Source organism: Platichthys flesus, chromosome 6 (genome assembly GCF_949316205.1).
Source record: "Platichthys flesus chromosome 6, fPlaFle2.1, whole genome shotgun sequence".
Lineage (NCBI taxonomy): Eukaryota > Metazoa > Chordata > Actinopteri > Pleuronectiformes > Pleuronectidae > Platichthys > Platichthys flesus.
The window spans coordinates 26,327,229-26,399,317 of NC_084950.1; the positions used below are offsets into that span (position 1 = coordinate 26,327,229).

General features: G+C 40.5%; 2 protein-coding genes across 3 annotated transcripts; one reads left to right on the plus strand and one right to left on the minus strand.

Annotated features, from left to right (window-relative positions):
• The first annotated feature begins 2,475 nt into the window (after positions 1 to 2,475).
• LOC133955435 (monocyte chemotactic protein 1B-like) lies at positions 2,476 to 3,213 on the plus strand. Its single transcript, XM_062390277.1, has 3 exons — positions 2,476 to 2,623; positions 2,711 to 2,855; positions 2,969 to 3,213. Exons 1-3 carry the CDS (start codon positions 2,560 to 2,562, stop codon positions 3,048 to 3,050), a joined length of 291 nt encoding a protein of 96 aa, XP_062246261.1. The 5' UTR covers positions 2,476 to 2,559; the 3' UTR covers positions 3,051 to 3,213.
• A 2,231-nt stretch (positions 3,214 to 5,444) lies between these two features.
• Positions 5,445 to 57,061, minus strand: LOC133955167 (septin-7-like). Of its 2 annotated transcripts, none has more exons than XM_062389860.1 (13): positions 56,816 to 57,061; positions 50,050 to 50,146; positions 30,432 to 30,538; positions 24,358 to 24,458; positions 23,543 to 23,677; positions 20,754 to 20,871; positions 20,139 to 20,231; positions 19,576 to 19,672; positions 12,496 to 12,547; positions 11,958 to 12,083; positions 11,007 to 11,142; positions 8,869 to 9,014; positions 5,445 to 7,819 (listed from the first exon to the last, which is right to left on the minus strand). In XM_062389860.1, the coding sequence occupies exons 1-13, from the start codon at positions 56,852 to 56,854 to the stop codon at positions 7,780 to 7,782; spliced, it is 1,287 nt and encodes a 428-aa protein (XP_062245844.1). In that variant the 5' UTR covers positions 56,855 to 57,061; the 3' UTR covers positions 5,445 to 7,779. The 2 variants fall into 2 exon arrangements, with proteins under 2 accessions (XP_062245844.1, XP_062245843.1); XM_062389859.1 differs by having other exon boundaries at positions 50,050 to 50,149.
• Positions 57,062 to 72,089: the final 15,028 nt, after the last annotated feature.

Below are 72,089 nucleotides of genomic sequence, written 5' to 3' on the forward strand. Positions count from 1 at the left end.
AAGAAAATGTACAAGATCAAATGATGTAGGACAAATATCGACCTGATGTTATTGGCAAAGTAAGTCATAACTTGTTTACTATGTCTTGTGCTGTTCTGCTTGCCTGACCTTGGGCTGTGTAAGTCAAGTTGTTGACTTGCTTGTTCCAGGTAAACCTACTTAAATGGAGGTTTAGTAAGTTAGCCAAACATTCCAATGTGCTTGGATACATTGATAACTCCCTCAGCTACTTGCTTTGCTCTGTTTCAGATAAACTAAAATACTGGCCATTCTTTAGTTATGTTAGTTTTCATCTGCAATGTCACACCAAATGAAACCTGTGGGTTTGTGTAAAATCTCTATCTCATTAGTTCACACAGTTCTTTGACTTGTGAAGTTGTTGGTTTCTTTTCTGTCAGCTTCTCGACAAATGTACAGCTTTGTGCATGGGGAGGCTGAGACTTCTCGTATTTAAGACAGTGAATTATGCATCCCGTCTGGAGGGGGAGTCTGAATGTAGCTGAGAGCGAATCTTGCATTGTGCGGCTTTGAAGGGTTCATGTTAAGACTCAGAGGATCAAACATGGTGCAATTGATTACATGTGAAGGGACTGTATTTAGACATAAAAGATAATAAAGATATTTGATTATATTGTACATGTATTCTTGTGTCATTTCCTCTATGACCATACTTTATGAGTCACAGTGGCTGCAGGTGGAGGTGACCAAAACGCATTTTCCCCAGCAAAATATGTTGAATTTTATTTTATGTTTCGAAAACAATCAGTAATGAAGTGAAGACACCACTCACCTTTAAGTGCGACCCCTTGATCACAATATAAAACCTATTGAGATACACCACAGACTGCAGAGTGAAGTATGAAATACTGTATGAAATATGTTTGGTATCTTTGCAATGAATCAAACAGGAAGTAAGGAGCTCTGGGTTTGACAGTTATCTCATCATTTCTGTTTGTCACAGTGACATACAGAAAAACGTATATGTTTGGTCAAAGTGTGACACATGAACCCACACCTCTCAAATAGATGTTCCAAAAGCAACATGTCATATACAAAACGGTTGACAGTGTAATGGAAATAAACTACAGATGAGGAAATTAATGGGGTTCTGGGTGATTGCAAAATAGGTCACTGCCGCATTTCTAAACCTTTGTTTGTGTGTATGCATCTGAACAACTGTGATAAGATCTTTATAACTTCATGGTTTCCATCAGTAGGGGAAGGAAACCAAGTTCTGCCACAGACATGTTTAGTGTCTGGTGACTTCCTGCAGCCGTCCGATTAAAGATAGTTTTACTTACAAAACCTTGAACTTTGACTTTTCTTTTATTACAAACATTTAATGAAACCAAAACGTTGACAATAGCCTGCCACCATTAACGGTTGTTGGATAATATATTTCATAAAATGTATTTGAATCTCGATTTTTGATGCCAGCCCCTAAATGGTCTGTATATGTAAATACAATACACAAACCCTCCATTCTGATCACACAGTACAGTATACAGTATGGTCTGTTCTCAAGGACAACTGAAATCTTAATCTAGTTACTTGTTGCTTATAAAAATCCACTCAGTGACTATGGCAATTCAGGTTTTTTGATGCTGTTTTATTAAGTGGCTGGATCCACAGCTGGATTAACCTGCTATGGGGGAGCATGGGGGAATACAGTAAACTGCAGTGCCACTATATTTACCACCCATTCCTTTTACTTTATTTACATTTTGCAAATTTGAATTATTTTGAACATTTTGAGTTATTCCATTGCATTTATTAATATATCAGATTAACTTTAAAATACCACAGCCACTATGAATGAGGGCCTTAGGATCAAGTAATAAAGCAGGACATATTTAAAGTGCCTTGAAAGGCCATCTGATATCATTCTCTACCTGGTGCATATTCACAAACTTATTTTCAATCAAATACAAAAAAGCCACCCAAAAGGTTGCTTACTTTGCCAGTTTGGTAGTCAACCCCGTTTCGGACCGTAGAATGTTGCATTGCCAAGTGCTTTGATGTAATACACAATACATCTGTCTTTGTGTGTCCTCTATATTCCCCCAGTAAACCATAAGGATAAGGTCGATGTGTTCTCTGAAAACCATCAATAAAATGTTATGATTAGGAAATATTGTGCATTTGATCTTTCTGTGTGAACTCTATATCTGCCCCCTGAAATGTAATTAATTTGTTGAGTAAAATGCTGTTGTCTGCTCTACTCTATTTTGTGGTCTGTTGAAAACAAATACAAGTTTATGATGAATATGAATGTTCAACTCTTCCTGTCACTGAATAGAAACCAAGATCTAAAGATAAAGCGATTGTTCCATCTCCTGTGTTACAAGAGGCAATATAATCTTTACAGCAAAAAAAATTGAATTTACCGTAACCTCCCTCCCCTCAAGAAAGCAGCAGACATGTGAGCAGTCCTGTGGTTGGAACGCATAGGAGGAGTTGGGGGGGGGGGGGGGAATTATGCTTGTTATAAATTGGACGCAGAACTGATAGTTTAACACAGCAAAGACAGAGATCATCATCATCATCATCATCATCATCATGAAGACTCTTTGCTTCACCCTGGGACTGCTGCTACTCACTGTCTGCTGGTGCAACGCCATGCGTAAGTGATATCTATTTGTTGCTCATCGACTTCAGAGTTTGCTCAGAGACATGTTTGTACTGACTTCATCTGGTTACTTTCCAACAGCCCAAGCAGTGCACTTCAGCACAGCACCTCGCGACAGCACAGCACCTCACACCTGCTGCCCAAACGTTTCCAAACAACGTTTACCATTCGAGCGTGTGACCAGCATAACTGTGACCCACAGCTCCTGTCCGAATCAGGCATACATGTAAGTCTGCCCGTGAAGTATTTTGCTGATGATGAGATGAATAGAAAAATGGATATCCTAGTACATCTGAACAAGGTGGATCAAATGAATTGTTCCCTCTGTCATTTTTGCAGAGTCCAAACAGTTAAAGGGAGAAAGATCTGCTACGAATACAATTCCACGTGGGCTCAGGACGTCTACAATCGGCTCAACTGAGGGTGGTGGTACACAGAAGTATTAGCGATGTGTTATTGTGTAATAATATAATAGTGACATACCCATGTCTGGTTTTGCAGATCTAAATGGATCTGATGCATTGCATTTACTAGGGTTACTGTATGTCATGTTTTTTGAGCTGTGAAATAAAATGTTAAATGGTTCTATGTGTCGTTTGATGTTCATATTCAACCTTTTTCGGTGAGAAGATGTGGCATGGTTTCATGAGGCCTCTATTTATCATGGTAATGTCACCTTTTACTACACACCAGCATTTTGAGCCATAGAAGAGAACAGATTTTAGATAGCTGTCATTGGAGTCTGACCTTTGTTCTCAGACTGTACTAATTTGGACTTTTTATTTATAAACAAATTACAAAAATAATTCTCCATTTATGGAATAAACATTTTTCATAATGCCAGTGTTTCAAACCATCTTGACCTTTCAGGGCCAATGCTTACGGAGGGTCCAGCGCTCCGGACGTCTCTCCATCATGACATATAAGCAGTATTTGAAAAGTTAAAACCCACTAATCAAGGGTTAATCCTTAAAAAGGTGATTTAATATTTTCCTTATACTACATAGTAATGAGATTATTTTTGGAGGCATATATCATTGATTAGCAACAACACAAATTATTATTTTTAGTGTACTGTCACATATTTAAATACTACCCTCTGTACCTTCAAGCCCTAAAACTGCTGTTATACACTACAGTTTCACTTTTAATTATTTTAGTTAAAATATTCATTCATTTTCAATACATATTTTTGAGATGATCACAGCCTTGGCTATGTCAATAGATACAGAAACACAAACACACACTGAAGGCTTAGCATGCTGTAACTCATGTACAACAATTAAAAGCAAAATAGAGGTTTCAGTAATTGTATTGAGTGTTCCAGAGACGTGCACGTTATGTTTGTGTATGTGAGAGGTGGGATTGGGGATGATGTGTGCATGTGTGTTAGAGAAACAGAGAGGGAGAGCGACAGGGAGTGAGGAATAATATCATTACCCAAAATTATTTCTCTGAAATTTATACATCTGAGCAGAAGGTACTTTTTATACAGTGACACAAAGACATATAATAGGAAAATAGTTGTAAAGTCTAAAATACACACCCTTGGATAAGTTAAAGCCGTATGCATTAACACAGCCAGAATTATCGTACCGCACACTTCCAACAAGTTTTATGCGATTCTGCCGACAACCAACCAACAAACGGACCAAGGTGAAAACACGAATGGGTGCGATAATAAAATGTCGCCTTCCTCTCGAAGCTGTGAGCTTGTGGTTACGACAAGTGCACGGTGTGCTCCGCATTCAAGTAGCTTAGTTGTGAGATGACTGCTTCTGGTCGATAGCATCATCAGACATATTAAACATAGATTAGTATCTATGTCTGAGACTTTGCTTTAATTCACATTTACCAGTTGTTTCTGTTTGTAAAAAATATGTTCTGTATGATTGTTGTTCCACAAACGCAGAAATGTCAATGATATGGAAACCATTTCATTTTAAAAAGTGTAGTTTTTTAATAAGGCTTTTAAAAATATTTGACGTATGCTATTATATAATGTAGAGACATTTGTGGAAACACATCGTAAAGGACTTGTGTGTCTCACACAATCAAAAAATCTGCAGGTTTTCTTTATCTGCACACAAACCGATGCCACAGGCTGTTCTTGTTTTTGCTTTCTGAGAAGCTTGTGAAAGCTTCAGTTTTCAGATGTTATCACATTGCCGTCTGAATCAGATTAGATTACATTTACCAAAGAGATTTATTTAGTTCAGGGGATAGTAAGGTCTAGATAGTATAGCCTCAATTTAACATTTAGTAGTTTATATAATATAAGGATTCAATGGTTTATTTGTTACACATTAAATATTATGTCTGTTAACTACAGTCTGGCTCTTCTAAAAAGCCTTAGCGTTAACATTATTTGTGTAGTCTAGTCTAAAACTATGAAAAACTATATCTTTGCTCAATTGTTAAGTATCTATTAAATCAAAAATATATGGTAATCACATGGCATTTAGAAATTGGTCGATATGCAATTGAATTAAGGTGGGGTTTGGAGAGGCCCCCCCAGTCCAGCGTAGGTTGTCATGACTCAGACTTTGAAAACCCCTACTCTAAGAGTATGTAAATATACTAATGTTATATACATCTATACCTGTGTAGCTTACTCTGAATTTCAGGTTAGATGCTAAACTGCATGCCATTGTCTTAGTATTCCATAAAAGGTAAATATTTAAATGAATACTATATTTACTACATCTTAATCCCAAACCTCATCCAGAAGGATCCCAAAGGTTTCTACAACATTTGTCTATGATATTTCATTTAATGGGTGTATTAACAAAAGAGAACCTGCACACATTAGGAATTAAAGCATAACCTTGTCAACTTTAATATTAAACATGTACAGTTAGAGTAGACAATAAAACAAAGAAGAGAAGCAGAAAACAGTGTACATATGTTTTTTTGTTTTTTTTTTGTAAAATTTCCTTTATATATATATATATATATATATTATATATATATATATATATATATTATATATATGTATATATATAAAGGAAATTTTACAAAAAAAACAAAAAAACGAGCTTTACTTAAATCTATCTCCCTTGGTGTTATTAGAAGGTGAGTGGTTCACAAGCATTTTAAAAGGTAAATGAACTTTTTAAAATCTTGTAGAACAGAATAGCTTTTCTCTGGACCTAAAGACAAAGTCTAGTGTATTGGAGCAGTCCTGAGAAAGTGTACTCTTGGCATATATATATATATATGTGTGTGTGTGTGTGTGTGTGTGTGTGTGTGTGTGTGTGTGTGTGTATAGATGTAAGGACATTTATTCAAGGGGTCTTGAGGAGAAAATATGCTTTTCCATCAAAAAACAACAGGCAATATTAAATGTGTTGAAGGTATAAGGTTTGTCACTTTAGCATTTTGCTCTTAATTCAGGTAGTTAAAAAAACTATACTAAAAATAACTGAGTTATCAAGGAGTTATTAAAGAAAACTACAGGTAAATGTGTCATATGTCAACCGTGCATAAAGTATTATCATCAGCATATGGAAATAAAACATGACAACTCTGGGAACATTTTAATAAAGGTTAGCTACTGCGGCACAGTGTGCTGCCTTCTTACTTGGAATTGGCTCAGACCTGGACAAAATTCTTATTCTATTTGAAGGGAAATCTAAGGGGTAATATTTTGCTGTCTGCAGGAGCATTTGAATTTGACAGTCAGAGACGAGATTATGGCTGAATTGGTAAACATCTCTGAACAGCTGCCTTTCAGGAAATCTAGGGAGAAAGGGAGGAATATAATCTGTACAGTGGGGTTCAGGTCTATGACAACATCCACCACTTACATCACAATATGAAACATCTTTGTAATCACTGTAACCTGTGAAGTTGTAGACACCAATGAGGCTTTTGCATAATTCTTCTATTTAAATAGAAAACACACACTGCAATGACACTATTCAGGCTGCTGCAAACCAATCTCCTTTCTCCTGTCTGTATGGTTCAGACAGACTATCTATCACCTCAGACATAGCATTGAACACCACACACCTGTCACTTCACATCTAAAGGCCCAGGCACACCAGCATATAAAAACAGAAGCATTTTGTTTTAGTGTCAAGTTTGGTCTGTCCCAATGGCCGTTCACCTGTTACCTCTAATGGAATCATCTCTGTTGATTTTTAACGGTTCAATAGTAAAGTAATGGACTTTAGACAGTTATGAGATAACAGTCTGGTACAAGGAAGTGTTATAGTAAATAATTATGTCACTCACAATCAACATATTTCATAATGGAGCAATTAACTTGTAAAGGGACAATATGGTCCATTAGCAAGCACATTATTATTTCAACCATCAACTGAGCTGACTACTCTGCTGGCTATCACTTGGAACCTTATTGAGAGGAAATGAAGAAATAAAGAAATGAGAGGAGGAAGTGAAGTAAGGCTAGCATGTTCACAGCTTGCAGATGTCTTATTGTTCAGTTCAACAGCTAATTAACCGATGAGCTGTTACCAAGACACACAGATCCATTTCACTAAGCAACTCTGTTAGTGGGACCTGGGCCTCCCTTCCACCTGACTTCGTCCTCCACAGCGGACGCCTGCCGCTCAGTTATCCTGCCTTCACTCACATACTGTACACTCGCCCTTCTCCGAACACACTCTCACCAAGCTCCTTTTGACTGAATGTCTGAGTTTGGTTTCTCTTGTATAACATATTTGAGAACAAGAAAAAAAGAGGGCATTGAGGAGGGAGATAGTACATCTATCCATCTACGAATATCTAGAGAATGTACAACTACTACATGTGTACGAATTAATATGCATGATCCCTGCCCCGTGTTTTGACTGTACTCTCAGAGGAAATCAGGCTTCTCCTCTTTGTCAGATATATAGGAAAATAGACTTTCACAGACACATGCATTCCTCAAGAAAATGAAAACGATTACCCCACCTTGTGAAACCCTGCAGAGAGATAAGCAAGTGGGAGATGTGAGCATTGGCATATCTAAATGTGTGTAAATGGTGTCCATGATAAATGCAACACAGAGGAATGTTATGGAATGAGTTGAATATATATCTGTATGTGTGTGTTTGTTTTCTGAGGGCCACCGTAGACATGAGGAAGAGGAAGAAGAGAAAATTAGGTTGTGTAAAACTGAAGGAACAGGCCATGTCTCTTCAAAAGATTTTCCCTTTCTTCTTGTTCTTTTCCATCGTCCTGTGTGACAAGCAGAGTAAACACAGAGAACATTACATCAATCATCTCATGACCAATCAGATAACAGGAACAACTCCTGACATGGAATAAAGAGGTTTATCATAAAGTGACAATTCATAAAGAGCAATAGCTATTGCTTTTATAGGTCAGTTGAATCTGTTGAGCCTCTAACAAACTGAAAGTGCATTTTAGAGCTATATCTAAGATTCTTTAATCCTGCGGTGGATTCCTGGTGATTCTGAGATGCTTTTAAGCTCTTTGTCTACCTCCACGCTACTATGAATACGTTTGAAAACACATTGATGCTGCTACAGATACACCTGGGGTCCACTCTGCTACTCTACTCTGGAATTTTAGAGCTGCTAAAACTGAGAAGCCTGGAAACATTGCTGGCAACATTTTTTTTATAGTCACAACTGCATGCTGGTTGGGTCTTTTTGGTTACGAGATAGCCCTTGCTGATTTGTCAGGCTCCTATCACACGACTCCCGTCTGGCAGAAAATGACTGGTATTATCCTCAACTACCAGTGTAGAGGACAAAATGGATTACAAGAGTGGCTGACCCGGTTATCTTTACTAACAGTTGTTCTGCACTAAACTCTGCATTTTACGATCATACAACTGTTTACATGCGTTTCCTAATATTGTAGCAATCTGCGACTATTCCTATATCCAACTGGACGTGTAGGCCAAGTAAACGTGAGTTATCATTTGATATGCATTTTCAGGCGCATTAGTATGGACAAGGATTAAAACTGACAGAGACAAAGTTTTCAAACTAAAACAGTACTTTGAATGTAGCCTTACTCCATCACTCTGAGGCAACACATAGACCTAATGAGACTTGAACTACTTTTCTCCTGCTCTCTCCACCACCACTGTTCTGGCAGTAGCAATAGACTGCCACAGGTTCAGGATTGTTTATTCCTCAACAGACAAAAAAAAACTAATTTCACTCTATATATTATATTAAAGACATACATGATGTACATTTTTGCACTTTTGACAGCCCGAGTGAAACGTGTAAAACAGTGTGTGTGCTACTGACTTGGAGGCATCCAGTTTCTGCTGTTCGAGGATTCTCTGCTGAGCCTCCCAGTTAACCTTCTCATCCTCATACACTCGTCTCTTCTCCTCCAGCTCTTTGTACTGCGCCTCCAGGTTCCTCTTCATCTGTTCGTGCCGTCGCTCGAGCTGAGGGGCACAAATATCACACATTCAGTCACTGTAAAGACAGCCTCAATTTCTGCGTGCCACTCATTCATGCACTTATACAACTGATTTTGAAAAAAAAATTCTGCTAAGGAACATAAAGTAGCTACAACATTATTTTGGGCTTGAGTTTGCTTAGTTAGTAGCTGTGCAAATTCCTTCAACTGTTAAAGAGTTGATGAAGAGGCAGTTTAGAGATAAAGCAACTGCTGATGTGATCTTGACCATCGTTCACTCTAATGCAGGGGTAGGCAACCTTTACTATCCAAAGAGCCATTTCGCCCCCTTTTCCCCCAAATTAAATCAGTCTGGAGACGCACAACATATTTGATAACCCAGGTTATAAAGTTATACATATATATAGTTATACAATATATATAAAAACTATAATTTGTTGCATTTATTAAATAATAGAACGACAATAAAAAAAACTGTTGACATTTAACTGCTATTTTTACCTGTTACAAAATCACCAAACTCTTATGAATTGGAGAACAAAATACATGTGTGGGCCTACTTTGGAATAAATTCAACACAGAACTCAGCTTTTTTTGCTCATCTCCAGCTTGGTTCTTTTCAGCAGATGCTGTGAGCTTGCTCTAGAAATATCTTACAACATTACCTTTCTTATTGTTTGCTAATTCCTCGCCACATATCAAACATACATGTAAGACAGCATTGGTGGCAGTGAAAGCAATCTGTCCACGCAGACTTAAACACTATTTCCCTCCCAGACTTTTCTTTGCTGGGATTTATCCATGATTAGTTTACCGAGGCCGGGGGCCGAAACTATAGATTAGCGACCTGCAGGGAAGAGCGCCGGGACGTAATAGGATGTGACGCATATTTTAGTTGCTGAAATATTAAAATAAAACGTGAGAGCAGGTCAGACTGGAGGACGATACAGAAACTGCAGATCGGTACAAACCACCTGCAGCTTCTGCTCTGATCAAGAAGCTTAGGTGCTGATCTCTGATCAGCTGAGACCAGAGAAACTCGTTGTTTTCACTGTTTCCACTGTTGAGAAGCAGCCGGTCAGTCACTCTCAATGTGTCTCTCTGAGCGAGTGAGCGGGGCTCAGGGAGGGGGGTGGAGCCCAGGCTCTGTGTGTGTGTCGGCTATCTGGGAGCGCGTACACACACATACACATTCACCCGCTCCTGGTATTTCATGATGGCCTGATACGATGATTATTTAAAAAAATGAACGTGAACTTGACGTTCACTGACGTTCATCATATGACAGAACTGATTCATTAAGTTCACCGTTCACGAAAAAAATATGCGCAACATGCACTGTACAGGGAGCCACTGCAGAGGGGCTGAACAGCCGCATGCGGCTCCGGAGCCGCAGGTTGCCGACCGCTGCTCTAGTGGGACTGAATATTGCTTTATGGCACCATAAGATTGAATTTTTCCCCAAACTATTTTTGGTAACATATTTTGAATTAATCTATGAAATCGTGCGGGTATAGTTTGTGTGTTTTGTGGACATGCTGATTTAGTTTCTTGATGTTTGAATTGTGATTGCTTAAGATGAAAATGGTTATTCCAGGCATTTAGCCAGGCTTCTACCCATTCTAACGAGGTTTGTCCATACTGACAAAAGCTGATTTCTTATGTTACAACGTCTGTGTATTTAATGTCCAACACTGCTAATAACTAGAGCTCCAGGCTCTTTGATAAGTTTAATATTAGTACATTAATTAAGAGCTTTAACAGACAGCTGCATCATAGATATGTCTTTATACTGTCTATTACTATTATTATTTCCATTGTCTCATCAGTCTCCAGAACAGTCATTGTTCCTGGTATGAACCTTTCAATACCAATTGCTTAAAATAATTTAAATTAAATGAAAGTGATATTTAAATCACCCAAATGTGGTTTCAACCATCAGCCTGCCAAACCTGAAACTGCCACAAAATGCTGCTGCTTCACTGAGCCAGAGAAACACACAAATCCTCAAACCCACCTCAGCCTCCGAATCCTTCAGTTTCTGCTTCTTCTCCTTCACCTTCATTTCGAAAACCTGTTCCATTTCTGCCTCCATCTTTTTCATTTTCATCACATGCTCCCTCCGTTCCTCCTCCATCTGTGCCAAGGGACTCCTGTTGATCGAAGACATTATATATATTTAGTGGCCATTGGATCAGATCAATACTGCTAGTTCTGCAGTAAACCTTTAATGCTCCTGCTGCCTGAGTGCACCACTGATTTGACTGGATTCGCAGAATCAGCAGCAGGGTCAATGCTAAGCAGATCAGTTTCAGCCAGACTTAGCTGATCCACTATGAAAATTGCTTCTTCACTAAGGTAATAATACAATTCAGTGTTTCTGCCTCATTCATTTACAGTGTGCCGTTTATTCAGATTTGATTTTCGAGGCAATCTTGATTAAAAATGATCCCAATGAGCTGCACATAGTGTTTTGTACAGATTACAAATGAGCGAGAGAGAGAGAGATGGAGAGAGCGAGAGCACTTGACCTGTGTGAAATAATTTCCTATCCAAAAGAATTTTATGAAAGAACAAATGTTTTTCTGTTGTCACATGATTTATAAGTTGCTATATGGGACTTCACCTTAAGAGAATAGAATCAACGTGCTTTCCACAGGGTCTTATTTTCTAAGCGCAACCCCCTTTCTCTTGCAGCCAAGAGAATCATTAGCGAGGTACTCTGCAGCAAATGTAGAGACTCAAGTGAAAGTCTCCTCTCCCCAAAAATTACTGAAACTCTCCACCAATCCAAAACTAATCATTATCTCTGTCAGCCTCACGATTTCATACCATATTCCTCAAAACTACCTCACTCAAAGATTTTGGTTTAGACCTGCTTCAGTATTTATGTCTAACAGGGCAACAGGTAAAATATTATGTGTGTGGAAAAACCTGAATGGTTCAAATTCAATGAGCAAGAACATACTTTGTGAGCTGTCCCTTGGTCTTGGAATTGTCCACTCCATTACAGGTGACGGCAGCGAGTTTCTTACTGCGATAATTCTCGTAGTGGACATTGTTGGTAACATCCTTCAGATCCTGCATATGGGTTCTATAGATAGGAGCAGAAATCGATCAGGGACATTAATCCAGGAGGTGTATCTGTTAGAATACACAATAAACCTACTACCTAATTCAACAAGAGAAAATCCAACTTTAATTATTGTAACACAAGCATTTGAAAGAGTAAAAAATGTATCAATCGAAAAATTTACAAAAGTGTCCGGGGAAACCATATCTTGAGAAGTCTTAAGGGTCCAGGAAATTGTAGTACAAAATTTGGTAATTCAATATGTTAAATATTAGCATTGGCTGCTGAGACTCAATATAAGTGACAAAAGTCTATCACGACCACAACATGTTCCGGGAATTACCATAGACCACGCAAACCTTCCATTACAAACAATAATTTGATATCAAAATTTGAAAGTTTGGGGAATCAAGACAAGCAGAACCCACCTCACCTTATGAGCATGTTGCGGAGCACAGTGAAATCGCAGTGTTCGCCATTCTCAACTGAAACACACAGGGAGAAAGAGGAAAACAGAGAGGGAGGAACAGAAGACACACACACACACAATCACAATTACTAAACATTAACACTTTTCACAGTAAAAATCACAATCATTATTAACTAGTCTCAAGAGAAACAGCAATACAAACGCATTGCAAGCATGAATGGGTGAGCTTCTACAGATATTTGTACAGACTGTCCTACGGTTGCGACATAACTGAAATAAACTTTGGGGAAATTGCGATCAGCTGCTGTGGTCAATAAGTTTTTCAAAAAGCTGGGAAGAAAAATGATATGGATATTCTCTGGAATAGAATAGACAATAATAAACTAGGACACCTTTTCTATTCTAAGCAATGAAACACATGACTGCTCACTCAATACCCTCAAAAGGTTGAATGGCTAAAGCCCTGTCTGGTCTACAGTTTGGTGGCTATCACCTTCGTTAAAGCAAATTTTACATTTTGCTGCGCAACTATGGATCTATTATCTGAATTCCTTAATCTTCTTCAGACAACCTTTAAAATATTTCACGTTTTTGCGACATCACATTTCAGCAGGTCACAGGTCCAGCATTGTTTCTTTAAAAATTATAGTGAGACTCATGAAAAAGGCTTTTATTTCTCTAAATTCCTGTGAGTGAGCCTTTTCACATTACAGAGACAACGACAATTGGCCCACCTTTACATTTAATTTTTTTTAATAAATGCAACTTTAATCTCTTCTTTATAATACAAAAAAAACAAACAAACAACAGAATAGCTCTCAGTAGAGCGCATACCTACGCCAAGGCCTAAAAGTCCCTTTTTGAAAAATGATTTAAATTCACTGTATCCCGATTTGCATCTCCACCTAATTGCACAAATACCAAAATATTACTCCCCTAAACATGCCAAATCAAGATCCATGATTTACTTTTCTTATAAATAAACGAAAACGATGACTCCCGACCCAGTAACCATCCTTTCACCAAAGTTCATAGTAATCTGTCAAGTCGTTTTTGAGTAATCTTGCTTACACACCAACGAACCTACCAACTAACGGACTGATAGGGCTAAAAACCATTGAGCAGAACTGGAGTCTCTCTTGAAAAGTATTAATTTAAGTAGTAGATTTGTTGAAGCCAGTAGATTTATTTCTCTGACATCCTGTTCTGTGACACTACCAAGCCTCATAGCGGAGTTTGGTGTTTGAGCCGAAGAAAAACGCCACCTATCTGATCACTGCCTGTTACAATGGAACACACTGACGCCACACACTTAGAACAAACAGGAGTTCTTGGTCAGACTACAACAAAAACAACTGGTATTTTTTCAACATAGTACAGTTATATGATTTTGTATGGGGCTTTTTTCCTATCTTTATTGACGAGCGAAGTCTTTCAGTTGAGAGCATGACTTGTTGAAATTCTGTTCAGATTCTGTATTCCTATTTATCACAGCCCTGCCCTTGCACTCAAATAGCCCCTTTCTGTACTTAAATTGGCTTTGCTTCTGCTCAAACTGTGTGTTTGCACTCAGATATATTGTTGCTCGCACGGATTTCCTACGCTCCAGCTTCAGCCCATCTCTGCACTCGGGCTGCTTTTTGTGCGCTGGTGAATCATCTTCTCTCAGATTTCTCCTCTCCTTCTCCTAAAAGAATACGAGCGCACATGCTTTTTATTTTATAATAATAGCCTAAATTGTATAAGTTAGTTTTCTACCGCTGTGTGCTAGAAGTGAAAACGTCAACTTCATGACTGACAGGTTTATATAGATACAATCTCAACATAAAGTCAACAAGTCATGCTCCCAAACTGAAAGTCCACCCTCTTGAATAAAGATAGGAACAAATCTCCAATATTGTGAGTCTTCGTCTCAACAGCAGAGACACGGTTACATGGTCAGATGGGAATCTATAAAAGGACTGCAAATACTGCTGTTGAGGATGTGTGTGACGGATTTCCAGCCTGCCTTTCATCAAATATGCTGCTCCTTATTAGTTAGCCTCCATCCTTCATCATGAGGGGAGCAAATAAGGAGGACACCTTACCATTGATGAAACTTAAGCAGTCCCGCCTCTTGGCATCCAAAGCCAGCCATTGACCTCCTGTCTCTTCTAGAGGAGGGAGCTCTGACGGAGGGGAGGGGTATGGTTTTTCAGTTACTGCTTGTCCCCGGTGCGGGGGGCTAAATCTGGGTCTGGAGCAGCTGAGTATATCATAGCTCAGACTTGGCCCAGTTTAGACCCAAACCCAGCCCAAGTTTGGCCCAGATTCAGCCCAGATCAACACCATCGCCTGCATGTGTCCAAGTTAATTGAAGAGGCTTCCAGAGGAAGTGGGGTTATTAGAGGGGGTGTTACACAAGGATCTATGCATGACCAGCTGTGGAAAGTCTCAACAAGGGAACAAGTTGAGGAGCTAAGTGGGGTCAAGGGTCATAGGACAAAGTAAGCAGATCTTAGTGGTTGATGAATGGCAGAAAATACCTGATGCATACTTTAGTGTTAACCCATGTCACCTCAGTTTATCGTCTGTCAATCAGTCAGACATGGACATGAATGGAAAACAGTCTTTGTTCATCAGGTGTTTTGAGCCCGAGTTCTTTATATTCACTAGCAGTGTTTATTAAGGCCATGATGAACTGCGCTGGTTTGATCAAGCTGTTCACTGAAACATGCAACAACATGTTTGTCTGTGTGTGCAATTAAAATGTCTGACCAAGTGTGCTAATGATTGAGAATTTATGATATGGAGTGTTATCTTGATGTCTTAAATGAGCCGCTACAAGCTTTAATACAGGGGTGTCCAAACTATGGCCCGCGGGCCATATGCGGCCCATCCATTTTAAATTGGCCTGCCTCAAAAAAATATATATAAAAGAATTAGTAGAACTTAAACGGCACTTACTTATAGCACTTTGTAGTTTTGCTGTATTTTTGAAGAAATTGTACTTTCTTGATTCTTGTTCCTCTGGGTTTGTACCCTCGGATACCCTTGAATGCACTGATTGTAAATCGCTTGGATAAAAGCGTCAGCTAATGGAATGTATGTAATGGACTATGGCCCACTGTATTGTACTTGATTGAGGAGCACTGTCAACAGTCCGCTCCAGGGCAGGGGCGCGTGGTGGGGCAGACCTTCGAATTTTTTTCTGTATGTGGCCCTCGGGATAAAAAGTTTGGACACCCCTGCTCTAGAGCAATAACACATAAACGTAAACATAACTGCACATTAACCTATAAGCAATGTGTTAGGATGGTGGATCCCAGTCCTTGGTCCAGTGATACATTGAGGCCTGCATACCTTTCTCAACCTGCACCAACACAACGGATTCAACCCAAACAAGACAGTGAGCTGAATCATGTGGTGAATCATGGCTGAGAGTAAACTGCTGCTTTTCATACCATAGGAGCAAAGAAGGGGACCACAGCATTAGAGTGATGTTTCTATTGCAGTTGAGCTTCAGCACCAAACAGCCTCTAGTTTCCTCCATGACTATACACAGCATCAGACCTGGGACAAAATAACTCTGTTTTTTAAAGCACAAGAGTCCAGACAAGAATCCTGTCAGAATCCAGTAAAAATTATCAAATGCACCTCACATGGCAATTCCTATTTACTAGATGGTTTTATTTTTGCCATCTAGCTCATTAGTAATAGTTCTAATTATACTCTTCATGTTAATGTAGTGAGATCTGGGAGCACAGTGATTTTTGTTTTTATTTATCTATTCTTTATTTAACCAGGCTTTATCTGATATACTGATATACTTTATCAGTCCCCTGTGTCAGGATAGTGTTTATGTGTGGGTGTGTTTCTTTAGGGGGTCAGATTAGGATCAGTGGGTGTCTGTAAGTCAGATGTTGCTAGGATCTGTGAAGTTTATGCATCTAGCTTTTTTGCAGACTACATAGCAGTTCTCCAGGATGTTCACTATCTACTGGGATATGCAACATGAGTTTATTCTAGTAAAGGAGACTAAATATCTTCTATCTGCAATTTTTCGAAATGTGCATGTGTGTGGTGCACTGGAGTTAGTATTCAGTTTTGAGAGGAAGTTGAAGGTGACATATCCATTTGTTAGATCTTTTTTATACTGAAAATAAACATGTTGCACATGTTATGATTTTTTTTATACAGTAGTTTACAGTTATACAGTGGCATTCCTATAAGATACAATGACCTACAGGTTTTAAACAACACCTTGTTTAAACCTTTTCCTGTTTAGTGAGGGATTGAGGGAATGTCAGCAACATTTCAGCCAGACTCAGTTCGCTTCACTCCCAGACAAGATGGTTTAAATTAACCAGGTAAACTGTTGGTTGGTTTACAATCTGCTTGATCATTCTTCCATGCCCCGTCAGACCTTGATGTAGTAATATCACCTTGTTCCCAGATCTCAATCATTACTGTGGAGAGTGCAGTATTAATGCACTAGAGATAAATGGCAGTCAATACAATGAAATAAGACAACAAATTTGACAATCAGGTCATTCTAGGTTGACTTTCAAATTAAGTGATAAGAACCAAGACAAAAGAAAACATTATTCATGTATCCCCCTGCTGGATTACTAGCTTCTTACACTGTAAGTATTGATTAGATAGTTTGTAGGCTGTGAATACAATCATCATAATGTTTTAGCATGTGAGAAAGCAATGCAAAGAGATTTACTTTGGTGCAGCCTGGTTTATATTTTCCTTTGTGAACTGGTCTGTGGGTTTTTGTGTGATAAACTGCACACTGATGAGGTGGAATCTCAAAAGAACTGGTCTAACTCTAGTGATCACTGTTGTAATTCAAAGTAAAGTTAACATTTGAACACAAAATATACTGGATTTTTATAAAATTAATGGATTTACTACTCCATGGATTTACTACTAGAAAATGACAGTGTAATTTTTTTTGATAAGAATCCTTACATTTGTTATTTAAGACTAAGACATGGACGAAGCTTTCAAATTTTCTAAATAAACTTGTTAGTGCTCTCTTGTGGACAAATCGATTTCTGTAATAAACTAAAATGAGCTGATAATGTGTATATTCCAAGTAGTGTCTCAGTGAAGACTAAACCTAACAAGATTTGCTGCACTGAAATTGTTAACTAACCTGTAAAATTAATAATTACTAATAATTACCATTAGGAGGTCTTCTTACTTAGGTCAAAGCTACATTTCATTAAGAGGCTTATTCAGCATTAGTACTCGCGCATCTGGGCATACATTGTTATAGGGACACATGAATAAAGTTAGTGTCTTACGTTCTTTATTGATAACAAAATAATATATGTTCACACTTGTATCACAATGTATCCATGTTCTTCTTTGATTTGATGTTCCTGAAATATGTTGCATTCAAGTGTTTGGAAATGTTTAAGTGAGTATTTGGCCCAAGTCTGATTAGAGCATTGGTTTGACCATCAGCCTAAGGATGAGATAGCACAGCAAAAGATGAGTGGATGTAGAGGAGGGATGGAGAATTTGGGTGAATACTCAAGAGGTAGGAGGAGTGGGGGGAGAAAATGAGGTGGAAATAAAGTGAAAGATGGTTTTGTTTACCAAAAATGCCCTCTGTCAGTCATGGAAAAGAATAGACAAAGCAAAAACAACAAAGAACAAAGAGAGAAAAGAAAGAATGAAGAAGTGAAAGACTGATAAACGGTCAACCATAGAGAAACAAAGGTCAATGACTTTATATCGAGAACGCAAGTGTAGATCATCTTTCAGAGGGCTTCCACACACATGAAAACACCAGAGTGAGCATACAACCTTTCTTGTGACTAATGGTGCAAAGGTGATGTCAGTTGGCTCAGTCGGCACTTGCTCCCATAGCGCACTCGGTCTATCCTAGTTTTTCAGTATCTTTATCAGGATACAGCACCATCAAAAACTGACTGTGTTTGTGTTTGTTGAAGAGAAGAATGGTGGGTGGATGAAATAACAACGTTATAACTGCCATATAACTAAGATACTCGTCACACTGGGATGACGTTGTTGTGGTTTTAGGTTTCAGGCACCAAAGATGAATTCCTATGTCCCCTCTCTACTACCGCTGCTATCTAACAAAGCCAATGAACAACAATGAAAACCACATAAACTCCAAAATATAATTTTTGGGGGTTGTAAATCAACATCCCCTTCACCCTCTCTTTCTGTTTGACTGTGGTGGGTATAGAAAACCAGACACCTCCTCCCATTTACTAAAGCGTTTCACCAGCAGAGAACTTCATCGGGATGCTACAATGTGGAGGTTGGCCATCAGACGATCTTATGTCGTGACCTCAAAGACGTCCAAGATCTACTTTTTAAGTGAAATTATTTTACCTCACTAGTAGGGCTCACCATCAGTAGTGATTCGGCTCTGTATAGTCGGATCAGTATAGTTATCTGGAAAGGTCAGGAGTTCTTGGGATAATACAAAAAACCTATAGAGCCTCAAAAAATACGATGAAAGCAGAAAACTATGGAAAGTGGCGACTAAGGCCGTCACATCTGACAAAAATAAACCTTCATTATTCTGACATAGAAAATTTGAACTCAACAAGCACAAGCACATCGAGACATATGGATAAATAAACAAGACATCGGTGGTGTCGAAATAATGGAGAGTAACCACCAGGGGATGAAAACTCTCCCAGGGTTTGATTAACAGATGGGTAATGTTACTGTAAACATTCCAGTCTATGTTCCACCTATTTCTGAGTTTATATGTCATGTATTACCTGGTAGTAAAAACATACAGTGGACACAGGGGGTCGTTGTGGCGAACATGCACTCTGTGCCACAAACTTTAAGGAATATCATGCCTCATCCATTATAACAAAGAAGTACAATCTCCAAGACATCAAACTCCTGGTGCTTCTCTCCAGGATCAGTCACTGTCTGACAAAGGTGCAATGACAAACAGCATGTAGAGTAAAAAAACATCCCTAACACTTTCTCTCATAAGGCTTGAAATATATTCTATAGTTCACCTCCTTTTGTCAGTTGGCCACAAATTTACAGTTGTGTTTTTTCTGTTCGGTAGTTTGACCTTGGTGAACCTACCTTCTGCCACGCCCCATGGGTACTGGCGACCTCTGACCTTCTTGCCGTTCACCTCAATCACCAAGTTGCTGCCGACTACAGCCAGAGGCATCTTCTCCTGGAGGGGGAACAAATACAACTTGTTTTTTTTTAACCAATAAAACCTTCCTTCAGCTCCCAGCTGTTTAGATGGCTGTTCACGTTAAGTGTGCGACTGTTGACTTCAATAGCCACTGACCATACACACCTGATGACACAAATATATCTGACTGAAACTTAAACCTTCTGTCTTTATGATGACCAACATCACCATTAACAAATAAGCAACAATGTATGGTGGATATCATGCCAGAGGAAACAGTAGCTGTGGCCGAGAGTCACATAGAAAACAATCATTCTTCAATGCGCTCGACTATAAAGTTAATTATGAGTTTGGTTGCCGTGCTGAGGGAGGAGGTAGCTCCAGCGCGCGCGCGCTCTCTCTCTCTCCCTCTCTCTCTCCCTCTCTCTCCCCCCCCCGTCGTCCAGCTGTGATCAATCAGAGGTAGGTATTAAACTTCTAACAAGACTGTGTGGTCCATTACCTTTATCTTTCGGATGAGCTTGTTGTCCTCGTCATCCTCCGTGTCTGGGAATTCATAAATCTTGATTTTGTGTTCTTGTATCTCTTTCATTATCTGAGGACGGGATAGAGTAATCAGATCAACACTCACAAAGGCCTGCATTCATTTGTAGATTGAAAATTAACTTTCATTTCTCTATTAGTTTGAAATACTTTAAGACTTAGTTTGACATTATGAAAGTTCAAGATGTGCTTTCTTTAAGGAGGATGAATCTGCTAGCTTTGCTCTGTTGACAGTTCAAGAGACCAACACCTCTAAAACTTGCTAATTAACACATTGCTTCAAGTTTATTTTGTCTGTACACAAACATCAATGTTTAAATGAAAAGTCATAGATTTGAACAATGCTGTGAACTGGACAATTTTTTCAGCATTTTTAACACCTCCATTATTTATGCTAAGCTAGGCTTAATTAGGCATGAGAGTGGTTGAGATCTTCAGCTTCCTTGTAAAAGGAAAGCTACTGTAGTAAACATATTTCCAATCAAGTATAATTATTACTTAAAAAATATGCCACAAATTGTCTTGTGTGGAATAACAGCAGTGCTTATCCCTCTTATGTGATAAAAACACCTACCTGTTTTTTAAAGAGCTGGCACTCTTCAGGGGTCAGAGTGTCGGCTTTTGCAATGAGAGGGATGACATTGACTTTGTCGTGGAGTCTCTTCATGAATTCTATATCCAGTGGTTTCAGACTGAAGGGGAAACAGAAAGAACTGTCAGAGCTGCAAGCAGCTGATGAACAACTCATTAACAAGTTAATGGAAGTAATTTTTTACTCAGCTGATCAATGCTTAGTTGGTTGAGCACTGAAGAAAATGTATTTTATTAATTTAATCTTTAATCCCTAACCGTGAAAACAGTAAAACTGTAATCGTGGATGTTATTGAGATTTTCCTTGTGTAGAAGAATTAATTTACAGGAATAATTCCAAAGGAAAAGACCTATACTTTCTTCCTGTGTCGCTAAAATGTAGTTCAGTGGGTCACCAGTAGAGAGCCAAACACAACAGTACATTACAGGCAGCTTGCAGCAAAGACACAATAAAGCAGACAGAGTGTGACTGACTTTATGCATTATTTGGTCTTCTGTGGTGACATGGGTTAGTCTTTGTAATACCACGTTGGGCTCTCCACCTCAGCTGGACTGATATTCAGCTGTGTGGCCAGAGACTTTGGTCAGGCAGTTTGCTGGGCTCTCTGCCAAAGTGGGCAGTGAGTGGGAGAGTGAGTATGTGCAGCATAATGGAGAAAACTGGAGAAAACTAATAGCACAGTTATAAATATATAAATGTGCTGGTATCCAGTTGTGCCAATATGAAATAAATTGAAGTGCATGTTATGTTGGGGGCACGGTTCTGTAACATGTGTGCAGGTCTGTGTGTAATGTGTGTTAATAAAGGGGATGAGAGCTACTCATCCCAGGAATGCAGAAACACAAAGAGGGCAAGAAACAGCTGTTCAGTAGTTCACCAGTTCACAGGGAAACAGAAAGTGTGTGAGTGAATGAGCTACTACAGGCTCAGGTCAGGGTGTGTTGCAGCATAGTTGCAGAGTGTCTGGTCTGTGGCGGGTCTTTCTGGAGGACCTGAGAAGATACCAACTGTCAAGGCACTGTTGTGATCTTGAAATATTATTCCTTCCACTGTAAAATGATAACTCTTCTGTCCACTGACGGTGATATATTTGAAGCAGCAGTGAGAGAAAGATTCACTATTGGAACTTCTCCCGTCTTTCCAAAGCAAAGCTTGGAAACAAACCTTTATGGCAGATGCCAGAGTTCAAGGTTTTACTGCCACATGTCCGTGACATTCGGAGTCTGCAACATGCAAACTGTTAAACTGCAGCTGTTGCAGGAGTAACAACGGGATGAGCCAAATGCTTGGAAACTATATACTTAAATGATATAGAGTAGAGGGACGAGTTGGAAGTAGAACTGAGGACATGATGTTTGGGGCTTATGCGCTCATGTAGTATGAATCCAGACCATTCGGCCGTTGGATTGTTATTAGGGCTGCCACTAACGACTATTTTTCTATCGATTAATCTTTCGACTATTTTACAGATTAGTCGATTAACCTAAACAATTAATTTACCTCCCAAAAAAATCAAATTGACCCTTTCATTTCATTTCCGAAGCAGCGTGCCGCACAGTTCCAAGGAAAGCCAGGAGCCTCCTATCCAGCCCCCTGTTAAACCTTTGTGCGGTTCACATGGGCTGCGACCCTAATTGTGATTTATACATGATGGCAGTGAGGCTCAGACCTGTAGTATCCTCTTCAAACTTCCACTAAGGAAACAAGTCTGAACTGACTGCTATCAAATAAATATTAACAAACACTACAAAACAAGGACACTCACATGCCTCACAATGACAGTGTTAATATGTCAATTTTTAGTATGTATTATTTGAAATTTGGACTGTATAATGACAGAAACCCAACACAAGTGATTCAAGTTTTAACTTAAGTTATTTGTAAAGGGGCAAATCACAACATACATTACTCAAGGCATTTGACCCGTTAAAGTCAATACCATACTATATTATAGTGTAACCCAACAGTTACCACAACAAGAAAACACAAGGCTACTTTGGAGAGAGAAAACTCCTTGTACAAAAGATTATGTCAATGTGGAAGCATAGATCCACATTTTAAAGTGTGATAGACAATGCAGGGTGCCAGAGGACAGAGAGAGTCTGTCTGAGAGGAGATGCTTTCCTCTGTTAGTTGCCTTCACTCTCACTGACTGGGTGACTCAGTGACGGAGAGCAGAACTCTACTGAGCATGAGCAGAAGTGGGTTATATAACCTTTGTGGGTCAAAAACACTGGCCGCCAGCCTCCTCGTCTATGGAACAGATACTATATGTGCTGCAAAGAGAAGGAGCTGAGTGGAACTGCAGAAATAGTCAAGCGAACTACAGACAGGCTAAGAATCGCCAGGTTTTCAACCCCTCTATAACGCTGCATCAGCACACTCACTGGGACTGTGTTACAACCTCAACTTACCCAGAACAACGTTAGATAACCCATGATTACAAACAAGTGTCTACTGGACAACATTAAAACTGTATAAATTATGAGGGCAACCGAAGCACAGGAGACAGAGCGGAGAGTTTAAATACATTTGTCACAACTATTTATAAAACTTCTCACATCTGATTCAACATAATAAGGCATTGACTAGGTGCTAATGATTAACCTTCATTCATCAGGGCTGAAGGTGTGACAACAATGAACATCACAACAAGAACACTGATGGCTCATTGGCTAGAGAAAGTGTCCTACTTACATTATTTAATATTGTACTCAGTCCCTATTACATAAATCTCATCCAATTGCACTTTCATCACATGCAGTACCTACCCATGTCCAGAGGGCGCAATGAAATAAAGGCAGCAGTGGACTCTGTTGTCTGGCATGGATCTGCGGTTTACCCTCGACTCTGCATTCAGGAAGTCCTCACACTTACTGTCGATGTAGTTTATTACAGGCTGCCAACTGGGAAGATAGAAGGAGACGAAGAAGAGGAAGATCACAAAAACAGATCAGACTGATGCCTCTGACAACCAATGTTATTTCAGTTCCTTCAGGTGTTCCTTACACATTGCAATCACAATAATATGAGGCTACTCTGACCTTGACCATCCAAATCTATTTAGTTAAATCTAAGTGTACATCTGTGCCAAATTGGAAATACATATTATAAGACACACCAGTGTCTTCTTAAAATGGAATTACGAGGCATAAAAAGGTTTGTAAATGAAATCAGTTAATCTGTGACTCCAACTGAGCATTAGTACCAAATAATTAAAAAAAACCTTTAATGTTCTTTTACTAATGCATTCACAAGACCAAAAGCCAAATTTGCACTGATCTTTGACCAACAAATTCTAATCAGTTCATTTGTGAGTACAAGTGTATATTTGCCTCAATTTAGAAAGGATCCTTATGAAGTGTTGCGGAAATATCATGTTCAAAAGTGTCACGATGACCTTGAATGCAGAACTCCAAAATCGTTTCAGTTACACCTTGAGACCATGAGCTTCTTCCAAATTTGGAGAAATACTCTCAAGGCGTTCTTGAGATATCCTGCTCACAAAATAGGACGAACATGTGAACAGACGGACATGCATCCAGCCACTGCCTGGCACCAGCTTTGAGGCATGAAATCTACTCACCAGTTACTGTTATCCACTGCATCTCCGAAGCCTGGTGTATCCACAATGGTGAGTGTCAGCTGGACCCCTCCTTCCTTGATTAGCACTTTGGATTGCTCCACCTGAATCACAGCAACAGCCATACATCTAAGTATATTTGTGCCCTGCCTTGTTGAAAACATAAATTCATGTCACAGCCTCTGCCTTCTGAAACTGTATGGAGGCCTATGTCATACTCGGATCCTAGTTGTTGAGACATTCTGATAATCCTTCTATGATTGACTCAGGACTTTAGAAATACACTTTAGAATACAATTTGGCAACAAAAACAGGCCCACACACGTTGGCTTTCATGTTTAAATATATGACATCATCTCCCACACAACCTGCTGGAAGATCCACTGAAACAATTATCTGCTGGTTGTATGTGGGAGAATTCATAAAATATTTCCTTCCTCTAAGCGGCAATATTCAGTGTGAATAGTAAATATTAGGGCCGAACGATTAATTACATTTGCGATAAAATAGCGATATGATAAAACGTGATTTTCTAATCGCAACGTGCGCGATTAAAACGTGCGAAAGAGGGTAGGGCTCTGGGCTGCTCTCCTCACCCGCAGCCAGAATGCCGCGGGACCACAAAACTCCTCTGATCCAGAAGATAGTGAAGAAAGCCTGCATCACCTACAGGGTCCTAAAGTCTTCGGCCGACTGGGCGGACACACAGAGCGAGCTCATCTCGCCAGTGGGCGCGGTGGACCAGAAAATCGTTCCCCGGAAAAGCAAGCCGAGCTCCGGGGTGGCAGGGCTCCAGAGCCCCCCGGTCACCTACATGCACATCTGCGAGACGGAGGAGTTCAGCATGGGGGTGTTCCTGCTGTGGCCCAGCGTCTCCATACCGCTGCACGACCACCCGGACATGAACGGGAATCTGCAGAGCTGCTGATCTGCAAGCTGCCCATCGATTGCATCCAGCTGGCCCGCCGCATCCGCAGACACAGAGCTTAAACTGCTGCTGCTCCACTGACTATAACATGCCGCATTCCTACACTTATAAAATGCAATTCAATGTGGAAGTAATCCAAGTATTTAGAATACGTTACTCAGATTAGTTAATGTAACGGAATACGTTACAGATTACATTTTTGGGCATGTATTCTGTAACAAAATACGTTTTGAAAGTATCCTTCCCAACACTGGAAATGTTACTGATTTTGGGAGCAGTAAGACAGCTATAATTAAAAAAATGTTTTTCTCAGGTTGGTAAATTTTGCACACAGGCTTAGAAAGGGGATGGCTTGTGTTTATACTTAAAATAATTTTGATTAAATTACTTAAATGCACACTGATTTGTTGTTGTTGTTTCTCTAATGAGCAGTTAAATAAAAATGTGGGAAAGAATATTGTACAGTAAATGTATCTAATATTGTGTTGGTCATATTTAAATCATTCATTACGTTTTTTTGGGGGGGGGGGTAAAAGAGGATAAAATAAAAAAAATCTCATTAAATCGCAATCGCAATATTTGGGGGGTAAAAAAAAAATCGCAATTAGATTATTTGCCCTATTCGTTCAGCCCTAGTAAATATCCAGGGAGGACATGGTATCCATCCATCACTGGGTATGCATTCAATCATTAAGTGTAACCCCTCATGGAAACAAACCCTAGAACTGGCATGAGGGAGTTGAAGTACCAAGTTGTGTGAAGGAAAGGCCCTGCTGCAGTGACCTTTAAAGATTGAAAGCTAAAACTAGAAATATACTTGGTGTTAACTACACGTACGTGTAAGCAGGATGGCTGCCTCGTGTACCCTGCGTCCATTTGGAGTATCAGTTGTGCACTTCCTCAGAAATTAAGAGAGATTTGCCAGATTTTGCAATCCAGAAATTCTATACAGTCTGATTTCTCTGGTGGGCCCTCTAGTGGTATTGGCAAATAGGTGAACAACTATGCTGTCTACGTGAACGAATGTTCAAACAGCAAGTAAATCTCTGGCCTTATAGTTAAATGCAATTCTGACCACACAGACAGCTGTGATATAGGGTCTAATGCTTTAAGATGTGCTAAACTATTGTTGATTTCAATACTTGGTTTATGAATCATGCATGAGAATGTGTGCTGTAAAAGTAATTAGAAACGAACATGGACAGAATTTTTGCAGAAGATGCAAAAAACTAAACTGTCGGTAACAGTGGAGTTTAAATACCTACTAACAAAAACTGGTTGTGATTTGGGGCATGACATGCAATAAAGTAATAAAGAGTGCCACATCCCATACCCGATACTTTCGATACAATACCACAAATACCACGAATCTTTAGTTTTAATCTAAGATGTGGCGCTGTATCGGGACATCTAGTGCCAGTGAATATCTTTTATACATTTAGCCGTAAAATATTTTTGAAAACTATAAGGTTGTGACTAGGGATGAGCGAGTACAGCATTATCTGTATCTGTATCTGTATCTGTTAACCATATGAATTATCTGTATCCGTATCCGTACTCGGAGTGGGCGGGGCCTAACCCGGAAGTGGGTGTGATTTAACCCGGGAGTGTGTGTGTGAGTGTGTGTGTGAGTGTGCGTATGAGTGAGAGAGAGACAGAGAGAGAGAGGGGGAGTGTGTGTGTGTGTGTGTAGCTTAATTTGTAATATTTGTTATACCACTACTACCTAGAATGTGTCAGACACTCAGTGCGTGAAGTAAAATAAAACTGGTTAGAGCCAACTGACTGTTTAAAAAAAAAAAAAAAAACTCCAACGACCGGCAGGGAGAGAGAGGGAGAGAGAGAGAGAGAGAGAGAGAGAGTAGCCAGACGCTAGAGAGTAGTCAGACACTCAATGCGTGAAGTAAATAAAAAAAAAAAAATCTCCGACAGGCAGAGACGCAACGCGAGTCGCTTTCTATCAGCACCACGTCTGAACGAACCCACGTTTAACAGACCTCTACTGGTTAATAAGTAAGTACAAACTGAAATAAAAACAAACTTAAAGACCCGCGAACCTGAGTGACTGAGAGACAGAGAGCTGTTCTGTGAGTGAGTGAGCAGAGCGGTGTGTGAAGGGGAGGAGCGCTGTGACGCTGTGTGAGGATTTTTATTCAGTCCGAGCACAGATATTGACTCGTATTACTCGTATAATACTCGTGCTCGGCAAAAGTGCTTTATCCGTACCGGATACTCGTTTCAGCCGAGTATCCGGCTCATCTCTAGTTGTGACCAAAATTGTCAAGTATAACATGAATGCTGTTGGAAAATATGCAGGGGTAAGGGTAAGATGCCACAATTGAGTTTGATCTATAAAAAAAAAAATCCTATGTTTGCTAAAATGCATAGCAAACAGACAGACAAATTTAATTATGGTGTGGTATGTTTTAGTTTGATTTATGATTTTGGCTTGTCATCAATAATAAAAAAAAAATGTTAACTGTATATATTCGCCTCCTGTCCTCCCTCAAGAATAAACATAGAAAATGGGGATTTTTAGGGTATTTAAAAATGTTGGTGATTAATCGTGATTTATTCATTTTAATCGTTTGACAGCCCTACATATGATATATTTAAAATAACATAATGGATTTCTGCTTGTGGCTTGAAACAGTGAAAGCAGACATAACAACTCTTCACACCCTTTCGCACAGATCCAGTATTTCATGCAGCTTGTCACTCGTTCCACACTTTGCCTCATACTTTCACAAGGCCATCTAGTTATTTAAGGATCCCCCTTTAACTCAAACTACAGTCCTCTCATTCTAACACAACATTCTTCAGCTTTCACAAACCTTGAGATAATCTGCCTGACTTTACAGCTGAGCATATATCATCCACCACAGTTCTTTTGACATATCTGAGCCCAATTGTGCATCCAGCACGTGTGTTAAAAGAGTGTGTTTGTACTGTAAGTGTCTGTGCATGACATGTCAACCATCTCAAAACCAACTCTGCTATTCCCACTGTTTCTGTGAAGGAAAACAGATTGAGAGAAAACCGCAAGAATGCCGTCAGTCTCAACACTATCATTTAAAAGAAATCTGATCTGGGGGAATGTGAGTGAGCGACACAACACAAGATTGTTCTGGAATATAAATACTCTGACCTCGTCTCTCGGCCTCATCCTCAGACCACAGAACCCATGGCAAACAAACTTTCACATGCTAACCGTTACATGGAGGAGAGCGTTTATACCCATGCTGTGCCTGTGGGGTTCACATGAGGTTTAATGTGAGCGATGGACCGAAAAGGAGTTTGAAGCAAAAGGATCTTAATGTTTTCATTCTCGCCCCAAACAGAGTGCATTCAGCAATGTCCTGCTGCCTAGACTGGAACACAACAGAAGTGCTGTCAAGTGGAGATTCAAAAGACACAGGGGCATCTCGGTGATACAGTGAAAGCTGTGAAGGCACATCAGGTGTCACCTGATGTGCCTTCACATCAGGTGACACCTGAACCAGCTTTCACTGTACCAGGGTATAGAACCATACATCACTGCCCTGTAGCCATAAAAGTGACCACTCATTTTTGGAATTGATCTAGTGAGAGCATGACTGCTGAATGAAGAAAATGAATTCTTGCAGAATGAATGTTCAAATCCAACACAAAAAAAAAGTACTTAAAACCTTTAAATCTAGTAGAAGTCCCTCTGGCAGCTTTAAGTCCTCTTGGTTACATGTCTGCCAGCTTGGCCTTATCTCTTTCTTCCTTGCAGAGCAGTTTTTTTAAACTCTGTATTTTGTGTCCAATCTTCCCTCAGTTCTGAATAGTCTTACCCACCCTGCCACTGAGAAGAACCCCATAATGTGATGCTGCCACCATTATACCTAACCATAAGCATGATATTAGCCAGGTGGTGAGAAACGTCCACCTTAAAGGTCTAGCTGATAAGGTAATCCATCGTTTCACCTCATGAACTATTGGATCTATTGTAGTATAGTGGAGCTCATGCTTAGTTGGTACCACTGTCTGCAAGGAAACAACGAATTCGCAGGCACACAGATGTCAACTCTGTCATTTGAGATACCATTGGGTTCTTGGTCACCTCCCTGACTTAGAACCTTCTTGTCTAGTTATTCCGTTTGGGTGGGGGGCATGGTGTTTCCAAACTCCTTCAAAAGCCTTGGCAGCGTCTCGCCATAAGTTTATGATTAAGGTCTACAAAGGGTTTCTTGGATCTAATGTTTTTTTTTTTGTCTCGTTCCTTGCATTTTTTTAAATCAATTCAGTTTGTCACAGGTCAAATCCAATCAAGTTGTAGACACATCTCAAAGATAAATAAATCAGAAAGGATGTACTTGTCCACAATTTGGAGTCACAGATTTTCAAAAATATTTGCAAATAATACTAAAAATCCTCGACATTTTCAGCAGACTAATGTTGAACAATTTCAAATCTCATCACTGTCACTTCTTATGACCTTATGACTGCAAGCTTTTAACCATTTGATACCTGTAATTTAAGTTACCTGAGAAACACACTGGACAACCAGAGTCCATCATGATGCCCTGTGTCAGGCAAACAACAGTGAAACATTGAATTGAAAAAGGTGTATGACTTTTCGGCTCATGAAGACTCACTTTACACAGTGATAGCACAGGCAGGTCGGTTAGTGAGACCAGGTACACCAGCTCATCAATACATTCAGTCGTGTGTTTGATAAGAAACTCAAACGGAAAAAAATATATACGTCAATTAAATAATTATGGTTATGTTTCAAATGCATTTTGTTGATGTACAAATATAGTGTACCTAACTCTTTTCACCCTACTCTTTCTTTGTCTCTCCACTGTCACATCTCTCTCTTTAACACATACACACACTTTATCTTCTACCTGCATCCTTCATGCATTTGCTCCAACGCTCCTTTACACTCAACCCTTTGCTCCCGCCACAGAGTGGTTTCCTTATTTTTTACTCCCTCTCTTTCACAGCCTTTTATGGTTTTCCCAAATTGCTTCTCTTCTCTCTTCTTATGGTTTTTACCATAAAAGGACAAAACCAGGCCCTGTGGCCTTGCTTCTTCCCTCTATTTCACTCCATCTCTAATTCTCTTCACACATACACAAATGAAGCCACAGTAGAGCTAAAGATTGAATAAGCTCACCTGCACAGTCTTCTTAATCCGCTGGGATGGCCCAGGGTAGTCCTTAGAATACAGGTCAGTCAGGAACAGTGAGTTGATGAGTGTTGATTTCCCAAGACCAGACTCACCTAATGACACAGACAGTGGTTTTAACAATAGAATATATATCTGCATGTCTTTGGGTAATATTAGTGGGTAAGATTATAAATGTAATGCTGTCTCCATTTTGTGAAAAAAACCTATGAGTGCTGAGAAGTATAGAGGCCAATCATACATGCATTAGAAAACATACACAAAAGCACAATGTATTACACACATTCTTACACACACAGGGCCTGGGGAGGACGGGGGTGAAGCTGGGAAATAGAGTTGATTAATTGTCTGAGAAGGGAAAAAGGTCAGGAGCTCGGCTGCCAGCAAGAAAAGCTTTCAGATAGAGGGAATAAAGCATTTCCTCTCCCCCTCCTGTGCACCATCCCCATTCATCCATTCTTTCTATCCCTCTCACTCAATGCTTCCCTTATAACATAAATCTTACTGTTTCTCTCCTTACTGTGCCAACTTTCCATTCCCTACTCCCATTAAGAAGCGAAGAGCAGCCACACAAACACACAGTTAACATTAACTTGACAAAGCGCACATCTATTCCAACCATGCACGCACGCACACGCACAATGCTCTGATTAATGGGGTAGCCGGTGGCTCGTGTCTCATGAAAAAAGTGCGTTGGAAGAGAGTTTGGGTGGAGGGAAGGAGGCCTGCCTGTCCTTAAAAGACCTCAACACCACTCTGAGCCACTCCTACTGGACTTGGAAGCATCATGGCTTTCAAGTAAGTTACAGTGAGACAAGAGACAAAGCAGCACTTTTTTTTCTATGAGAGCTGGAGGTTTCCCTTGTTCAAATGATCATCAGATGCTCCAGTAATTCCAGATTGATTTGTGATTTTCCAGAAATCCAAGAGCTGGCCAACTGATGTGCCATATCTAGGGCCCCTTTTGCTCCAGATTGACTTGTTCTGCTGTAACTGGTTAGGGTTGAGTCAAAATCCAATTTCAAGAAACATTTTTATTTATTTTTTTAAAACCCTTAAATCAGAAGTCAGGATAACTGTGATTACCGCTTTACGGTTGTATGCCTCTACCAACCAGTAAAATGTCAGTCTACATACATTTTCTTTCCAGACTCGTATGACAACAGGCTTCTAATCAATGAATCTGTGAGTCCAATTGACATCTGGTCAATTTACCCAAAGACAGCCTTGAAATTGCATCATAAAGACGCCAAAAACATGACATTTGACCTTTGGCTATCAAAATCATCTCAGTTAATCCAAATGAATGTTTGTGCCAATGGATTCCCTCGAGGCATTCTTGAAATAACGCATTTACAAGAACGGGAAGTACATCAAACAACCTGAAAACATAATGTGATTTTCTTCAAATCAGCCACCTGCAGGGAGGGTACATCTGCAGGGGAACAAATTCATTCACTCTGTCCACAGGAGAAGGACTGTGAATTCAATGGGCCCATGCTGACATGGTGTGATGGCCGGCTGGATTCCAGTCCTCACAATCTCTTAACCCCTCGTTCTGTCCCCTGTTTGTTTGCACAGTTATGAATGATGTTCTGTCCCTTTGTGAGTTATGAACACATAACTCACTGTGTCCCTGCAGCCATGTAACTTAAAAAGTATGACCAAACATTTTCACTGGTCGCACTGGTCTGCCTGACATTCAGCTGGTCTGTCTGTGTGTGCACTTTTTTTCCCACCCACATCCTGCGAAGATCACTCCAGTATCTGCTGCTGACCCTGATACTCTATATATATATATATATATAATAAGGAATAATGGTGATAAACACTTTGAATATATTGTATTTTAAATGCCTGTTACCTTAAGCATAGTGTTGAATGTTCATCTTAAAAGAAACTTGTAACCTTGTAAATAAATATGTTCTTCTGAAATGTAGACGAGTGGAAATTCTGAAGTGCCTCAAAACTGTACAGCACACTACTTAAGTAAATGCATTTAAAAAAAATTCGCGATTGGCCAGAACATACAACATACAATGACCAAAATATCACGCACACATGCACGCAGCCACACACACACACAAAGTTCCATGATTAAATCGCACCGATGTATGAAAACGCGGTAGGGGCTCCGGTGTGTTTGTCGTTCTCCTACTGTTTTGCTTTGCAATTTGGCAGCTATGTGTTACTAGCTACTGATGCTACCATGACAAAACACAACAGGACATGAAGTGAAACTAATCAAACCCCAGTCACACTTAGGTTTGAGGGGATACTCCACCTTAGCTTGTCTGATATCTGTTGAACAGGTGTGATGGCTTAACTCCTGGAACAACAACCATTCACTGTGACCTTGTGGCTCGCCGAAACATCTGCAGTCATTCTGGGAAATTGCTGATAACATTAAAATTACTTTCCATTTTGGTAAGTTTGTTTCAGTTTGATGTTCCCAATGGATCTGAATTACAGTTAATACAATTCCTCTGTTTCACCTGCTTTTATGGTATCACAGTGTTATTGACTCCTTTGGTGAGTGAGTATGCTAGCTAGTTAGCAAGCTAACAGTTTGTTGCAGTATCTGAAGTGATCCCTGAAACAGTGTCTTTTTGGAAAAAGAAGAATAACCTGGACAAACAGTGTTATAAATTGCATATGGTGAAAGTGAATCTCTTCAAACTTAGATGTTAAACAACAATAGTATTCACTTGTACACCTGGTTTAAAGTCCAGAATGAACTAAATTTAGGACCTATGTCAATGGCAACGGATGTGGAGGAATATCTGTGTTCCAGAATAACTTATACATCCCTCTGGAGACGCTTTAAGACATGCACTGCAATCCGCAGTTCCTCCGTATATTCTCCGGAGGAGATGCATGTGTCCCGGTAGCTATAAACATGATCACATGATCTACCCAGAGGAATTAATACATAAATTCCTGCCTCTGTCTGCTGAACCTCTCGGCTGAAAAACGCGGAGGATTTGTTGCTGTTGCGAACGCGTCTGTGTAAAGAACCTCCCGCTGCATTGTGAGTGTGTGAAAGGCAAACTGTGGCTTAACTACGAAGGCAATTCTCCATTCTCCAGACAGCAGAGGGTCTGTATCTATAGTCTTTCTTGCAACCAAGCAGAGTATATGGAGATCAATTCCAAACAGGGTGTTTGTAGGTTGTCAGTTATCAGTTCCACATAAGGCTTGTTTGTAGTAATCTTATAGTGTGCCATTATCTGTATCTTTGAGAGAGAACTAAATCAAAGTGCAACGGAATAAATATGTTACTGCCTCTACATGATGAACCACTCAGCACCTAAACGCTCCGAAGATGTCTGTGTCATTGTGAGCTCGTCTCAGCCAACTGATTGTAAAGCAACTTATCCTTTAATTCCACAACACCTGTTTATCTAGAGTCATATCCCATCGGTATATTTTTAAACTCACCAGATTATTTAATAATTGTCAAAGCTTGGGTCTCAGTCTAATTTCTGGACAGAAAGTTTCGGGTCAAATATTTTAGTTTCTCTTCCTGTGACAACCCCCCTCTCTGCTCTTGCTAAAGCAAACCTTTCCATTCTTGTCAGTGGTGCTCTTCTTCTTTTCCTAATTTATGCGTTATATTATATATTTGAATTTTACTGACAGTAATTGACAGAATTTGGGCAAATATTCTCCAACGCGAGTCTCAACAGGAGACTGTATAGATAACTATCCACAGAACATCTGCATACAGCACTTAAATAAATCAACATTTCAGTACACTACTTAAACTTGTTTATGTTATTGTAACGTCCACGCTTACAGAGGACAAGGAACTTCTTTGTAGTTTAACACTTTTTATTAATCTTTACACGGACATGTCACTCTTCGCTTCACTCCGTTCTCGTCCACCTCCACAACAACCCCACTTCCTTATTAGCTCCTGCTCATCAACACAAACAGCCAAGGAGAGACTGTCTTCCCCGAGCAACCCCATCCTATCGGTCCAAGCAATCACATGTCCCACCCCTGACCCCTTCACAGACCCCAGGATATCAGAATACTCCTTGAACACAGTGTTTTACTGACAACATCAAAAATGCACATAACCATAAACCCAGTCCGTTACATTATCATGAGATGTGCAAAAATAAATTGGGTCATTATGAAACTATGGACAAATTAGAATATAGCAGGCCTTCCAAGACAAAGCTAAGGCTAAACTGGCTTTTATATATTTGACTTCTCTTATTATAGTTTAATCTACAGCTCTTTGGGTAAACTTTGGTTGATTTAAAATATGCCTTATACATAAAGCTGACATGAATTGACTTGATGGTCGGGCTATCATCTAACAATGTTTGAGCTGATGCATCAGCCGGGAATGCAACACTTTCTATAGCTGCTTGAAAGAACACAGAGCACTGCAGAAGCTGCATTGTGGCAGGCTGTAAACTGTCCAACCAAATCTGGTCTTAAAATGACCAAATCACAAACGTAACTGATGAAAGCAGAGACGGCTGATGGTGCCTGATGGAAATTGAAGGCAGCACGACAATCATCTGCTGGCTGCCCTGATACTCTCAGCTCTGGTGACAGACTGATAGCACTCTCAGCGAAACTTCTACTTTTCATTGTCTGTATCTGATGCTTCCTAACGTTATCAAAACCCAAAGTTATGACATGGAGTAGGGGTGGGAATTGGCAAAAATGTGACGATTCGATAGTATTGCGATATTTGGGCCACGATTCAATATTACTGCGATTCTTAACATATTTCGATACAGCATTGTGATTCAATTCTGCGATATATTGCGATTCATGTCCCCAATATTATTCAAATGCATTACAACAAATGAGGAAAATAAGACTGCTCAACCCATTTCAAATGTTCAAATTTAATTGTGTGAACAACATTACCTTCTACACATTAACTGTACAAAACTAAGAAAGGGTAGAGCAAAAACTTTGTCTTTGAACAATCAGGATACAGGACCTTTGTAATTATTTTCTGAATAGGAGACCTGTCACATGAACGCTGAGCTCCCAGCACATAACTTAAAATTATTTAAAAACAATATAGTAACATAAAGCAGACATAAAAGAGTAACATAAACATGAGGATAGGATAATCATATAAATAAGAGTAATTTAGAGCCTCAATCAAATTGACAAAAATAAATAAAAAAGTGTACTGCTAGAGTCCAGTCCAGTTGGCTGCAAGTCATGAACCAAAAATGTTAAAATTCATTTGGGAATATTGTCATTTTTCGTTCAGAAAAAGGAGTTGGTCAACATGCTCAGATGTTAAAGTGCTCCTCTGGGCCGTTACTACATCTCCTGCAGTGGAGAACACCCTTTCAGCAGTCACACTAGTGCCTGGAATGATCAGGTGTTTTTTAAACTCTGAAATTATCCCTGTCATGCTTTGCCAGCCAGGGGCTGTTACATATATAATTAAATATTGAAAAAATTGGAAATAAAGTACAAAAAAATATATTTAGATTTATTGCAATACTTTTGCTACTGTATCAATATAATTGCCTGCGCAAAATATCGCGATACTGAACAGAATCGTTTTTTTTCCCCCACCACTAACATGGATGACAAAATGCACTGGACTGTGATTTGGCTCTTGATCATGACTTGATGATTAATGGATACATTTTCTCTTGCTTGTCTTACTGTTTCAGCAGTGTACAGTTTATTACACCATTTATTAATTAGGTTCAATGGTCGTACTTTGATGTGTGCATTTTTTTATTGATGCTGTTTTTCATGCACACACCCACACATACACTCACCGGCCACTTTATTAAGAACACCTGTTCAATTGCTTTTTAACACAAAAAGCTAATCAGCCAATCACATGGCAGCAGCTCAATGTATTTAGGAATATCGACGTGGTGAAGACGATTTGCTGAAGTTCAAACCGAGCATCAAAATGGGGATTTAAGTGTCTTTGAACGTGGCATGGTTTTTTGTGGCAGGCAGGCTGGTCTGAGTATTAAAAAACTGCTGATCTACGGCTGATGAGCGGCAGTTTTGTGGATGAAAATGCCTTGTTGACGTCAGAGGTCAGAGGAGAATGGGCAGAATGGTTCGAGATGAAAGGCAACAATAACTCAAATAACCACTCATTACAAACAATGTATGCAGAATACCATCTCTGAACCAATACCACGTCGAACCTTGAAGCAGATGGGCTACAGCAACAGAAGACCACGCCTGGGCCACTCCTGTCAGTTTTAGAACAGGAAACTGAATCTACAATTCTACGATATTTTTTCGGCACACTTTAGGCCCCTTAGTAACAATTGAGCATTGTTTAAACGCCACGCCTTGTTGATTATATGCTACGAAGAATTAAGGAATTTCTGAAGGCGAAAGGGAGTCCAGCCCGGTACTAGCAAGGTGTACCTAATAAAGTGGCCTGGAGTGTATGTGTCAAGCTGGACCGCGAGAGACAGAAAAACCTACAAATGGTCAAAGTGGGTTTCCCATGGGATTCCTCACATTCCTCTCTCTCTCAGCCCTGAGGCAGCAGCTGGCCCCCATCACATCCTGACAGGCCTCTGCCTAGCACGCCGACACTCACACACACACCTAACAGATGTGTGACACCTGAACCAAAAAGTGTGAAATGACACATCTGGGGAACATACAGGCAAACAGTGGAGAGAGCCAGACCAATGGTGAATGTGAGGGACATTGTATTAACTGAGCACCAGACTGCTGGAAAAGGTAATTCTCCATTGTTTAGGCTAAATGGAACTGGCTTAAACTGGGGGGGGGGGTTAAGGTCAGTGCTTTAGGAAAGATAAGGATCTGCAAGTCCAGCGGAGTCTATTAGAGACTATGAATCCAAAATAAACTGTCAGCACCCAGTTTGACTGGGGTGGTCCACAAAGGCTGGCTACAGGAGCCTTGGAGGGACACAACCCACTTCCCTCTGGGTTTTTTTAATTAGAGAGCGAGTGTTCTGCTGCGATCAACCAAGCCTGAGACTAAAACTGACAGAATCGGCACGTGCTGGGTCACGGCAGACATGTGCGTCTCAAAATAGAGACGCACAGCACAGGAGCAGAAAAGAGAACGGATGAAAGCTGAGAAAGGAGAGGGAGACTGGCCGAGCATGTATGACCACCATTGCTGCACACATATAAAGACTTGGTGGCCTGTTGTGCCCAGAGGCGATGAGGCATCTTTGTGAAGTAGGTTTGTAAACAGGCTGCTGTCCTGTAATAATGACGAAGCATGGACTCTACCTTGGACAGATTCATGCCAAAGTGTCCTTGGTTAAGATACTGAACCCAAAATTTCCCCGGACCTCTGTGCCGTGTGACCTCAGTGTGTGAGTGATGTGCGTTTGATAGAAAAAAAACTTTATATAGATGCACTGTATGAATCAGCATGCGAATGGGGAATGTCAAACTGTACTGTAGAGCACTTCGGGTGGTCAAGATTAGAAAAGCGCAATATAAAGCTACATAAAAAGACCATTTACCATGCGGTGGAACACACTAAACTACTGTATGTGAAAGACAATTCCTACACATTGGACCATGAACACAAACTGAACTGACGGCACATACTAGATGGTTATCAGACAGCAGAACTCTGAACTTCAGACTGTCAAATTATTCTGTAACTTTCAGCTGATTAGGTAGGAAAATGTATTTCTGGAGACAGGGATGTGGGACAAAAAATCAATACAGATATGAATCGTGATTCTTATGAATGACTTTTTTAAAACGCAACGCTGCAAGGAGATCCTCCCACACCTGCATGGAAGCCCTGACGCACGAGTAACGCAGGCAACGCAGAGACAAGAGTTTGTCCACCGGCAGCCGCGACCGACTCATGCTGGGCCCCAACAGGAGGCGCCCCTTCCCGTGAAGGAAGAAGTTGAAGTGTGAGGAGGCGGGAGGAACGAAGACCTCAGTCTTCAATTGGCTCAGGCACTGAAATCTGCGTTGCATATCTGTCCGGGTAGGTACCGGTTGTATTGGAACCAGTGCCATATTGGAACCGGTTCTCTGTACCCAACCCTAGTCCCAAACATTAGAGCATGTTAACATTTTCAAGTGATAACACACATTTTAAAAACCTTTCAGTTTGAACGTTTTTTTATGCTAATTAAATACTTCGGTGACAGTGAAGTTTGTTGAATCTATGTAATTAAAATGTTATATCCCAGTAAAAAAAAAATCAGAAACTGTATGCAGCCACTGTCAACCAGAGCCTTAATGGGGCCCTTAGCAGAATCTGAATTGGGGGTCCCCCAATGCCATGGTGTCAGTGACCATTGTCAATACTTGAAAATTCATACAGTGTAAATCTAACTACCCAATTTTAAATTATATTAGTTGGCGGTGTTGCTAATACCACTGCCAGCCTTTATGCTTCTATGGATTCTAATCTTAATAAGTATGCACACACAAACACATTTTACTTTTGTGGGACATATGGTGAAAAATAAATGCGATTCACCCATTCACACACACATTCATACAGTTCATCAATTAGAAGCACATTTTTTTCTATGAGGGGCAATCCAGGGTTAAGCATCTTGCCCAAAGACATACAGATGGGAAAGACTTGAAATGCCTATCTTCTGTTTGGATACGACCGCTCTACCCCTCAGCCACAGCAGCCCCATATTGCAGCCACCATGGAAGCTGTGTTATTGTGTGCTCTTACTTTTTGATTGGTCGAGTCCTCACTCCATCCACAAGGGCCTTGAATAATGTGAGAACTGAGGAAAGGAACTCTTCCTGTGTTTACTGGCTTATATGGCTGTTGCAAACTTGCTGGTTTGGAACAGTAGAGTGTGATAATAATTTCTGTCAACATAGCTCTTGTATGTGGATTTACAACAAAATTTACACTGTTTAATGTGGTCAGAAAGGGTCCACTTCTGTAGGTGGTTTGGCTAATAATATCTCTCTCTGTACTTAATGCATCTCAGGTGCATGCTGTACTGTTATAAGTATACAAAATGGAATTATGTGTTGCCAATCCTTTGGGAATTAAAAACAGCTGGAATTTAGGGCTGTGCGATACGACATCAAATCAATATCACGATTATTTCCAACTTTTACCTTGATTACGATTAATGAACAATGATTTTATGCAAGCCCCCCAACTGGATCGTGATCAGATGCAAAATTAACGCAAGGGGGAAGTTAGTTCCACTGTATTATTGTATAGTATATTCCACTATATTTGAGAGTAAGCATCTATTAAAAAATAGCGAATTGTTAGTATCCACAGAGTGTGCCCCTCCATAGAAGTTCAAAAAACATGCTTGGAGGTGGTACAGTCACAGTTATAGCCAAAAAGTCAGCAGTTTTAGATCCTGAAATGCCTTCAAGGAACAAAGCTGTAGAGAAAACAAAACTGCTCTTCTCAAAACAAGATATTTCTGTGGGCACTTAACTGTCGCAAACCACAGTTTGCGACCTTTAACCATCAGATGTCAAGTGTTGAGTAGGGCTCTGTTCAGCAATATGAGGAGAGCCAAACAAGGCATATGCATTTTAAGAGAACGGAAAATCTAAATAAGGAATTATAGTTGGCTACCAATCTCTACATGGCAGCTCTGACTGTGTCTGGGCTGTTTTCAACCACAGTTTGTTCTTTTCAGTACTGTATTTTTCTGACAGTTTTTTCCTTTTGTTAAAGATCAAATGGTGAAACAGGGATAGCAGGTGGGTGATGCTTTATGATAAGAAATGGAAATAAGAGTCATGGAAGTAGATGGGAGGAAAAAGAAGAGAGATAGTTTTCACACATACAGGTCAGCTGTTCAAACAGTGAACGTGTGCTCGGTGTGTATTAACGCATCTGGATAAACCCGCAGATTAACCAGACGAAAGCCTTCCTTCAGTCACTCCCTTCTGCAAGGTCATTAGGCAAGGCGGTCAATCTTAAGCCTGTCAGACCATCTTATGTGCGCACATGCACACACTCAAAAGCCTAGAGGAGTGCAGCAATAACAGGACTGACAGCAGGAGACAGTCTAACAATCCCACACACGTATCAGTGTTTCCCCTAGGTTTACAGCACATTCCTGAAACCAAAAAGAAAACTGAAATTATCCCCTATTCATTCTCTATGAACTGTATTTTATCTATCTATCTATCTATCTAATGTACTTTTTGGATCCAGTATTTATGTTTATTGCGTCTACAAAAAGCCCTGTCAAGTAAACATGGAAACGCTGGTGGTTGAAATCGCTGTAAAGATGTCATGGAGCATGCACATAAAGTGAAAGAAGACAAAAGTCGAGATCCTACTAGCAATCTTCCCATTGCTGAACGACTTCTCTACCACCTGAAATCACTGTTACCACAGCAATCAAACAGGACTAGTTAGAATCAAGCCCTTTGCCATAACACTTGTGTGTTAAGTTACCATTTTGAAACTTCCGTCTATAATAAAAATCTTTTCACGTCAGATTTGCGGGTTTTAAACAATGGTCAGATGAAAATAGATAAACAGTGATAGATTAAAGTGTTGCTTAGTAATGTCATACCTTTCCTTACCAGTTTCTTAACATCGATTAGGTTTTTGTTGTTGCTATTATGAAGTGACGCAGCAGGGTTAATAAGGGTTCAGGCTGAGGCTGGAGGCGAGGCGTGGTGCGTTCACGGTTAAATACAACAAGCAGAAAAAGCAGAATCGCAGGCTGACCGGCGCTGAGAAATAAGTGTCCCGTGTAAACCGCCAGGCACCTGCGCGCTTGAGAATAGTGTAGTTCGGCTTCGGCGTCCGGTCTAGAACTTACCAAGATCAGTCTTGTACAGCCAGGGGGAGTATTTCCCCTCTGACAGCCAAGCTGGGTCAATACAGTCTATGGCAGGGGTCACCAACACGGTGCCCGCAGGCACCTGGTCGCCCGCAGGTACCCCGCGATTCGCTCGTAAGGCATGCTCTAAATTAAAAAAATAAATAAAATAATAATAATTAAATTTCAAATTAAAAAAAGTCAAACCGCCATCTCACTCTATGCCAGTCATTCTCAAACTGTGTGGCTCAGAAGCATAATAGCTAGGGCGCGCGACCGGAAGGGGGAAATGTGTGTGAGTGCCCCCAGACAGCACACACGGGCCCAGAGGCTCCGCCCCCACTCATTCGCTCAGAGAGACACAGTGAGATCAGAGCTCGTTCACGTGAAGCAGCCGTCAGTTACAAACCAGACACAGAATTCAAAAACCAAGTTGAAAAGAAAGTAGGATGAAGCCTGACTTGCTCTTGGGTTCACAGTGAAGGAAGGAGGACATGAGGAGAGACCAGTGTGGATTTTAGGTCTGAAAACTCTGGTTGTTGGAATGAAAAGCTCCACAGCTGTGCAGCCCTAATCAACAGTATGTGCCAGAAGAGTTTAGTAAGGTATGGTTCGTTTAGTAAGTAGAGTCTCAGAATCTCGGTCCTTAAAAAATGTTATAGTTATAGTAACTGACATTTCGCTACAGAATAAAACATACCAATTCACGGTGGTGCTACATGGTAAGTGTGTGTATAGTTGCACAGATATTTCCGGCTGGATCAACGTGGTGGGCCAACAGACCAACATCAGCATCCCTCAAGCCACGCTGCAAGCACGGCTAAAAACACATTTGCTTGCTCCAGCCACTCTTGAGTGTCTAACAGAAAATGTTACAAAATAAACTAGGCTAAGCACTTTGAGATATGGTGTAGGGACTTGTGAAATTGCTGTATTGATTAGAATACAGAGTTATTGCAAGTGAAAGTAATTTTAGCTGTAGTAGTTTTCATACCTTACAGCGAGAAACATTGATATTCCTCCAAAATACAGCTGAACAAATTAAAAACTGAAGCCAGAGAAGAAACAAGCTTAAATTTGAGAAATTTTTCTAATCAAAAATAAATACAGTAAGTTATTACAATACATTGAAACTTGGGATAGACTTGTTAGATAGATAGCTAGATAGATTACTTTATTCATCCCCGAAGGGGAATTAAGTCGTCATAGCAGCCGGTACATTTGAATACAATAAAATACAATACAATAGAATAAAATAAAATAAAATATAAAATATAAAATATTGCGGTAGAAACAATAAAAACAGAAACACAAGATAAATGGGTAGATAAGGTGCAGTGGCAGATGATGGTAAGTACTGATGATATGATGGTAATGTTATTGTTACAGTATATAAAAAATAGTACAGTATATTTAGTATATAATATATATTTATATATGAAAGTAATTATACCAATATAATAATAGCAGAATAATAGCTATATTTGACTCTTGTTAAAAATACTTACTATCAAATTAATAACTATAAAATTGCTTTATTCGCTGTATTTGTTATGTGAATATACAAATTTCAACTTCCTTTTTGGCTTTTTCATTCATTAATAGGGCTGCAACTACCGACTATTCTGATAGTCGATTAGTCGTCGATTATTGAAACTATTAATCGACTAATCGGATTATGAATGACACAAATTCTTAATTGCTCTTATTTAGCTAACAGCTTTTAAATTTATCTTGAGGTTGTTCGAGGCATGTGATGACCAAAAATAAAGACAATAAAGATTGATACTTCATAAAAAAAAAAAATCTTTGTTTTATGTCCATTTACAACCAAGGACAGGCAAACTGCTAATAAAAATAAATTTAATTTAAATTCAAGTTTCCTTTTTCCTGTGAATCAAGAACAGGGCAAGTGCTGATACTAAAAAGTAATAAAAAATAAAGTATCCATTTTTCCTGTTAATAAAAAGGACAGGGAAAGTAGCAGCAATAAAAAAAATCAACAAATGAAACTATAGTCGTCGGCAGACTAAATAAATGTGATTAAAAAAGATGTTTGTCAGGCAATAGAATAACATTATGCTTTTAAAGACGTTAAAAAAAGTTTAAACCATATTTTTGTAATGGATTCTTGAATCCTGCGCACAAGTATATACGTGTATATAGCAAGTTAGTTAACAGGCTATCTAACTGAGGCGAGTCTGCATCGATTACGTTACGATGTCAAACCTCCTCCTCACATACGCGTGTCCTGCTTCCATAGAGAGCAGGTCTGCCGTACAGATAATGAACGTATTTTTTTTTTCGTGCCATGTTAAGGGTGATATTCTCCCGAACTTTTGCCTTCCTGGTTCGCGATGCTGTATCAGTGGACCTCGCCATTGGTCCATGTTGTGTTGCTTTTGCATATACGCGACTTTGAGAGATAGGAAGGGAGCGAGATGGCTCACTCCTCAGGTACTTCCATCAGCACCTACAGTAAAACAACGTTTAGTTCAGCTGCATGGCACGAAAAATACACGCTATGACATAACCAACGAATGCCCGACAAGTATATTCGTCATCGACTATTTTTGTCATTGATTTTTGTCGACAACATCGAATTATCGTTGCACCCCAGTGTTTCCCCTACCATTGTTCAGGCCTGGCGGGCCGCCAGGCCAACGAGCGCCCCCGCCAGGCCAACAACCGGCCAAAAAAAAAAAAATAATAAAATAAAATACTGCGCGCGGGTGTCGCGCGTGCGCAGATGAGGCCCCTAACGGTCAATCTGACAGCATTAAGTTAGATAATCATTAGCATGGCACCACCAAAAAAACTTAAAAGGGATGAAGGACAAAAAGATATTTCAAGGTTCTTCCTAAACACGGTGCCAAACAAGAGTACAGGTGGGGAAGAAGGGCGAGTGACAGGTGTGGAGGAACAAGTCGGAGGGGCAGAGGTGAGAGATGTCCGCGAGAGCAACCAACCGAGCGCTAGCAATAGCATCGGTGACCGAGATAGGGGCAGCAAACACCGAAAATCCGGCTGGGACCCAGACTGGCTTAAAAATCCCAAATATAGCCAGTGGCTATACCAGACTCAACATGGTAAGTTACAATTTGTTGTAATTTTTTATTTAAAGGAAATATATAGCTTACATTAGCCACGTTTACATGGACACATCTGACCGCATAGAAATGATCATGTTTACAATTATCTGTTCGGCATAGATTCTATGCCGAATAGAAGAGTTGGTGTAGTCCGTTTTAATCGCCATGTATGCACTTATTCCGAATAGATTGGGGTTAAATTTAGAGCAGCCGCAGTAATTCGCCATTGGTCCACTGAGTTCCGTCGGTACTTTTAAGCACACCGAACTTAACCGCTGTCAAGGAAAGTGGATTTATTGCCTGATTCACGTCTTTGTTATCACTCCTTAAAAGTAGTCCGGTAAGCGTGTCCGGTTGCTTAGCGAGGGGACATGGGTGTTTATTAATGACGTGTTCGCGTATCGTAGTGTCCGCGCGCGTCCGAAATAAATGTAAATGAGTAGGCTACTACTAGTACTTTTGCAGGCTGAACGTTAAAATACTTCTTAACTTAGAGAGATGGCATCTGCAGTAGTGCGCAATTGGACCTTCGAGGATTCCTGGTCACTAAATTCGCGTAAGACCACTCTCTCCCACCAGTCTTGGCTGCGGACTCGCATCCAAATTCCTCTTGTTTGCGGCGGAGCTTAGGGTAAATATAAAGATCTGACGAGAAATTGACGTTGCTGCGCTGTGCTGCTCTTTCTTAATTGAAGGAGCAGGCAGAGAAAAGCTCTCTCCTGCTGTGCTTTCATTAAAAGGGCTAAAAAGTCTGGTTCTGGAAGTAAAAACCCTATTCATTTTTCCCATTGAGAATTGGATTATTAGCCATAATATCATAACCATCCAAGCTCACCACCAGCTATCTCAATATGTATTGGTGCGTTATGCTCCTGTACATGAAATTAGTTTATATTAAATAAACTTTGTTTTTAGAAAAACACTGTTTATTCTCCGGCAGAAGAACTATACCACGAACCGATCGCGTAAATGCGACGTCTGATTGGTTCAGCCCGCCATTACCATGAACATTTTCAAATTAGGTTTTGAAGGAGAATTATTTGTTTTCGATAAAATTAAAAAATAATAGACTTTCTGAATTGAAATATTTTTCGTTTACAGGAATGTTCTGTCGCATATGCCGCCAGCATAAGCAGGCTGTAAAGAGAGGATCACCCCAAAGGGTGTTCATTGAGGTCCCCTCTCAGACGTTCAGAAAGGATGTCTTGGATACCCATTTGAGGTCAGAACATCACAGTGCAGCGTTTAAGGATCCACACAACTTTGGTTAAAGGTAAGATTTAATCTAATGATTTGATTTCAGTGAAAGAATTTGACAACTAGACTTTAATCACATTAATGTGAAACTGATGTGTAAGGGCTTATTTTGCTCTTTGTCCAGGTCACTCTGTCACAGCAGCTTTCGAGCCTGTGGTCGTTATTGAGCATGAGGCTGTGGTGGGTGCTTTCAAGTGTCTGTACTGGCTGGTAAAACACGAAATTGCCCACCACACTAACTATCCAGCTCTGCTTGAGCTAGCTGATCTGCTGGGTTGTGACTACTTTGCCAAACTGAAGGTAACTGTATAATATTAACTGGTAAACTGTCAACTGTATTATAATAAGACTTATATAATTTTAATTTTTGTATTTTTCTATATCTCTTTTATTTTCAAAGATAGGGAAATCCACCAACTATAGGTCCCACCGCATGGTTGATGAAATGCTGGAAATACTGGCTGGTGTTATAGAAGCACCAATCCTGCAGGACATTAGAAACTCCCAGGCTGTCGGGATCGAACTGGATGAGAGCACTGATGTTGCTGTGATTAAACAGCTGGATGTACATGTTCGGTAAAAAGATAATGTTTTCTTGTAACAATAATTTAACATAGTTTGAAAAATATATTGCAAGATCAAGCTATGTGTATTTATTAAATTTTAAAACTATTTTATTTTAGATACCTTGATAAAGAGGGAGTTCTTTTTAGCCAGTTTTTGGATTTGGTTCCCCTTCCTGATGGGAAGGCTGACACCATTGTGACTGCCATCCATAAAATCCTTGATCAGAAGGGCATTCCCAAGGACAAAATATTTGGTCTTGGGACGGACGGTGCAGCAGTCATGACAGGTATAAGATTATTGGACTTAAATATATTGTTTTTTTTGCAATTATACCCTCAAATCTTTTTTTCTTTTTAAAAATAGGACGCCATAATGGAGTGGTGAAACAACTCTGCGACACCATGCCATGGCTAGTCGCTGTGCACTGTGCTGCCCATCGTTTGGCTCTGGTCTGCAGAGATGCCTCAGAGAAAACTGCCTACATGAAGACTTTCAGGGACCACCTGCAGCATCTTCACCTGTATTTTTGTAACAGCAGCAACAGGACAGAAGTTTTGAAGGCAGCAGCCACAACACTGGGAGTCGCTAATCTGAAAGTTAAGGTAAGACAAACCTTAATTTTTACAAGGAGGAAAGATTACAGAAAACTGTTTCATTGCACCAGATATTTCATAATATTTTCCCTGCAATAATGTATAGGAGGTCAAGGACACACGCTGGCTTTCTCAGCACCAGGCAGTGGCAAACCTGCAGAGAAATCTCCCTGCAGTGCTGACGGCCCTTGCAGAGGAGGTACAACACAATAAGTGCCCTGTGGCAAAAGGACTCTACTCCTTTTGTGCCACTTATCGTTTTGTAGCTGCATTGCACCTTCAGGCTGATGTGCTTCCTCATCTGGCGAGATTGTCAAAGATCTTCCAGAAGGAGGACGCTAATTTCCTCGCTGTGAAAGACCAGGTTAGATTATCCACTGTCCTTGTTATAACTTTTTTTTTAATCCAAACAAATGATTTGATATTTTAAGACTATTTGGTTGTGCAGTTGTCACACTGCATACTAAATGTAACTTTGTTTTTCCCTCAGGTACCAGTCACAATTGCCTCAATCCAAAGGATTAAGGAGGCAGGTCACAACCAACCTCCTGGCTCAGCCCTGGCCAAACTCCACCACGACCTGAATGATCCCAGGGGGCCCTGATATTATGTTTAATATCAGGGCTGAAGAGGAGAGAGAGAGGAGAGGGCAGCAGTCCTCTGGCAGCAGTGACCAGCAATCATTTTGGGGTCGATATTGCACTCAGGTATTTATTTTTATATTTATTTATATTAGCTAATTGCAACCTGACAGATACAACTATTTTGTACCACAATTATCATAGGATAACAAGTTTTTTTTTTAACAAACTAGGTGATGGAGCCATATCTGCTGCAACTTGTGGAGCAGTTGAACGGGCGTTTCCAGGAACTCCACATCCTTGGGGCATTTAGTGTGCTGAGCCCACAGGCAGCCAGGAAGCTGGATCAGGATGTGCCTGTGAGCCAACTGAAGACTCTCGCAAAAAAGTTCCACCCAATGGATGAGCAGACACTGCTGGAAGAGTGGTCTTCATTCAGAGAACATCTCACTACTGGCATTCTGAAGGTGAAAGATTTTTTTAAGAGCTAGCTTTGTCCCTTATCAAATTTCATCCTATATTAATGTTCCTTGTCAACTGCTCTATCAAACTATAGGACAAGAACCAGATGGATGTAATGAAGGAGCTGACCTCACAGTACGATGAGCTCAGTCAGCTCTACCCCTGTCTGAGCAAGCTTGCTGCAATTGGGCTCACTATTCCGCTCAGCAGTGTTAACTGTGAGCGAGATTTTTCCACTATGAACAGGGTAACACAACTCATTAATAATTTTAGCCAAATAATTTCTACCTTTAGTCAAAATTTTAAAATCTAATGAACAAAGACAAAAACAAATCTTCACTTTTGGTAGGTGAAAACTGACCTCAGGAACAGGCTGCAGGGAGAGCACTTGGGGGACGGCCTGAAAATATCCATAAATGGGCCGCCTGTTGGAAACTTCCCTTATCAAGAGGCCATGGAGCAATTCTTCCAAAAGCCAAGAAAGATCAAGTGTAGCAACCAGCCATGCTCACTGTGTTCATAATAAAATAAGTGTATTGTAAATAAAATTAGTTTATTGTTAGTAACGTGTTTATTGAATCATTATCAACTTGTGATGGCGAAGCAAGTGTTTTATATGGAAATAACCAACAAATACTCTAGCATCCCGTGAAAAATGTATAACAAATCACACTATCAGCTCTTACCACCGGGCCTAAAAAAAATTCTAGGGGAAACACCCCATTCATTAATATCACAAATATGAATTTACATTTTATTTTAAGAACATTCTCAAGTGGCCTGAACTTTCCCTCTGATCCTGATCTGCAAGGTAGCTCTGTGTTGAGTCGTGAACACACTGCTATACTCTCCACATTTGATACGTGTGAAAGTTGGATCCGTTTGGGTATGTGATCTGGGAGCCAAGCTAGCTAGGGGGACGGATACAGGGGCCCGTGTGTGGGAATAATTGAAAGAGGATCTGGTTGATTGTAATTCTCTCTGGTTCTTTCCCAAGCCATCACTTTGCTGTCCTTGTCTCCCTCCTGCTACTTGTCGACAGTGGCTGTATACTAAACAGGAAGCAAAAACCCCAGGCTGAGATAATAAAGGCTGGACGCCTCTTTGTGTTAATGTCTCCTTTCACTGAACTGATCATGATCATCACATGACACACACAGATAGATTTATAACCTTAAAACATTGAACTGGTAACTGCAACTGAGTTTAAAGAAAGCAGACAACATGCCCAATCCACAATATTTCTGCGGGAGCGGAAACAAAGAAGACCTTTCAAGCGCTTCTTATTTAGGGTTATAAAGGTATTGGTTCAGCATATTGGAAAGTATAGAAATATAAGACTGAATGAAGTTAAAAGATAGCTAGCCTAGCTTAGCATAAAGACTTGAAGCAGGGGGAAAGAGCTAGTCTGGCTCTGTCCAAAGTTAAAATATAGAACTACTAACGCAGCACAAGTCACTGATCATGTTGTGTAATGTGTTGCAAAACAGAAAAAAATCTTTAAGAAAATATAAGGCCACAGTTATTGACTTTGTTTGTTATTGATTTATTATTTATTATTGAAGTTATTGAATATAGGTTGACTATGTTTGAATTAACTTTTTTGCTGTTATGGTATTTAGGGCTGAGGGAAATTACCATAATCTCTTCCTCTGATCAAGGTCATTTCAAATCTAGATGAGGACACATATTGACTCATCTTATTTCTAACATTATTTCATGTTTTAAACAAAAAACTGCACAGTGCATACTTACTCCACTCAATATTTTGAGCACAGGAAGCGACTCAGTATAATTAAGTCAAGTTTGATGGCTGAACAGCTCCACAGGACTTTCTTCACACAATCCATATCTGCTCATTAGAGGGCCCTTTCACAAAGAGCATGGTTCAATATGTCATTACAACAATGCTATAATTTGTGTGTGGGTATGTGTGTCTATAGACTGCAAAACTCATGGTTCCTCCACCCCTCTGTCCACTTCCCTCCCTCTGTAATGCCATTACCCACATTCTGCATCCTAGCTCATTCATACTTGAACCAACATCCTGCAATTCCCTCTCCAAATCAAATAATCCAAAACACACAGATATCACTGTGCATCCTGAGGCTACGGAAAGGAAACTCCCCTGGGAAACTGGGATCCAGCTCTTACAAGAAAGTGGTTTTTAAATTGTCAGCTCATCATCCGGAGCAGTTGAGAGCTCAAGATTCCACACATGCTTTACCTGTGCTGATCACGCACACACACACGCACGCGCATCCACACACGATTATTTCAACTTACCGACAACCATCAATGTAAACTCAAAACCTCTTTTGACCGACTTCCTATACACCTGGTTGGGGAGATTGGCGAAGCCCACGTAGCCCTCAAGGTTCCGCTGCTGGAGGAAAACACACACACAGACAAACACTTTGTATTAAAGCAGGAATTACAAAGCATCACACGGTCTAATTTTTTTTTATTTCTTTAACAGAATATGGGCCTGTAATGGCACATTAGATGAGTCCTTATCAACACATGCAACACACAAAAAACTGACAATGATATCTTATACACGTGTGTCCAAATACAAAATAATAAAAAAAACTAGCTGCACACAGAAGCAAACAGTCATTATATGCCACAAAGTGATGAAAATCTTGTTTTCGTGAACCTGCAATTAGCATTTCTAGGTCATCCAGAGAACCCTTTGAAGCGAAGCACAGCTGGGATAAATACAAGAGGGCTGTGTGAAGGGGGAGAGAGGTGAGGTGGGGGTGACTCACAGAGAAATAACAGGCCTTCTCTGCAGAGCATGGAAAGAGGAAGTGGAGTCAACACTGCCAAAGTAAGTCAAACAAATCAACTAAGACAAAAAAGTTGTAACCAGTAAATTAAGTCAATGAATTCATCATAGCAAAAACATCAAGTGGATTAAGAAGAGGTGACGCAAACAAACTAATTGATTGTCCCTACGTGTTGAGTTGTATCCATCATGACCCTTGTGAATCTTAAGGCCAATGTATGCTTCTCCGTTTTGACGGACACGGACAGATAGGACCGCCTTCTTTGCCGTGGAACGCCTTCTTCGGGCTCCACGGAGAGCTTTTCGTGCAGATCTGATTTTTCTGACTACACAGTCGGCATATCAGAGAGCCTATGGATAGCCCTTGGCTGTGATTGGTCTGCTAACGTCCGCTAACAACATTTCTGGACCTCAAACTTCCTGTATCATTCCCTATAGCACAATAAACCCAAAACACGACTACGACTCTAGGATTAATGTGACAAGTATGTTAAGCCAGCGGAGTTTTCCGATTGACGGTGGCTGGTTAGAGCACTAACGGCATGTGTGTATGGTCACATAAGGTTATAACGCCCTGTCATAACGGCTCTAGTGGGCAAGCCACCATGCTAACTGCGGTGGTAACAGAGCAAAAACCCGCTGTCACGACTTTAATTCCATGGCTATCATGACACTGTTTCTCAAATACCATCAGGTTAAAAGCAAACACTTGGTAGTAGTTAGCATCAGGAGTCCGTGCTGACTGTGTGTGGAAGCTGGGGGGGAAGACAGCTGCCTCCGTGTAGCTTCAAGCTGTTGACTCACTTTATTTCAGCAAAAACAGTCGCGTCATCAACAGCCTTTGTCTGTTAGTTGCCATCGTTCACTGTGTGTGAGGAGCCGGGGGGAAGTAAATAAACCAGCGTGGACTTCTTCTACATACCTCATGAGGTAGACTTCTCTAAACTCGTCTTCAGTTGGGCCAACTACTGTGCTGGCGGTGAATTGTTTTTCTGCACAAACAGCTCGTATAAACATAAATTTAAAAAAGTCTGTCCGATCCGTCTGTCTGCGCGTCAAGGACTCGGAGAAGCATACTTTAGCCTTGAGACCAGATCACAGTCAGGCTTCACAGCTGATCTCTCTCTTTACCGCCACGTCTCTTTGCATCCCGTTATGCTTCCACATCTCCTTCCTTTCTGTATCTCCCTGTCTGCCGTCAGATAACACCCTCCCACACACTTCCAGTCACTGTGCACTGTCCTGCACGCTACATGAGGCAAACACTTGATTGCTGGCCTCTCAGACTTTGTCATGCATGGCTACGATGGAAAACTGCAGCACTGATAGAGCAGGGTTTAAAGTAGCTACAGCTGAAATTAGGACCAATTCAAAGGCCAAAAAGATGCGCTATGGTAATTTTTGATGATCTAAACCAAACAATCATGTGCCCTTATGGGTCTGACTGGGTCGGGGCATCTCAGTAGCATCACACTGCTTCATTCATAATGGTATGATGTGACATCTTTTATCTTATGGAAAGAATGCAGTAGCCCTGCCCCCTGAAATTTGAATGTTGAGACCACTCAGTCAACCCAGCTTCTTCAAAGTGAGTGTCAGTAGAAAATGTTTGTGAACCGTTGTTGATGTAATTAGATGTACATCACTGTGACCCTGAACATCCCTTCAAACCCCGTAAAAAAAACAGGCAGTAAGAGTTGCTTTATAATCTATATGAAAAACAAGAAACACTTACTCAAAGAAAATACAGTGAATTTTAAAGGAACTGATTTTAAATAAATATAGGATTAGAATGATATGATCTGCTACTTCTCTACATTTCTTTTATATGTCTTTATAATTTAAAGTCAAGACAGTTTTTTGTTATGATAATAAAAACATGAGGTCTGCCAAACAGACTCTGCAGCCATTTAGGAATAGTTTCTCATCTGTATTCAATCTGCAACCCAACTTGGTTTGGTGAATACTTTCACAATGTGTGACCGACTGTAGTTAATATCTGAAGCAGGAAGTTAGCGCATGTTTACCTATTATACGTCTAAAGAACACAAAGACTTCAGAAAGAATTAACACTTAATCAAAATGCATGAATTTTATTCACATTACTGACATGGATACATGGATGCAATACGGCTATGCACCAACAGATGTAAACAAAAGTGTGTGCACACCTTTCTTTATACACCGTTTCAAGGCTTTTGGTTGGTTTTTCATGGCTTCCACCCTTTAGTTCCACAGGAAACATTCAATATTACTGCCACATCAGAATCAAGTTTTATAGCCAAGCAAGTTTACACATACAAGGAATTTGCTATGGTGTATTTGTGTAAATATAAGTATAAAAACAAGTGTTTTAACATAAAAGAACACTAGGCTGTAGTGTTAAGTAGGGATGGGCGTTCGATTAAATAGTCTTCATCGATCGTCGGGAGAATTAATGACGAATTTTCGATTGATCATTCATATTTTCAAGTTAAAAAATTCACTATTTATAGGCTATATTAAAATGAAGTGAAAAAACAAAGCGTGTTTCCTCATTGAGATCTTTATTACAAGATGAACAAAATATGCGCTGCTGTAATCTTAAGCAGCGGAGCCGACAGCTAGAAGCCCGTGCTTCTAAACACAACTGACCCTCGTTGTTTTTTTTTTCTCCAAAATAAAATAATAATAATATGAAAAAACTTCATGTTAAAAAACAACTTAACCACAAATATATAATACTTAGGTCTGACAGGTTTTGCCATATGTAACTCAAAACTATCAAACAAGGCACTGAGTCGAGAAACCTTCATAAAAATAACCAGTAACTCACATACAACCTCAGCACCAGCCTACGGGTTTGTGTTGAGAAAGATGAGCATGTTAACATTCCCCGAGGTCAGACACGAACGCAGCCTGGTGACCGTCAGTCCAGCCGCCGAAAAAACTCGCTCTGAGGGGACTGACGTCCCTGTGATACACAGGTAGCTCCGTGCTAACTTGGCTAGCCCGGCTCCGGTGTTTTCGCTCCCCTCGTCCGTGTCAGACAATGCAGGCTCCTCGTCTCCCCCAGTCTCGGGGATAGCTCGCAGTATTGGCAGTGAACCAAGTCATTTTTTAACTCAAAATGGTCCCACTCTACACTTCGCCATGACCTCTTCATGTTTACTTTGGAAATGGAAATACACAGTAACTCGCAGCCAGTCGCAGGTAACTGAGTAGGCCTGTGGCGTTTTTTTCAAACACTGCCGCCCGTGGTCAAATGTGTAATTAGTGAATTTCTCGATGAAATTCTTAATGATCAATTAATCGGTCGTCGATTACTTATGCCCATCCCTAGTGTTAAGGTGTCTGCATACTCTTGATTAATATATACCACACTTTTCCATCATCCACACTTCACAGAACAGCCATCCCAAGGACAATTAAGCATAGGGACTGAAAAGCCACAAATCGAATCCCCAACTTTCTGGTTAGTGGACAACCCTCCCCATCTCCTGAACCACAGCCCCAATAACAAGCATATCACTGATATATTTCACATCACATACACATATAGGCCTAGAGGCTGTTTCCAGAGACAGAAACATAAAACTTGAACTTCTGCAAGTTGTTGTATTAATCTAGACATGCATACAAATAATGAGATTGCCAAAGTTACCAGTATTCTATCTTCTAACTTACAGGTTTGTTAGCCTCCTCAAATCACCATACATTCCTAACATTACAAATACTATGTGTTGGAAGACAATATGACACAATTTTAGGATGTCAGAACTTTGTTGCTGTATTTGTAAATCAATGACCTCTGTCACACCAACAGTAAGAGACCATGGCTGTCCATTTCACATGTCCTCCTGCTCACTGTGACATTCAAAAAACCTTAGGTTACACAAAAGCATCAACAGTGGATGTTATAGACACACATACTGCAGCAAACTACTAGGAAACTACCTATTTGCCTGATCAATACTCGTTGGCGCTAACAGATCCACATCAGGCAGAACATCAGTGAACGAGCCTGGAGCACTTTCCATTTCCATGTTCGATCCACCCACATACAAGTTCTGTGTGTGTGTGTTACATAAGTGGCCTCCTCTGATGGTGTGGTTATTTCCTGTTAAAGTGCATGGCATGCCGCACAGGTAATATAACTCACTGCTTTGGTCATTTATCTGCAGGTAGGAACTTCTGAAATTCAACAATAGTTTCCACCTTAAGAATAGTTATAGTGGGCATCATAGCGTCCCAGTAATATTTGCATGTTGCAAACATTACTGGGACGCTATGATAAAAAAACAGACAGCAGACTGAAAAAAGGAAGTAATGGGGGGATGAGAGAAAGGAAGGCTGCTCAGTGACTCTACACCCTTCAGTGGAACCCCTCCCCCAGTCCACCAAGTGGTGATAGTAGCTGCCTGGTTCACTGACATCATCTGCGGTGCCAAGTCCCACACCCTCATATATTCAGCAGCTGATGCTGAGCTCTTCTCGTGGCTATTTATTACAAATTCAATCCTAGTAATGTTATAGTTAATGCATTGTTTTGAAGTAGTGTCCCATTCTTCTTCTGTTATTTTTTAGCAGGGAGCATGTTGGGCCCTCTGTGTCTTCACTACGTGTGTGGGAGCTCAGTGTGTTGTGTCCACGTCTTTGTGTGAAGGGATACGCAAACGGACACAAACACAAAGCATCTTTGTTGTACTGTGTTGTGTGTGATGAGTGATCGCTCCCTGCTGAGTTCAGGCGAAATGAGGTGTCCCACTCGATCCCTAAGACGAGCAGTTGTGAAGGCTTGTAATCCAGTCGACAGGGAGCATTTACTATCTACTACTAGTGAATACTTCAGCCGCTGTTGTCTTGTATGAATTGCAGCCCCACCAAGCCATGTTTCATTTCATTCCTCCTTTTTGGACTTTATATACCTGCTGGTCTAAATCGAGAGATTTCATATAGACATTTACCACAGGAGAGTTAATCTCATCAGGGCTCTGGTCATCAAAGCATGACATCAGACCTTCGGGGCTGGGTCTAATACCTGGATTTGGGTTATTTACATTCTTACAATAGTTACACTGTCAAAGTGGGTGTGAAGACACGTCTAAATAGAGCAAGTCAGAGCCAGCCTGTGTCCAACAGCTGGAGTAGGGACCAGACCATGTAAACCCTGCTGAGTACATGGAACCGTCAGCCCAGTAGAGTTTTAATTGGGCATTAAATCGCACAATCATCATGGATTGCGATTTATGGATCGCGTGTCGGTGGAAGCGGTGGTGGATCCAGTGTAGTGCCAGCTGACTGTAGTGGGAGGGCAGATCCTTTATCGCGTTGGCATCAGATAATGGTGGTGGACCACGACCGAGGTGGCAGATGATGATGGATCCTAATAAGCAGCAGTGGACAATGACTGTGGACTATAGTGGCATCCGATCTTGATGGTGGATCATAATCTTGTTGGCTGCTGACCATGGACTATGATTGTAGCGGGACTGCTTGACATATAGTATTGAAGTTATCCTTCAAAATGTTTACCCTCATCAATGCTGCTAAAACCTTTAATCTTAATGATGTTTTCCTACACTTGACATCCATAGTAATTCTGTCTGTCCTGGGAGAGGGATCTCTCACATGTGGCTCTCTCTGAGGTTTCTACGTATTTTAACCTGGTTAAAAAGGGTTTTTAGTAGTTTTTCCTTTCTCTTGTTGAGGGTTAAGGACAGAGGATGTCTCAAAGCCCTATGAGACCAATTGTGATTTGTGAATATGGGCTATATAAATAAAAATTGATTGATTGACAGCGTTATATGTCTAATTATAACTAAAGTGGATACTAAGCAAACGCACTGTCCACCACACATAATCTATAGCAAACAATTTTACCAATCACGTTAGAGACCGCCACCCACGGACCTGGCTACATCACAGTATGTCTGCGGCGATGGGAGACGTTGGACATTCTTAAAGCTACGAAATCTACCGTGTTTCCGTAAATGAAGCGGGTTTAATTAAGCCGGACTCGTCGGTAGAGTACACACATTCATGAGAAGGTGTTTGTGAGTATTTATTCGTGTTCACGCCTCCGGGGGCACATACCATGCTCTAAAACCACCACATCTACAAAGGAGCTCGTGTTGGGGTTATCTCCATACTTGAAAATTCGGGGCTAGCAGCGACTGAAACACGCGGGTACGGTTCAAAAGAGAAACCGGGTGAGATTTAGACCAGGAGCTGATGGAAAGCAGACATGTAAACATTAGTGTGTGCTTAAAGCGGACTTACGGCGATGCTGGGAACAGCGGTCTCTGGTCGCTCGATCATCGTCCTGGGTTTTCACCGGCCCACCGAGGCAGACAGCGATAAGCGACGGGAGAAAGACGCAGCAAAGGGGAACACACCGTCTATAGTGAACACGAAGCAAAATGAGTCCGAGAGTGAATGAATGAGGTTAAATTAGATATGGCCGCGGATGAGACCACTACAGATGTAGATCACTGGAGAAAACTGCTCCGACTGCTTTCGTCTCTGGGCAGTGGCAGACTGTATCCGGTTCTACATCCGGTTGAGAGTTTCAGAATAAGACGAAATCCATCGCAACAGTTAAGAAATAATCAGATAACACTTTGTTGATCCATACACCGGGGAAATGCAGTGGCTGCAGCAGCAGGCAAGTCAGAATGAGGCAGACAAGGGAATACAAAATATTTTTTTTAAAAAGGCAAAAGAATCGAAAATTAAATAAAAAGTGCTGAGTATTTACAATCTGTTCAACTTTCACTGTTGTGGTTTGTAAAGAAATATTGTAACGTAAAGTGCAGTGGACAGGATGATTGCATATGAAAGTAAACAACTTTTTGTACATAAGAAAAATACGTTTGGACCTAAGAAAAACTGTACACGAGAATGTATTAGCTTCACTTCACTGGCTTTCTGTTAAATATTGAATATAATTTAAAATGTCCCTCCTCACCTACAAAGACCGTAATAATATGGCACCAGTATACCTTAAAGATCTCATGGTACTACATCACCTCAATAGAGCACTGCGCTCACAGAACTGAGGCACACTTCAATCATCAATCAATCAATCAAATTTTATTTGTATAGCCCATATTCACAAATTACAAATCATCTCATAGGGCTTTAACAGGATGTGACATCCTCTGTCCTTCACCCTCAGCAAGAGTAAGGAAAAACTACTAAAAACCCTTTTAACAGGGTAAAAATATGTAGAAACCTCAGAGAGAGCCACATGTGAGGGATCCCTCTCCCAGGACGGACAGAAATGCAATAGATGCCACGTGCAGGAGAACATCATCAATAATCAAAGTCTCTAGCAGCATTTGATGAGGGTAGACATCCCGTAGGACAACCCCAACATGACATGCCAAGCAGTCCCGCTGCAAGCACAGTCCATGCTCAGCAACCATCTAGACCACGATCCACCATCCAGACCAGACGCCACTCCAGTCCTCAGTCACCGTCCACCGCCGCCCACCAGGACCCATCACAAGCCACCACCGCGGTCCTGGTCCATCGCCCGTGCCCAATGCCAATGCGACACAGGGTCCGCCACCAGCACCATGATCAGCCCACATGATTCAGAATCCGCCACACTGGATCCAACACCGCGACCCCCGGTGTGCGATCCACAAACCGCAATCCATGGTGCGGCCACAGAGGCCCTGCGGGTGATAAAGCAAAGGGATTCCGGGGAAGGGGGATAGGGATGGAGAAGAGGAAGGAGAAGCTGGAAAGAGAAGCTCTGTGTGTCATGTGTCATAAAATAGAACAAGTAACGTTCTGGCGCACTAATTAGCTCTAACTATAAGCTTTATCAAAAAGGAAGGTTTTGAGCCTACTTTTAAACGAACAGATGGTGACTGCCACCCGAACTGAAAGTGGTAGATTATTCCACAGCCGAGGGGCTTGATGGCTAAAAGCTCTGGCTCCTACTCTACTTTTAGAGAATTTAGGGACGACAAGTAGGCATGTAAGGTACTAACAGCTCTTTAAGGTAAAAAGGCGCTATATTATTAAGGGCCTTGAAGGTGAGGAGGAGAATTTTAAATTCTATTCTAGATTTAACTGGAAGCCAGTGTAGCGATGCTAATATTGGAGAAATGTGCTCTCTTCTCTTTGTTCTCGTCAGGACACATGCTGCAGCATTTTGGACAAGCTGTAGAGTCTTTAACGACTTACTGCTGGAGCCTGATAATAATGAATTACAATAGTCCAGTCTCGATGTAACAAAGGCGTGGACTAGTTTTTCTGCATCTTTTTGTGAAAGGACATGTCTAATTTTTGAAATATTACGCAAGTGGAAAAAAGCGGTCCTAGAAATTTGTTTTAAGTGACTATTAAAGGATAAATCAGGATCGAAGATCCCTCCCAAGTTCCTGACTGTGTCATTGGAAGCAAGGGCAATGTCGTCTAGCGCAGCTATATCATTAGGGCCCGAGCACCGAATGGTGAGAGGCCCTTTTGAATTTGTAGGCATTATTAGGGCCCGAGCACCGAATGGTGAGAGGCCCTATTGAAATTGAAATGATTATTATTAGGGCCCGAGCACCGAAATCGGTGGGAGGCCCTATTGAAATTGAAATGATTATTATTAGGGCCCGAGCACCGAAATCGGTGGGAGGCCCTATTGAAATTGAAATGATTATTAGGGCCCGAGCACCGAATGGTGAGAGGCCCTATTGAAATTGAAAGGATTATTATTAGGGCCCGAGCACCGAAATCGGTGGGAGGCCCTATTGAAATTGAAATGATTATTATTAGGGCCCGCGCACCGAATGGTGAGAGGCCCTATTGAAATTGAAATGATTATTATTAGGGCCCGAGCACCGAAATCGGTGGGAGGCCCTTTTGAAATTGAAATGATTATTATTAGGGCCCGAGCACCGAAATCGGTGGGAGGCCCTATTGAAATTGAAATGATTATTAGGGCCCGAGCACCGAATGGTGAGAGGCCCTATTGAAATTGAAAGGATTATTATTAGGGCCCGAGCACCGAAATCGGTGGGAGGCCCTATTGAAATTGAAATGATTATTATTAGGGCCCGCGCACCGAAATTGGTGGGAGGCCCTATTGAAATTGAAAGGATTGTTATTATTAGGGCCCGAGCACCGAAATCGGTGGGAGGCCCTATTGAAATTGAAATGATTATTATTATTATTAGGGCCCGAGCACCGAAATCGGTGGGAGGCCCTATTGAAATTGAAATGATTATTATTAGGGCCCGCGCACCGAATGGTGAGAGGCCCTATTGAAATTGAAAGGATTGTTAGGGCCCGAGCACCGAAATCGGTGGGAGGCCCTATTGAAATTGAAATGATTATTAGGGCCCGAGCACCGAAATCGGTGGGAGGCCCTATTGAAATTGAAGTTATTATTAGGGCCCGAGGACCGAAATCGGTGGGAGGCCCTATTGAAATTGAAATGATTATTAGGGCCCGAGCACCGAAATCGGTGGGAGGCCCTATTGAAATTGAAATGATTATTAGGGCCCGAGCACCGAAATCGGTGGGAGGCCCTATTGAAATTGAAATGATTATTATTATTAGGGCCCGAGCACCGAAATTGGTGGGAGGCCCTATTGAAATTGAAATGATTATTAGGGCCCGAGCACCGAATGGTGAGAGGCCCTATTGAAATTGAAATGATTATTATTATTAGGGCCCGAGCACCGAAATCGGTGGGAGGCCCTATTGAAATTGAAATGATTATTATAATTAGGGCCCGAGCACCGAAATCGGTGGGAGGCCCTATTGAAATTGAAATGATTATTATTAGGGCCCGAGCACAGAAATCGGTGGGAGGCCCTATTGAAATTGAAATGATTATTAGGGCCCGAGCACCGAAATCGGTTCGAGGCCCTATTGAAATTGAAATGATTATTATTAGGGCCCGAGCACCGAAATCGGTGGGAGGCCCTATTGAAATTGAAATGATTATTATTATTATTAGGGCCAAAGCACCGAAATCGGTGGGAGGCCCTATTGAAATTGAAAATTATTATTAGGGCCCGAGCACCGAAATCGGTGGGAGGCCCTATTGAAATTGAAATGATTATTATTATTATTAGGGCCCGAGCACCGAAATCGGTGGGAGGCCCTATTGAAATTGAAATGATTATTATTATTATTAGGGCCCGAGCACCGAAATCGGTGGGAGGCCCTATTGAAATTTAAATGATTATTCTTAGGGCCCGAGCACCGAATGGTGAGAGGCCCTATTGAATCTGTAAGGATTTTTATTATTATTATTAGGGCCCGAGCACCGAATGGTGAGAGGCCCTATTGAATCTGTAAGGATTTTTATTATTATTATTAGGGCCCGAGCACCGAATGGTGAGAGGCCCTATTGAATCTGTAAGGATTTTTATTAGGGCCCGAGCACCGAATGGTGAGAGGCCCTATTGAATCTGTAAGGATTTTTATTATTAGGGCCCGAGCACCGAATGGTGAGAGGCCCTATTGAATCTGTAAGGATTTTTATTATTATTATTATTATTATTATTATTAGGGCCCGAGCACCGAATGGTGAGAGGCCCTATTGAATCTGTAAGGATTTTTATTATTATTATTATTATTAGGGCCCGAGCACCGAATGGTGAGAGGCCCTATTGAATCTGTAAGGATTTTTATTATTATTATTATTATTATTATTAGGGCCCGAGCACCGAATGGTGAGAGGCCCTATTGAATCTGTAAGGATTTTTATTATTATTATTAGGGCCCGAGCACCGAATGGTGAGAGGCCCTATTGAATCTGTAAGGATTTTTAGGGCCCGAACACCGAATGGTGAGAGGCCCTATTGAATCTGTAAGGATTTTTATTATTAGGGCACGAGCACCGAATGGTGAGAGGCCCTATTGAATCTGTAAGGATTTTTATTATTAGGGCCCGAGCACCGAATGGTGAGAGGCCCTATTGAATCTGTAAGGATTTTTATTATTAGGGCCCGAGCACCGAATGGTGAGAGGCCCTATTGAATCTGTAAGGATTTTTATTATTATTATTATTATTATTAGGGCCCGAGCACCGAAATCGGTGGGAGGCCCTATTGAAATTGAAATGATTATTATTATTATTAGGGCCCGAGCACCGAAATCGGTGGGAGGCCCTATTGAAATTGAAATGATTATTGTTATTATTATTAGGGCCCGAGCACCGAAATCGGTGGGAGGCCCTATTGAAATTGAAATGATTATTATTATTATTATTATTATTTTTCTTAGCTTAAATGAATTGGCTTTTTGACGGCTTTAATGTGCTCAAAAAGTTGTAGGAGTTTGCAGTAAATTCGAAGGCGGCGAAAAATTTCGTATTCTGGAGTATTTTGAAAAGGGCGTGGCAAAATGGCTCAAGAGCGCCACCTACGGAAAAGCCCCTCATTTAGCATTCACCGATCCTCAAAAAAAACAAAGACTATTGTTTATCATGAGTAGATGCACAAAAAAGTCCATCAGTGCATTATGAATAACGCAACAGGAAGCCCGCCAGTTTAACTTTAGTGGCCATTTTGGTCATATTCCATATTTTTTTTTTTTTTTTTCTTTGATGTACTTGTCGTACAGCTTTCATCAGATCAACTTCAAATTTAGACGATTGTCATCACAACAAATTGGAGATCTAAAGTTATTGAAGGATTACGTTTTAGCAAAACCGTCTGACCGTGGTGTGGCGTTAAAGTTTGATGAAACGCCATCAAAACATAAGCTTCCATATTTCAGACATATTTTGTCCAATTGAGTCCAAACTAGACACATTCGACAAGAGTCGCCACCAGAAGACATGGGTGCAGAAATTGTGACTTACAATCACAGCGCCCCCTGGTGGTAACACGAAATGTCTTGTTTTGGTACGTGTTATGTTTTTATGTACTACTCAGACAGCTTTCATCAGATCAACTTAAAAATTAGATGAGACTCTACAAAACAAGATGAAGATCTAAAGTTATCAGAATTTAAACTTTTCATCATACCGTGTGACCGTGGTGAGGTCTCAAAGTTCGACTAAACGCCAATATAAGCGAGCTTCTGTAACTTAGACATATTTTGTCCAATCGACTCCAAACTACACATATAAGACAAGAGTCGCGACCGGAAGACATCTACCTAGAAATCATGACTTAAAAGGAAAGCGCCCCCTGGTGGCATCAGGAAATGTCTTGTTTTGGTCATCTTACTCTTTGATGTATTTCCCTCCAGCCACTTTACTAAACCATGTCAAACTGTGTCAAATTGGTCTCAAGATATTGATAATGTAGGCATAACATTATTGTGACTTTTCATCATGCAGATTGTTAATGGCGTGGCATCAAAGTTCATCAGCTCACCATGACCAATGAAACCCATTTTAACAGAGTTACCATGAACGCAGCATGAGACCGCTTTCGGTTTGTTACGTCTCACACTTGGATGTATTTCTCCTCATTCACTTTGCTAAACCATGTCAAACTGTGTCACATGGGTCTCAATATATTGATAATGTAGGCATAACATTGCTGTGAGTTTTCATCATGCGGATTATTCATAGCTTTGCAGCAGACTTCTTCAACTCGCCATGACAAACGAAGCTGCATTTAACACAGCTGCAAGTGAACGCCTCATGAGACTCTGAAAAAAGTTACGTCGTCACAAGCTGCGGAGCTGTGTATCACGAAGAACCGGAGAACGGTTGGCGAGTCTGGATGAGAGGACGGCGACGGAGTCACTTTGGACGTTGTTCGCTCAGCAGGTTAGAGTGTGGGACGCACTCAAAGCTTTTTTCCCCTCTCCCGTTGTGTCTTTTCCTGTGTGAACTCTGCCGCTCTCAACAGCAGCACTGGCTATGAGCTAGCTCCTGCTAGCTCCAACGAAGCATCTCTCAACTGCTACGTAAGTTAAACGGACACTTCTGACTGACTGTGATGATAAGCAAAAGAGACACTGTGGATGTGTGATGTGTTGTACTGCATTTGTTTGATCTGTTTACTAATACTAACTCTAATAAATACTGTATAAATTATATTTTGCTCCTGAATTGAACTGTGTTAAAGGGGTTCACATGGAAAATATATGTTCAATTATGTAAAGGGTGATTTTTGTTACTATTATACTAATGGAGATTTAGCACTTGCTACACATTGTAAGAGCAGCTGTTCAAAGGAGCACTACGTCTTTTAAGGCTCTTTATTCAGAGTCACGGTGTTGATGTCCTGTCACGTGTTACAGTGAAAAATAACCGTGTCTCCCACCTTCAGTATTTAAATCGTTAATCTCAGACAGACTTCACTGAATTCTTTTGTTAAATATGAGTAAGTCATAGCCTTGTAACTTTACTAGAACAGACAGTGTCATACAGAGTTGTGGGCTTATATGCACTACCTATTTCCTAATCTGAAATGATTATGCTCTGATTAACTTTGAACTAATATTTTATTTTTACCATTTAAAAGTCTGTTAATTACTTAACCTGGCCCATGTATGACTTTACATATCTGTGTATTGGTTTCATGTTCCTCTAGAAGGTCCAACTTGACACACAACTTGAATCCAACCAGACTGAACACTGACTCCAGGTACAGACCTGATTTCATTACTTAAAAACAATCAAAGTATTGCACATAATACATAATGTATTCAATTATAATGCAATACTTTTAATGTGAAATAGCTCCATTAAAAACATTCATTGTCATGGTAGTGCACGTTTTAATCCAAAAGCATATTCAAATACACAGTTGAATATCCACAGAAAATAAGATTACACACTTTGTTCATATGTAACTCTTCCTCTACAATAATGACGATCACTTTCATGTTTCCTATCATTTTATTAGGGACAGACGAGCCTGAAGGACACAGCTGTGATGACCATGTTCTGTCTCTTATGGCAAAGCAGAAATATAAAACACTGGGTTCTTATCTAAAGTGTATCAAATCAGATCTCCACCATGTTGCTGCTGAGGACATCAGGTGCTGCAGTTCTTCATCTATGAAGAGAAAAAACGCACTGTTAAAGAATGTTTTGTGTTGTGTATAAAGCACAACAGATTTCAGATAGAACTGTTGTACTGTGGTCTTGGTTTATATCCTCATGGTGAAATGTACATATTTTAAGTCCCTTCTGATAAAAGTGCTGAAAGAAATACAACATTGTACAAATACATAAAATGTCTTTCTACCTCATCAGTACTATTCAAGGTGATAATCTCCCACAGACCTATTGATAACAGTCCAAATCAAGTCTTTCCACTTCTCTCAGTGTGAAAACATAATTCTATAATTAATTTGAGAACTGTTTACAACACTGATGTGTGGAGATTAAAATCATACCTAAACTGTCTAATTCACTGTAAAACTCCATGACATTCGCAGGCCATCTGTAGTTAAGGGAGCAACGCATGGAGTGATGTGTAGATTACTAGTTTGATGATGCATGAGGAGAGGCGGTGGTCGAGTGGCAGAAACTTGGACTATGGGCAGAGAAGGTCTCTGGTTCGTCTTTGGTTCGACTCCATGGAGAGACAACAAAAGTCGAACCTGGATTGATCTGTCCAAAAATCCAAGAGTCTCCCTACCCTCTCTAGTGCCCATGAGCAAGGCACCTCACTCCCCCAACATCTGCTCCCCCGAGCGCCGTACATGGTCGCTCACTGCTCTGTGTGTCCTGCACCAGATGGGTAAAAAGCAGCGATTAAATTTCCCTACCTGCATGAGTGTGCCTTTGCATGTCTGTGCATGTGTTTGGGATGAATAAATGGATTTTAATCTTAATCTTTTAATCTTAATCAGTTGTCTTCCAGTTGACCAGCATGAAGCTGCAGATCTCCACCATGTTGCTGCTGGGGACATCAGGAGCTGCATTAATGAGGAGCAGAAGCGTACTGTTATGAATGTTTTGTGTTGTTTATGAAGCACTACTTATTTCAGCTAGAACCGATGTACTAGGGTCTGGGTTTGTATCCTAATGGTTAAATGCACATACTTTAAATCGCTTTTGATAAAACGTGACAAAGAAATACAACATTGTACACATAGATAAAATGTCTTTCTACCTCATCTGTAATATTCAAGGTGATGATCTCCCACAGAGCTGTTGATAACAGTCCACATCAAGTCTCTCCACTTCCCTCAGTGTGAAAACATAATTATATAATTAATTGGAGAAGTGTTTACAACACTGATGTGTAGACATTATAATGTTATCACTACTGTCTAATTCACTCTACAACTCCATGACAGACTAAATAAACGATGTGAAAATAGTAATGGCGGATATACCATCCTGTATCAGAATATTGGTGAAACAGTTACTATCACATGAAACGTACACGTGTAGCGTATTGATAGTAACTCATTAAAAAAAATAATGTCACAACCAAAACAAGACTGTCGAGTTATCTTGCTTCAATCTGTTCATTAGACGTGATAAATAAACGGTAACTTTTATAACAATTACATATTACAAAAAACTTGAGGCATGTAAGCATATGATGATAGATAAAGCAATAGGTTATGTTGGATAGTTTCAAGGTTACTTACCTCTAGTTCAGCACCAGCGGCTGGCCAGAAGAAGTGGAGCGATCTTCCTTGCCGCACAGGGCAAACGCAGGCAATGTGGAGACGAGCGCTTGGTCATCGAACGTTCTCTCTTCCCCGACCGCAACAGACTTGAAATTGCCTGTGCTCGGGCCCGTTAGTGCTACAACGTAGCCCTAGTTAGGGCCCGAGCACCGAAATCGGTGGGAGGCCCTATTGAAATTGAAATGATTATTATTATTAGGGCCCGAGCACCGAAATCGGTGGGAGGCCCTATTGAAATTGAAATGATTATTATTATTATTATTATTATTTTTCTTAGCTTAAATGAATTGGCTTTTTGAGGGCTTTAATGTGCTCAAAAAGTTGTAGGAGTTTGCAGTAAATTCGAAGGCGGCGTAAAATTACGTATTCTGGAGTATTTTGAAAAGGGCGTGGCAAAATGGCTCAAGAGCGCCACCTACGGAAAAGCCCCTCATTTAGCATTCACCGATCCTCAAAAAAAACAAAGATTATTGTGTATCATGACTAGATGCACAAAAAAGTCCATCAGTGCATTATGAATAACGCAACAGGAAGCCCGCCAGTTTGACTTTAGTGGCCATTTTGGTCATATTCCATATTTTTTCTTTGATGTACTTGTCGTACAGCTTTCATCAGATCAACTTCAAATTTAGACGATCGTCATCACAACAAATTGGAGATCTAAAGTTATTGAAGGATTACGTTTTAGCAAAACCGTCTGACCGTGGTGTGGCGTTAAAGTTTGATGAAACGCCATCAAAACACAAGCTTCCATATTTCAGACATATTTTGTCCAATTGAGTCCAAACTAGACACATTCGACAAGAGTCGCCACCAGAAGACATGGGTGCAGAAATTGTGACTTACAATCACAGCGCCCCCTGGTGGTAACGCGAAATGTCTTGTTTTGGTACGTGTTATGTTTTTATGTACTACTCAGACAGCTTTCATCAGATCAACTTAAAAATTAGATGAGACTCTACAAAACAAGATGAAGATCTAAAGTTATCAGAATTTAAACTTTTCATCATACCGTGTGACCGTGGTGAGGTCTTAAAGTTCGACTAAACACCAATATAAGCGAGCTTCTGTAACTTAGACATATTTTGTCCAATCGACTCCAAACTACACATATAAGACAAGAGTCGCGACCGGAAGACATCTACCTAGAAATCATGACTTAAAAGGAAAGCGCCCCCTGGTGGCATCAGGAAATGTCTTGTTTTGGTCATCTTACTCTTTGATGTATTTCCCTCCAGCCACTTTACTAAACCATGTCAAACTGTGTCAAATTGGTCTCAAGATATTGATAATGTAGGCATAACATTATTGTGACTTTTCATCATGCAGATTGTTAATGGCGTGGCATCAAAGTTCATCAGCTCACCATGACCAATGAATCCCATTTTAACAGAGTTACCCTGAACGCAGCATGAGACCGCTTTCGGTTTGTTACGTCTCACACTTGGATGAATTTCTCCTCATTCACTTTGCTAAACCATGTCAAACTGTGTCACATGGGTCTCAATATATTGATAATGTAGGCATAACATTGCTGTGAGTTTTCATCATGCGGATTATTCATAGCTTTGCAGCAGACTTCTTCAACTCGCCATGACAAACGAAGCTGCATTTAATACAGCTGCAAGTGAACGCCTCATGAGACTCTGAAAGAAGTTACGTCGTCACAAGCTGCGGAGCTGTGTATCACGAAGAACCGGAGAACGGTTGGCGAGTCTGGATGAGAGGACGGCGGCGGAGTCACTGTGGACGTTGTTCGCTCAGCAGGTTAGAGTGTGGGACTCAAAGGTTTTTGTCCCCTCTCCCGTTGTGTCTTTTCCTGTGTGAACTCTGCCGCTCTCAACAGCAGCACTGGCTATGAGCTAGCTCCTGCTAGCTCCAACGAAGCATCTCTCAACTGCTACGTAAGTTAAACGGACACTTCTGACTGACTGTGATGATAAGCAAAAGAGACACTGTGGATGTGTGATGTGTTGTACTGCATTTGTTTGATCTGTTTACTAATACTAGCTCTAATAAATACTGTATAAATTATATTTTGCTCCTGAATTGAACTGTGTTAAAGGGGTTCACATGGAAAATATATGTTCAATTATGTAAAGGGTGATTTTTGTTACTATTATACTAATGGAGATTTAGCACTTGCTACACATTGTAAGAGCAGCTGTTCAAAGGAGCACTACGTCTTTTAAGGCTCTTTATTCAGAGTCACGGTGTTGATGTCCTGTCACGTGTTACAGTGAAAAATAACCGTGTCTCCCACCTTCAGTATTTAAATCGTTAATCTCAGACAGACTTCACTGAATTCTTTTGTTAAATATGAGTAAGTCATAGCCTTGTAACTTTACTAGAACAGACAGTGTCATACAGAGTTGTGGGCTTATATGCACTACCTATTTCCTAATCTGAAATGATTATGCTCTGATTAACTTTGAACTAATATTTTATTTTTACCATTTAAAAGTCTGTTAATTACTTAACCTGGCCCATGTATGACTTTACATATCTGTGTATTGGTTTCATGTTCCTCTAGAAGGTCCAACTTGACACACAACTTGAATCCAACCAGACTGAACACTGACTCCAGGTACAGACCTGATTTCATTACTTAAAAACAATCAAAGTATTGCACATAATACATAATGTATTAAATTATAATGCAATACTTTTAATGTGAAATAGCTCCATTAAAAACATTCATTGTCATGGTAGTGCACGTTTTAATCCAAAAGCATATTCAAATACACAGTTGAATATCCACAGAAAATAAGATTACACACTTTGTTCATATGTAACTCTTCCTCTACAATAATGACGATCACTTTCATGTTTCCTATCATTTTATTAGGGACAGACGAGCCTGAAGGACACAGCTGTGATGACCATGTTCTGTCTCTTATGGCAAAGCAGAAATATAAAACACTGGGTTCTTATCTAAAGTGTATCAAATCAGATCTCCACCATGTTGCTGCTGAGGACATCAGGTGCTGCAGTTCTTCATCTATGAAGAGAAAAAACGCACTGTTAAAGAATGTTTTGTGTTGTGTATAAAGCACAACAGATTTCAGATAGAACTGTTGTACTGTGGTCTTGGTTTATATCCTCATGGTGAAATGTACATATTTTAAGTCCCTTCTGATAAAAGTGCTGAAAGAAATACAACATTGTACAAATACATAAAATGTCTTTCTACCTCATCAGTACTATTCAAGGTGATAATCTCCCACAGACCTATTGATAACAGTCCAAATCAAGTCTTTCCACTTCTCTCAGTGTGAAAACATAATTCTATAATTAATTTGAGAACTGTTTACAACACTGATGTGTGGAGATTAAAATCATACCTAAACTGTCTAATTCACTGTAAAACTCCATGACATTCGCAGGCCATCTGTAGTTAAGGGAGCAACGCATGGAGTGATGTGTAGATTACTAGTTTGATGATGCATGAGGAGAGGCGGTGGTCGAGTGGCAGAAACTTGGACTATGGGCAGAGAAGGTCTCTGGTTCGTCTTTGGTTCGACTCCATGGAGAGACAACAAAAGTCGAACCTGGATTGATCTGTCCAAAAATCCAAGAGTCTCCCTACCCTCTCTAGTGCCCATGAGCAATGCACCTCACTCCCCCAACATCTGCTCCCCCGAGCGCCGTACATGGTCGCTCACTGCTCTGTGTGTCCTGCACCAGATGGGTAAAAAGCAGCGATTAAATTTCCCTACCTGCATGAGTGTGCCTTTGCATGTCTGTGCATGTGTTTGGGATGAATAAATGGATTTTAATCTTAATCTTTTAATCTTAATCAGTTGTCTTCCAGTTGACCAGCATGAAGCTGCACATCTCCACCATGTTGCTGCTGGGGACATCAGGAGCTGCATTAATGAGGAGCAGAAGCGTACTGTTATGAATGTTTTGTGTTGTTTATGAAGCACTACTTATTTCAGCTAGAACCGATGTACTAGGGTCTGGGTTTGTATCCTAATGGTTAAATGCACATACTTTAAATCGCTTTTGATAAAACGTGACAAAGAAATACAACATTGTACACATAGATAAAATGTCTTTCTACCTCATCTGTAATATTCAAGGTGATGATCTCCCACAGAGCTGTTGATAACAGTCCACATCAAGTCTCTCCACTTCCCTCAGTGTGAAAACATAATTATATAATTAATTGGAGAAGTGTTTACAACACTGATGTGTGGACATTATAATGTTATCACTACTGTCTAATTCACTCTACAACTCCATGACAGACTAAATAAACAATGTGAAAATAGTAATGGCGGATATACCATCCTGTATCAGAATATTGGTGAAACAGTTACTATCACATGAAACGTACACGTGTAGCGTATTGATAGTAACTCATTAAAAAAAATAATGTCACAACCAAAACAAGACTGTCGAGTTATCTTGCTTCAATCTGTTCATTAGACGTGATAAATAAACGGTAACTTTTATAACAATTACATACTAGGGCTACGTTGTAGCACTTGCGGGCCCGAGCACCCGCACGTTGAAGCCTGTTGCGGTCGGTGGAGAGAGCGATCGATGACCAAGCGCACATCATCGATCGAGCATGCACTTCTCCACGTTGCATGCGTTTTGCGCTCTGCGGCAGTAGGTTTGCCAGTAGGTGGCGCCATCACTATTATTACGCACAGACATATATATCTGTTCATGTAGGCGCTCTGATGTAGCGTGAGCAATTTTGTGTCAATTGGACAATGTTAACACAACTTAATTTTCACACTGATCAGTAGGTGGCGCTATGACCCTGAACTAATATTTATATATGGAGCTGTTCAGATCAGTATTGTGATCATAGGTCAGTAGTTTGGAGCCGGTTGGATAATGCAGAGTGGATTAACAAAGTACTTCCTGTTTCCTGGTGAATCAGTAGGTGGCGCTATGACATTGAGGAAATATTGACACATAGAGCTTTTCAGGCTTGTACTCTTATCATGTGACAGAAGTTTGGTAGTGATAGGACAATGCACAGTGTAATTATGAAAACATCGTGTCCTTTGGCGAAGGATGATCCTTCGCCAAACATCAATGTTTACACGGTTTGAGGAAACGTCACAATTCTGACCATGATCTAATGACTTGACTGATCTGATTTGAGCTGTATATTGTAAATCAGCCAGGAGCAGTTCATCAAAGTATAAAACATGTCACTTCCTGTAGCCACCAGGGGGCGCTGTAATTTCAAGTCATAATTTCTGTGTAGATGTCATCAGGATGGCACCCTTGTCTTACATGTCTAGTTTGGACTCGATTGGACAATGTATGTCCGAGATACAGAACCTCGTGTTTTGATGGCGTTTAATCAAACTCAAGACGCCACGCCACGGTCACACGGTGTGACGAAAGGTCAATCTCTTAATCACTTTTTATCTCCATCTTGTTGTGATGACACTGATCTTAATTTGAAGTTAATCTGATGAAAGCCCTGGGACAAGTGCATCAAGTAATAATGTGGAATATGGAAAAAAAATGGCCACTTAATCCAAAATGGCGGCCTCCCTGTTTGGTCAAGCATACCTATCCAAGATATTTTTTTGTTTGTTATGAAACGACACATGTCCCGATAGATTTGTATAAATGTCGGCCATCGTAGTGCCGGGGTTGCCCTATAGGGGGCGCTGGTCAGTTTTTTTGCCACGCCCATTTCTTAAAACCATATGAATATCTTCAGGGGGGGGCTGTTGTTTCACACATGTAGTTTGAGAGAGATAGAAGCATGAACACTGAAGTTACAGCAATTTCGTGTTTCACGGCGAGTTGATGAACTTTAATGCCACGCCATTCATATGGCGTTTGACGAAAAGTCACGGTAATCTTATGTCTTCATTGTCAATGTCTTGGGACCCATTTGATACAGTTTGACATGGTTGAGGTCAGTGGATGAGGAGAAATTCATCCAAGTGTAAGACAAGCAAAAAACAAGACATTTCCTGTTGCCACCAGGGGG

Bases quoted from the DNA above. Each gene is read 5' to 3' on its own strand.
- LOC133955167 (XM_062389859.1), bottom strand. From the start codon at position 56,854: ATGATCGAGCGACCAGAGACCGCTGTTCCCAGCATCGCC. The intron at 20,232-20,753 runs GTAGGTGTTTTT...TCCCGTCCTCAG, and splicing joins GCCAGCTCTTTAAAAAACAG to ATAATGAAAGAGATACAAGA. The intron at 9,015-11,006 runs GTGGGTTTGAGG...TGTGCCCCTCAG, and splicing joins TGAAGGATTCGGAGGCTGAG to CTCGAGCGACGGCACGAACA.
- LOC133955435 (XM_062390277.1), top strand. From the start codon at position 2,560: ATGAAGACTCTTTGCTTCACCCTGGGACTGCTGCTACTCACTGTCTGC. The intron at 2,624-2,710 runs GTAAGTGATATC...ACTTTCCAACAG, and splicing joins CTGCTGGTGCAACGCCATGC to CCCAAGCAGTGCACTTCAGC. The intron at 2,856-2,968 runs GTAAGTCTGCCC...TCATTTTTGCAG, and splicing joins TGTCCGAATCAGGCATACAT to AGTCCAAACAGTTAAAGGGA.